The 62,500-nt window shown below is 55.2% G+C and overlaps 1 protein-coding gene across 1 annotated transcript; it reads left to right on the top strand.

Moving 5' to 3' along the window:
• Positions 1–13,951: 13,951 nt before the first annotated feature.
• On the top strand, positions 13,952–62,496 carry LOC122545597 (uncharacterized; the record flags this gene model as incomplete). The annotated part of the gene is made up of 2 exons (XM_087985700.1): positions 13,952–14,107; positions 61,847–62,496. A coding segment is annotated over exon 2 (603 nt), but the record flags the coding sequence as incomplete, so codon positions are not given.
• Between the last annotated feature and the right edge of the window lie 4 nt (positions 62,497–62,500).

The following is a 62,500-nucleotide window of genomic DNA, read 5'->3' as shown; positions in this document are numbered from 1 at the left end:
GCTCTGCGCTGTCTCTCTCTCTCTCTCTGCTCTGCGCTGTCTCTCTCTCTCTCTCTGCTCTGCGCTGTCTCTCTCTCTCTCTCTGCTCTGCGCTGTCTCTCTCTCTCTCTGCTCTGCGCTGTCTCTCTCTCTCTCTGCTCTGCGCTGTCTCTCTCTCTCTCTGCTCTGCGCTGTCTCTCTCTCTCTCTGCTCTGCGCTGTCGCTCTCTCTCTGCTCTGCGCTGTCGCTCTCTCTCTGCTCTGCGCTGTCGCTCTCTCTCTGCTCTGCGCTGTCGCTCTCGCTCTGCTCTGCGCTGTCGCTGTCTCGCTGCTCTGCGCTGTCTCTCTCTCTCTGCTCTGCGCTGTCTCTCTCTCTCTGCTCTGCGCTGTCTCTCTCTGCTCTGCGCTGTCTCTCTCTCTCTCTCTGCTCTGCGCTGTCTCTCTCTCTCTGCTCTGCGCTGTCGCTCTCTCTCTGCTCTGCGCTGTCGCTCTCTGTCTCTGCTCTGCGCTGTCGCTCTCTCTCTCTGCTCTGCGCTGTCTCTCTCTCTCTCTGCGTTATCACTCTCTCTGCTCTGCGCTGTCTGTGTCTCTCTCTCTCTCTCTCTGCTCTGCGCTGTCTCTCTCTCTGCTCTGCGCTGTCTCTCTCTCTCTGCTCTGCGCTGTCTCTCTCTCTCTGCTCTGCGCTGTCTCTCTCTCTCTGCTCTGCGCTGTCTCTCTCTCTCTGCTCTGCGCTGTCTCTCTCTCTCTGCTCTGCGCTGTCTCTCTCTCTCTGCTCTGCGCTGTCTCTCTCTCTCTGCTCTGCGCTGTCTCTCTCTCTCTGCTCTGCGCTGTCGCTCTCTCACTCTGCTCTGCGCTGTCTCTCTCCCTGCTCTGCGCTGTCTCTCTCTCTCTCTCTCTGCTCTGCGCTGTCTCTCTCTCTCTCTCTCTCTGCTCTGCGCTGTCTGTGTCTCTCTCTCTCTCTCTCTGCTCTGCGCTGTCGCTCTCTCTCTCTGCTCTGCGCTGTCGCTCTCTCTCTCTGCTCTGCGCTGTCTCTCTCTCTCTCTCTCTCTGCTCTGCGCTGTCTGTGTCTCTCTCTCTCTCTCTGCTCTGCGCTGTCTCTCTCTCTGCTCTGCGCTGTCTGTGTCTCTCTCTCTCTCTCTCTCTCTCTCTGCTCTGCGCTGTCTCTCTCTCTCTGCTCTGCGCTGTCTCTCTCTCTCTGCTCTGCGCTGTCTCTCTCTCTCTGCTCTGCGCTGTCGCTCTCTCTCTCTGCTCTGCGCTGTCGCTCTCTCTCTCTGCTCTGCGCTGTCTCTCTCTCTCTCTCTCTCTCTCTGCTCTGCGCTGTCTGTGTCTCTCTCTCTCTCTCTCTCTCTGCTCTGCGCTGTCTCTCTCTCTTTGCTCTGCGCTGTCTCTCTCTCTTTGCTCTGCGCTGTCTCTCTCTCTCTTCCTGGTCTGCGCTGTCTCTCTCTCTCTTCCTGCTCTGCGCTGTCTCTCTCTCTCTGCTCTGCGCTGTCTCTCTCTCTCTCTCTCTCTCTCTCTGCTCTGCGCTGTCACTCTCTCTCTGCTCTGCGCTGTCTGTGTCTCTCTCTCTCTGCTCTGCGCTGTCTGTGTCTCTCTCTCTCTGCTCTGCGCTGTCTGTGTCTCTCTCTCTCTGCTCTGCGCTGTCTCTCTCTCTCTGCTCTGCGCTGTCTGTGTCTCTCTCTCTCTGCTCTGCGCTGTCTGTGTCTCTCTCTCTCTGCTCTGCGCTGTCTGTGTCTCTCTCTCTCTGCTCTGCGCTGTCTGTGTCTCTCTCTCTCTGCTCTGCGCTGTCTGTGTCTCTCTCTGCTCTGCGCTGCGCTGTCTGTGTCTCTCTCTGCTCTCTCTCTGCTCTCTCTCTGCTCTCTCTCTGCTCTCTCTCTGCTCTCTCTCTGCTCTCTCTCTGCTCTCTCTCTGCTCTCTCTCTGCTCTCTCTCTGCTCTCTCTCTGCTCTCTCTCTGCTCTCTCTCTGCTCTCTCTCTGCTCTCTCTCTCGCTCTCTGCTCTCTCTCTGCTCTCTCTCTGCTCTCTCTCTGCTCTCTCTCTGCTCTCTCTCTGCTCTCTCTCTGCTCTCTCTCTGCTCTCTCTCTCGCTCTCTGCTCTCTCTCTGCTCTCTCTCTGCTCTCTCTCTGCTCTCTCTCTGCTCTCTCTCTGCTCTCTCTCTGCTCTCTCTCTCTCTCTCTCTGCTCTGCGCTGTCTCTCACTCTCTGCTCGGCGCTGTCACTCTCTCTGCTCGGCGCTGTCTCTCTCTCTGCTCGGTGCTGTCTCTCTCTCTCTCTCTGCTCTGCGCTGTCTCTCTCTCTCTCTCTCTCTGCTCTGCGCTGTCTCTCTCTCTCTCTCTCTGCTCTGCGCTGTCTCTCTCTCTCTCTCTCTCTGCTCGGCGCTGTCTCTCTCTCTCTCTCTGCTCGGTGCTGTCTCTCTCTCTCTCTCTGCTCTGCGCTGTCTCTCTCTCTCTCTCTCTCTGCTCTGCGCTGTCTCTCTCTCTCTCTCTCTGCTCTGCGCTGTCTCTCTCTCTCTCTCTCTGCTCGGCGCTGTCTCTCTCTCTCTCTCTGCTCGGCGCTGTCTCTCTCTCTCTCTGCTCTGCGCTGTCTCTCTCTCTTCTCTGCGCTGTCACTCTCTCTCTCTCTGCTCTGCGCTGTCACTCTCTCTTCTCTGCGTTGTCTCTCTCTCTCTGCCCTATCACTCTCTCTGCTCTGCGCTGTCTGTGTGTGTCTCTCTCTCTCTGCTCGGCGCTGTCTCTCTCTCTCTCTCTGCTCGGCGCTGTCTCTCTCTCTCTCTCTGCTCTGCGCTGTCTCTCTCTCTGCTCTGCGCTGTCACTCTCTCTCTCTCTCTCTGCTCTGCGCTGTCACTCTCTTTTCTGCGTTGTCTCTCTCTCTCTGCCCTATCACTCTCTCTGCTCTGCGCTGTCTGTGTGTCTCTCTCTCTCTCTCTCTCTCTGCTCTGCGCTGTCTCTCTCTCTCTGCTCTGCGCTGTCTCTCTCTCTGCTCTGCGCTGTCACTCTCTCTCTCTGCTCTGCGCTGTCACTCTCTCTCTCTGCTCTGCGCTGTCTCTCTCTCTCTCTCCTCTGCGCTGTCTCTCTCTCTCTCTGCTCTGCGCTGTCTCTCTCTCTCTCTGCTCTGCGCTGTCTCTCTCTCTCTCTCTGCTCTGCGCTGTCTCTCTCTCTCTCTGCTCTGCGCTGTCTCTCTCTCTCTGCTCTGCGCTGTCTCTCTCTCTCTCTGCTCTGCGCTGTCGCTCTCTCTCTCTGCTCTGCGCTGTCTCTCTCTCTCTCTCTGCTCTGCGCTGTCTCTCTCTCTCTCTCTGCTCTGCGCTGTCTCTCTCTCTCTCTCTGCTCTGCGCTGTCTCTCTCTCTCACTCTCTGCTCTGCGCTGTCTCTCTCTCTCTCTCTCTCTGCTCTGCGCTGTCTCTCTCTCTTCTCTGCGCTGTCACTCTCTCTCTCTCTGCTCTGCGCTGTCTGTGTGTCTCTCTCTCTGCTCTGCGCTGTCTCTCTCTCCCTGCTCTGCGCTGTCACTCTCTGCTCTGTCTCTCTCCCTGCTCTGCGCTGTCACTCTCTCTCCCTGCTCTGCGCTGTCTCTCTCTCTCTCTCTCTCTCTGCTCTGCGCTGTCTCTCTCTCTCTGCTCTGCGCTGTCTCTCTCTCTCTGCTCTGCGCTGTCTCTCTCTCTGCTCTGCGCTGTCTCTCTCTCTGCTCTGCGCTGTCTCTCTCTCTGCTCTGCGCTGTCACTCTCTCTCTCTGCTCTGCGCTGTCACTCTCTCTCTCTGCTCTGCGCTGTCACTCTCTCTCTCTGCTCTGCGCTGTCTCTCTCTCTGCTCTGCGCTGTCTCTCTCTCTGCTCTGCGCTGTCTCTCTCTCTGCTCTGCGCTGTCTCTCTCTCTGCTCTGCGCTGTCTCTCTCTCTCTCTCTGTTCTGCGCTGTCTCTCTCTCTCTCTGCTCTGCGCTCTCTCTCTCTCTCTGCTCTGCGCTCTCTCTCTCTCTCTGCTCTGCGCTGTCTCTCTCTCTCTCTGCTCTGCGCTGTCTCTCTCTCTCTCTCTGCTCTGCGCTGTCTCTCTCTCTCTCTCTGCTCTGCGCTGTCTCTCTCTCTCTGCTCTGCGCTGTCTCTCTCTCTCTCTCTCTGCTCTGCGCTGTCTCTCTCTCTCTCTCTGCTCTGCGCTGTCTCTCTCTCTCTCTGCTCTGCGCTGTCTCTCTCTCTCTCTCTGCTCTGCGCTGTCTCTCTCTCTCTCTCTCTCTGCTCTGCGCTGTCTCTCTCTCTCTCTCTCTGCTCTGCGCTGTCTCTCTCTCTCTGCTCTGCGCTGTCTCTCTCTCTCTCTGCTCTGCGCTGTCTCTCTCTCTCTGCTCTGCGCTGTCTCTCTCTCTCTGCTCTGCGCTGTCTCTCTCTCTCTCTCTCTGCTCTGGGCTCTCGCTCTCTCTCTGCTCTGCGCTGTCTCTCTCTCTCTCTCTCTCTGCTCTGCGCTGTCGCTCTCTCTCTCTGCTCTGCGCTGTCTCTCTCTCTCTCTCTCTGCTCTGCGCTGTCTCTCTCTCTCACTCTCTGCTCTGCGCTGTCTCTCTCTCTCTCTGCTCTGCGCTGTCTCTCTCTCTCTCTGCTCTGCGCTGTCACTCTCTCTCTCTGCTCTGCGCTGTCACTCTCTGCTCTGTCTCTCTCCCTGCTCTGCGCTGTCACTCTCTCTCCCTGCTCTGCGCTGTCTCTCTCTCTCTGCTCTGCGCTGTCTCTCTCTCTGCTCTGCGCTGTCTCTCTCTCTGCTCTGCGCTGTCTCTCTCTCTGCTCTGCGCTGTCTCTCTCTCTGCTCTGCGCTGTCTCTCTCTCTGCTCTGCGCTGTCTCTCTCTCTGCTCTGCGCTGTCACTCTCTCTCTCTGCTCTGCGCTGTCTCTCTCTCTCTCTGCTCTGCGCTGTCACTCTCTGCGCTGTCACTCTCTCTCCCTGCTCTGCGCTGTCACTCTCTCTCCCTGCTCTGCGCTGTCTCTCTCTCTCTGCTCTGCGCTGTCTCTCTCTCTGCTCTGCGCTGTCTCTCTCTCTGCTCTGCGCTGTCTCTCTCTCTCTGCTCTGCGCTGTCTCTCTCTCTGCTCTGCGCTGTCTCTCTCTCTGCTCTGCGCTGTCTCTCTCTCTCTGCTCTGCGCTGTCTCTCTCTCTCTGCTCTGCGCTGTCTCTCTCTCTCTGCTCTGCGCTGTCTCTCTCTCTGCTCTGCGCTGTCACTCTCTCTCTCTGCTCTGCGCTGTCTCTCTCTCTCTCTGCTCTGCGCTGTCACTCTCTGCGCTGTCACTCTCTCTCCCTGCTCTGCGCTGTCACTCTCTCTCCCTGCTCTGCGCTGTCTCTCTCTCTCTGCTCTGCGCTGTCTCTCTCTCTGCTCTGCGCTGTCTCTCTCTCTGCTCTGCGCTGTCTCTCTCTCTGCTCTGCGCTGTCTCTCTCTCTGCTCTGCGCTGTCTCTCTCTCTGCTCTGCGCTGTCTCTCTCTCTGCTCTGCGCTGTCTCTCTCTCTGCTCTGCGCTGTCTCTCTCTCTGCTCTGCGCTGTCTCTCTCTCTGCTCTGCGCTGTCTCTCTCTCTGCTCTGCGCTGTCTCTCTCTCTGCTCTGCGCTGTCTCTCTCTCTGCTCTGCGCTGTCTCTCTCTCTGCTCTGCGCTGTCTCTCTCTCTGCTCTGCGCTGTCTCTCTCTCTCTCTGCTCTGCACTGTCTCTCTCTCTCTGCTCTGCGCTGTCTCTCTCTCTCTGCTCTGCGCTGTCTCTCTCTCTCTCTCTCTCTGCTCTGGGCTGTCGCTCTCTCTCTGCTCGGCGCTGTCTCTCTCTCTTCTCTGCGCTGTCTCTCTCTCTCTCTGCTCTGCGCTGTCTCTCTCTCTCTCTCTGCTCTGCGCTGTCCCTCTCTCTCTGCTCTGCGCTGTCCCTCTCTCTTCTCTGCGCTGTCGCTCTCTCTCTGCTCTGCGCTGTCGCTCTCTCTCTGCTCTGCGCTGTCGCTCTCTCTCTGCTCTGCGCTGTCGCTCTCTCTCTGCTCTGCGCTGTCGCTCTCTCTCTGCTCTGCGCTGTCTCTCTCTCTCTCTGCTCTGCGCTGTCTCTCTCTCTCTCTGCTCTGCGCTGTCTCTCTCTCTCTCTGCTCTGCGCTGTCTCTCTCTCTCTGCTCTGCGCTGTCTCTCTCTCTCTGCTCTGCGCTGTCTCTCTCTCTCTGCTCTGCGCTGTCTCTCTCTCTCTCTCTGCTCTGCGCTGTCTGTGTCTCTCTCTCTGCTCTGCGCTGTCTCTCTCTCTGCTCTGCGCTGTCTGTGTCTCTCTCTCTCTCTCTGCTCTGCGCTGTCTCTCTCTCTTTGCTCTGCGCTGTCTCTCTCTCTCTGCTCTGCGCTGTCTCTCTCTCTCTCTCTGCTCTGCGCTGTCTGTGTCTCTCTCTCTCTCTCTGCTCTGCGCTGTCTCTCTCTCTGCTCTGCGCTGTCTGTGTCTCTCTCTCTCTCTCTCTCTCTCTCTGCTCTGCGCTGTCTCTCTCTCTTTGCTCTGCGCTGTCTCTCTCTCTCTCTGGTCTGCGCTGTCTCTCTCTCTCTTCCTGCTCTGCGCTGTCTCTCTCTCTCTGCTCTGCGCTGTCTCTCTCTCTCTCTCTGCTCTGCGCTGTCTCTCTCTCTCTGCTCTGCGCTGTCTGTGTCTCTCTCTCTCTGCTCTGCGCTGTCTGTGTCTCTCTCTCTCTGCTCTGCGCTGTCTCTCTCTCTCTGCTCTGCACTGCTCTCTCTGCTCTCTCTGCTCTCTCTGCTCTCTCTCTGCTCTCTCTCTGCTCTCTCTCTGCTCTCTCTCTGCTCTCTCTCTGCTCTCTCTCTGCTCTCTCTCTGCTCTCTCTCTCGCTCTCTGCTCTCTCTCTGCTCTCTCTCTCTCTCTCTGTTCTGCGCTGTCTCACTCTCTCTGCTCTGCGCTGTCTCTCACTCTCTGCTCGGCGCTGTCACTCTCTCTGCTCGGCGCTGTCTCTCTCTCTGCTCGGTGCTGTCTCTCTCTCTGCTCTGCGCTGTCTCTCTCTCTCTCTCTGCTCTGCGCTGTCTCTCTCTCTCTCTCTCTCTCTGCTCTGCGCTGTCTCTCTCTCTCTCTCTCTGCTCTGCGCTGTCACTCTCTCTCTGCTCTGCGCTGTCTCTCACTCTCTGCTCGGCGCTGTCACTCTCTCTGCTCGGCGCTGTCACTCTCTCTGCTCGGCGCTGTCACTCTCTCTGCTCGGCGCTGTCACTCTCTCTGCTCGGCGCTGTCTCTCTCTCTGCTCGGTGCTGTCTCTCTCTCTGCTCTGCGCTGTCTCTCTCTCTGCTCTGCGCTGTCTCTCTCTCTCTCTCTGCTCTGCGCTGTCTCTCTCTCTCTCTCTCTCTCTGCTCTGCGCTGTCTCTCTCTCTCTCTCTCTGCTCTGCGCTGTCACTCTCTCTCTCTCTCTCTGCTCTGCGCTGTCTCTCTCTGCTCTGCGCTGCTCTCTCTGCTCTCTCTCTGCTCTCTCTCTGCTCTCTCTCTGCTCTCTCTCTGCTCTCTCTCTGCTCTCTCTCTGCTCTCTCTCTGCTCTCTCTCTGCTCTCTCTCTGCTCTCTCTCTGCTCTCTCTCTCACTCTCTCTCGCTCTCTGCTCTCTGCTCTCTCTCTGCTCTCTCTCTGCTCTCTCTCTGCTCTCTCTCTCTCTGTTCTGCGCTGTCTCACTCTCTCTGCTCTGCGCTGTCTCTCACTCTCTGCTCGGCGCTGTCACTCTCTCTGCTCGGTGCTGTCTCTCTCTCTGCTCGGCGCTGTCTCTCTCTCTCTCTCTGCTCTGCGCTGTCTCTCTCTCTCTCTCTCTCTCTGCTCGGCGCTGTCTCTCTCTCTCTCTCTCTCTCTCTCTGCTCGGCGCTGTCTCTCTCTCTCTCTCTGCTCGGCGCTGTCTCTCTCTCTCTCTCTCTGCTCTGCGCTGTCTCTCTCTCTCTCTCTCTGCTCTGCGCTGTCTCTCTCTCTTCTCTGCGCTGTCACTCTCTCTCTCTCTGCTCTGCGCTGTCACTCTCTCTTCTCTGCGTTGTCTCTCTCTCTCTGCCCTATCACTCTCTCTGCTCTGCGCTGTCTGTGTGTGTCTCTCTCTCTCTGCTCGGCGCTGTCTCTCTCTCTCTCTCTGCTCGGCGCTGTCTCTCTCTCTCTCTCTCTGCTCTGCGCTGTCTCTCTCTCTGCTCTGCGCTGTCACTCTCTCTCTCTCTGCTCTGCGCTGTCACTCTCTCTTCTCTGCGTTGTCTCTCTCTCTCTGCCCTATCACTCTCTCTGCTCTGCGCTGCCTGTGTGTCTCTCTCTCTCTCTCTCTCTCTGCTCTGCGCTGTCTCTCTCTCTCTGCTCTGCGCTGTCTCTCTCTCTCTGCTCTGCGCTGTCTCTCTCTCTCTGTTCTGCGCTGTCTCTCTCTCTCTGTTCTGCGCTGTCTCTCTCTCTCTCTGCTCTGCGCTGTCTCTCTCTCTGCTCTGCGCTGTCTCTCTCTCTGCTCTGCGCTGTCTCTCTCTCTGCTCTGCGCTGTCTCTCTCTCTCTGCTCTGCGCTGTCGCTCTCTCTCTCTCTGCTCTGCGCTGTCGCTCTCTCTCTCTGCTCTGCGCTGTCGCTCTCTCTCTCTGCTCTGCGCTGTCGCTGTCTCTCTCTCTCTCTGCGTTATCACTCTCTCTGCTCTGCGCTGTCTGTGTCTCTCTCTCTCTCTCTCTCTCTCTCTGCTCTGCGCTGTCTGTGTCTCTCTCTCTCTCTCTCTCTCTCTCTCTGCTCTGCGCTGTTTCTCTCTCTCTGCTCTGCGCTGTCTCTCTCTGCTCTCTCTGCTCTCTGCTCTCTCTCGGCGCTGTGCTGTCTCACTCTCTCTGTTCTGCGCTGTCTCTCACTCTCTCTGCTCTGCGCTGTCTCTCACTCTCTCTGCTCGGCGCTGTCACTCTCTCTGCTCGGCGCTGTCACTCTCTCTGCTCGGCGCTGTCACTCTCTCTCTGCTCGGCGCTGTCACTCTCTCTCTGCTCGGCGCTGTCACTCTCTCTCTGCTCGGCGCTGTCACTCTCTCTCTGCTCGGCGCTGTCACTCTCTCTCTGCTCGGCGCTGTCACTCTCTCTCTGCTCGGCGCTGTCACTCTCTCTCTGCTCGGCGCTGTCACTCTCTCTCTGCTCGGCGCTGTCACTCTCTCTCTGCTCGGCTCTCACTCTCTCTCTGCTCGGCTCTCTCTCTCTCTCTGCTCGGCTCTCTCTCTCTGCTCGGCTCTCTCTCTCTCTCTGCTCGGCTCTCTCTCTCTCTCTCTCTGTTCTGCGCTGTCTCTCTCTCTCTCTCTCTGCTCGGCGCTGTCTCTCTCTCTCTCTCTCTACTCGGCGCTCTCTCTCTCTCTCTCTCTCTGCTCGGCGCTGTCACTCTCTCTGCTCGGCTCTCTCTCTCTCTCTGCTCGGCGCTGTCTCTCTCTCTCTCTCTGCTCGGCGCTGTCACTCTCTCTGCTCGGCGCTGTCACTCTCTCTCTCTCTCTCTGCTCGGCTCTCTCTCTCTCTCTGTTCTGCGCTGTCTCTCTCTCTCTCTCTGCTCTGCGCTGTCTCTCTCTCTCTCTCTGCTCTGCGCTGTCTCTCTCTCTCTCTCTGCTCTGCGCTGTCTCTCTCTCTCACTCTCTCTGCCCTGCGCCGTCTCTCTCTCTCTCACTCTCTCTGCCCTGCGCCGTCTCTCTCTCTGTCTGCTCTGCGCTGTCTCTCTTGCTCTCTGCCCTGCGCTCTCTCGCTCTCTGCCCTGCGCTCTCTCGTTCTCTGCCCTGCGCAGTCTCGCTCTCTTTCTCTCTCTGCTCTGCGCTGTGTCTCTCTCTCTTTCTCTCTCTGCTCTGCGCTGTGTCTCTCTCTCTCTCTCTCTCTGCTCTGCGCTGTCTCTCTCTCTGCTCTGCGCTGTTGATCTCTCTCTCTCTGCTCTGTGCTGTCTCTCACTCTCTGCTCTGCGCTGTCTCTCTCCCTGCTCTGCACTGTCTCTCTCCCTGTCTCTGGCTCTTTCGCTCTGTGCTGTCTCTGGCTCATTCGCTCTGCGCTGTCTCTGGCTCATTCGCTCTGTGCTGTCTCTGGCTCTTTCGCTCTGTGCTGTCTCTGGCTCATTCGCTCTGCGCTGTCTCTGGCTCATTCGCTCTGTGCTGTCTCTGGCTCTTTCGCTCTGTGCTGTCTCTGGCTCATTCGCTCTGTGCTGTCTCTGGCTCATTCGCTCTGCGCTGTCTCTGGCTCATTCGCTCTGCGCGCTGTCTCTGGCTCATTCGCTCTGCGCTGTCTCTGGCTCATTCGCTCTGCGCTGTCTCTGGCTCTTTCGCTCTGCGCTGTCTCTGGCTCTTTCGCTCTGCGCTGTCTCTGGCTCTTTTGCTCTGCGCTGTCTCTGGCTCTTTCGCTCTGCGCTGTCTCTGGCTCTTTCGCTCTGCGCTGTCTCTGGCTCTTTCGCTCTGTGCTGTCTCTGGCTCATTCGCTCTGTGCTGTCTCTGGCTCATTCGCTCTGCGCTGTCTCTGGCTCTTTCGCTCTGCGCTGTCTCTGGCTCTTTCGCTCTGCGCTGTCTCTGGCTCATTCGCTCTGCGCGCTGTCTCTGGCTCTTTCGCTCTGCGCTGTCTCTGGCTCTTTCGCTCTGCGCGCTGTCTCTGGCTCATTCGCTCTGCGCTGTCTCTGGCTCTTTCGCTCTGTGCGCTGTCTCTGGCTCATTCGCTCTGCGCTGTCTCTGGCTCTTTCGCTCTGTGCGCTGTCTCTGGCTCATTCGCTCTGTGCGCTGTCTCTGGCTCGTTCGCTCTGCGCGCTGTCTCTGGCTCGTTCGCTCTGCGCGCTGTCTCTGGCTCGTTCGCTCTGCGCTGTCTCTGGCTCGTTCGCTCTGCGCTGTCTCTGGCTCGTTCGCTCTCTGCTGTCTCTGGCTCGTTCGCTCTCTGCTGTCTCTGGCTCGTTCGCTCTCTGCTGTCTCTGGCTCGTTCGCTCTCTGCTGTCTCTGGCTCGTTCGCTCTGCGCTGTCTCTGGCTCGTTCGCTCTCTGCTGTCTCTGGCTCGTTCGCTCTCTGCTGTCTCTGGCTCGTTCGCTCTCTGCTGTCTCTGGCTCGTTCGCTCTGTGCTGTCTCTGGCTCATTCGCTCTGCGCGCTGTCTCTGGCTCATTCGCTCTGCGCGCTGTCTCTGGCTCATTTGCTCTGTGCTGTCTCTGGCTCATTCGCTCTGCGCGCTGTCTCTGGTTCATTCGCTCTGCGCGCTGTCTCTGGCTCATGCGCTCTGCGCTCTGTCTCTGGCTCATTTGCTCTGCGCTGTCTCTGGCTCATTCGCTCTGCGCTCTGTCTCTGGCTCATTCGCTCTGCGCGCTGTCTCTGGCTCATTCGCTCTGCGCGCTGTCTCTGGTTCATTCGCTCTGCGCTGTCTCTGGCTCATTCGCTCTGCGCTGTCTCTGGCTCATTCGCTCTGCGCTCTGTCTCTGGCTCATTCGCTCTGCGCGCTGTCTCTGGCTCATTCGCTCTGCGCGCTGTCTCTGGCTCTTTCGCCCTGCGCTGTCTCTGGCTCTTTCGCTCTGTGCGCTGTCTCTGGCTCATTCACTCTGTGCGCTGTCTCTGGCTCATTCGCTCTGCGCGCTGTCTCTGGCTCATTCGCTCTGCGCTCTGTCTCTGGCTCATTCGCTCTGCGCGCTGTCTCTGGCTCATTCGCTCTGCGCGCTGTCTCTGGCTCTTTCGCCCTGCGCTGTCTCTGGCTCTTTCGCTCTGTGCGCTGTCTCTGGCTCATTCACTCTGTGCGCTGTCTCTGGCTCATTCGCTCTGCGCGCTGTCTCTGGCTCATTCGCTCTGCGCTCTGTCTCTGGCTCATTCGCTCTGCGCGCTGTCTCTGGCTCATTCGCTCTGCGCGCTGTCTCTGGCTCTTTCGCCCTGCGCTGTCTCTGGCTCTTTCGCTCTGTGCGCTGTCTCTGGCTCATTCACTCTGTGCGCTGTCTCTGGCTCATTCGCTCTGCGCGCTGTCTCTGGCTCATTCGCTCTGCGCGCTGTCTCTGGCTCATTCGCTCTGCGCGCTGTCTCTGGCTCGTTCGCTCTGCGCTGTCTCTGGCTCATGCGCTCTGCGCTCTGTCTCTGGCTCATTTGCTCTGCGCTGTCTCTGGCTCGTTCGCTCTGCGCGCTGTCTCTGGCTCTTTCGCCCTGCGCTGTCTCTGGCTCTTTCGCTCTGTGCGCTGTCTCTGGCTCATTCGCTCTGTGCGCTGTCTCTGGCTCTTTCGCTCTGTGCGCTGTCTCTGGCTCATTCGCTCTGCGCGCTGTCTCTGGCTCATTCGCTCTGCGCGCTGTCTCTGGCTCGTTCGCTCTCTGCTGTCTCTGGCTCGTTCGCTCTCTGCTGTCTCTGGCTCGTTCGCTCTCTGCTGTCTCTGGCTCGTTCGCTCTCTGCTGTCTCTGGCTCGTTCGCTCTCTGCTGTCTCTGGCTCGTTCGCTCTCTGCTGTCTCTGGCTCATTCGCTCTGTCTCTGGCTCATTCGCTCTGCGCGCTGTCTCTGGCTCATTTGCTCTGTGCTGTCTCTGGCTCATGCGCTCTGCGCTCTGTCTCTGGCTCATTCGCTCTGCGCTGTCTCTGGCTCATTCGCTCTGCGCGCTGTCTCTGGTTCGTTCGCTCTGCGCGCTGTCTCTGGTTCGTTCGCTCTGCGCGCTGTCTCTGGCTCGTTCGCTCTGCGCGCTGTCTCTGGTTCGTTCGCTCTGCGCGCTGTCTCTGGCTCATTCGCTCTGCGCGCTGTCTCTGGCTCGTTCGCTCTGCGCGCTGTCTCTGGCTCGTTCGCTCTGCGCGCTGTCTCTGGTTCGTTCGCTCTGCGCGCTGTCTCTGGCTCGTTCGCTCTGCGCGCTGTCTCTGGTTCGTTCGCTCTGCGCGCTGTCTCTGGCTCGTTCGCTCTGCGCGCTGTCTCTGGCTCGTTCGCTCTGCGCGCTGTCTCTGGCTCATTCGCTCTGCGCGCTGTCTCTGGCTCGTTCGCTCTGCGCGCTGTCTCTGGTTCGTTCGCTCTGCGCGCTGTCTCTGGTTCGTTCGCTCTGCGCGCTGTCTCTGGCTCGTTCGCTCTGCGCGCTGTCTCTGGTTCGTTCGCTCTGCGCGCTGTCTCTGGCTCGTTCGCTCTGCGCTGTCTCTGGCTCATTCGCTCTGCGCTGTCTCTGGCTCATTCGCTCTGCGCGCTGTCTCTGGTTCATTCGCTCTGCGCGCTGTCTCTGGTTCATTCGCTCTGCGCGCTGTCTCTGGTTCGTTCGCTCTGCGCGCTGTCTCTGGCTCGTTCGCTCTGCGCGCTGTCTCTGGCTCGTTCGCTCTGCGCGCTGTCTCTGGTTCGTTCGCTCTGCGCGCTGTCTCTGGCTCGTTCGCTCTGCGCGCTGTCTCTGGCTCGTTCGCTCTGCGCGCTGTCTCTGGCTCGTTCGCTCTGCGCGCTGTCTCTGGTTCGTTCGCTCTGCGCTGTCTCTGGTTCGTTCGCTCTGCGCGCTGTCTCTGGCTCGTTCGCTCTGTGCTGTCTCTGGCTCGTTCGCTCTGTGCTGTCTCTGGCTCTTTCGCTCTGCGCTGTCTCTGGCGCGTTCGCTCTGCGCTGTCTCTGGCTCATTCGCTCTGCGCGCTGTCTCTGGCTCATTCGCTCTGCGCGCTGTCTCTGGCTCATTCGCTCTGCGTGCTGTCTCTGGCTCTTTCGCTCTGCGTGCTGTCTCTGGTTCATTCGCTCTGCGTGCTGTCTCTGGCTCATTCGCTCTGCGCGCTGTCTCTGGCTCTTTCGCTCTGCGCGCTGTCTCTGGCTCGTTCGCTCTGCGCGCTGTCTCTGGCTCGTTCGCTCTGCGCGCTGTCTCTGGCTCGTTCGCCCTGCGCGCTGTCTCTGGCTCGTTCGCTCTGCTCCGCGCGCTCTCTCGCGCTCACCCTCTCGTCCAATCAAAGTGTGCTGAGCGAGAGATACTGGTGAGGATCAGGCTGCCATCCCCTGGGCAGCTGGGTTGGTGAATGGTCTCTGGTGCAGCTTGGCCCGCTCTGGGTATCTTGGCTCAGGAAGGGTCTCGTGGCTCTGCCCGCTGGGACGGTGGCTCTGCCACTCTGTGTGTGTGTGTGTGTGTGTGTGTGTGTGTCTGACTGGGATCTCTCTGCTCTGCCCCACAGGGATTTGTGCGGTTTTGGGCTCTCGCTGATAGCACCTCCTTGGCCCGGGATAACCCCGGGGCAGGGAGGACGGACTGAGCTATTCCCCCCCCGGGGACTCCTGACGGACATTCGGATTTGGAGTCCATTCAAGAAGACCCCAGACTATCCCGCCCTCCAGGTAAGTGATGGTGAGGGAGGGCCATTCTCCAAGGTCAGAGGTCACACCAATCCCATCACAATCCGAAACACCACCCATCCCCGTCCCTCCCTATCTCTGTAACCCCCTCCAGCCCCTACACCCCCTCCCTATCTCTGTAACCCCCTCCAGCCCCTACACCCCTCCCTATCTCTGTAACCCCCTCCAGCCCCTACACCCCCTCCCTATCTCTGTAACCCCCTGCACCCCTCCCTATCTCTGTAACCCCCACCAGCCCCTACACCCCCTCCCTATCTCTGTAACCGCCTCCAGCCCCTACACCCCCTCCCTATCTCTGTAACCCCCTCCAGCCCCCTACACCCCTCCCTATCTCTGTAACCGCCTCCAGCCCCTACACCCCCTCCCTATCTCTGTAACCGCCTCCAGCCCCTACACCCCCTCCCTATCTCTGTAACCCCCTCCAGCCCCTACACCCCCTCCCTATCTCTGTAACCCCCTCCAGCCCCTACACCCCTCCCTATCTCTGTAACCCCCTCCAGCCCCTACACCCCCTCCCTATCTCTGTAACCCCCTCCTGCCCCTACACCCCCTCCCTATCTCTGTAACCCCCTCCAGCCCCTACACCCCCTCCCTATCTCTGTAACCTCCTCCAGTCCCTACACCCCCTCCCTATCTCTGTAACCCCCCTCCAGCCCCTGCACCCCCTCCCTATCTCTGTAACCTCCTCCAGCCCCTGCACCCCCTCCCTATCTCTGTAACCACCTACACCCCTCCCTTTCTCTGTAACCCCCTCCAGCCCCTACAGCCCCTCCCTATCTCTGTAACCCCCTACACCCCTCCCTATCTCTGTAAACCCCTCGAGCCCCTACACCCCCTCCCTATCTCTGTAACCCCCTCCAGCCCCTACACCCCTCCCTTTCTCTGTAACCCCCTATACCCCTCCCTATCTCTGTAAACCCCTCGAGCCCCTACAACTCCTCCCTATCTCTGTAACCCCCCTCCAGCCCCTACACCCCCTCCCTATCTCTGTAACCCCCTCCAGCCCCTACCCCCCCATCTCTGTAACCCCCTCCAGCCCCTACCCCCCTCCCTATCACTGTAACCCCCTACACCCCTCCCTATCTCTGTAAACCCCTCTAGCCCCTACCCCCCACACTATCTCTGTAACCCCCCTCCAGCCCCTACATCCCCTCCCTATCTCTGTAACCCCCTACACCCCCTACCTATCTCTGTAACCCCCTCCAGCCCCTATACCCCCTCCCTATCTCTGTTAACCCCCCCCAGCCCCACACCTCTCCCTATTTCTGTACCCCCTACACCCCCTCCCTATCTCTGTAACCCCCCCAGCCCCTACACCCCCTCCCTATCTCTGTAACCCCCTACACCCCCTCCCTATCTCTGTAACCCCCTCCAGCCCCTATACTCCTCCCTATCTCTGTAACCCCCTCCAGCCCATACACCCCCTCCCTATCTCTGTAACCCCCTTCCAGCCCCTACACCCCTCCCTATCTCTGTAACCCCCTCCAGCCCCTACACCCCCTCCCTATCTCTGTAACCTCCTCCAGCCCCTCCCTATCTCTGTAACCCCCCTACACCCCTCCAGCCCCTACACCCCTCCCTATCTCTGTACCCTCTACACCCCCTCCCTATCTCTGTAACCCCCCTCCAGCCCCTACACCCCCTCCCTATCTCTGTAACCCCCTACACCCCCTCCCTATCTCTGTAACCCCCTCCAGCCCCTACACCCCTCCCTATCTCTGTAACCCCCTCCAGCCCCTACACCCCCTCCCTATCTCTGTAACCACTCTCCAGCCCTTACACCCCCTCCCTATCTCTGTAACCCCCTCCAGCCCCTACACCCCTCCCTATCTCTGTAACCCCCTCCAGCCCTTACACCCCCTCCCTATCTCTGTAACCTCCTCCAGCCCTTACACCCCTCCCTATCTCTGTAACCCCCTCCAGCCCCTACACCCCTCCCTATCTCTGTAACCACTCTCCAGCCCTTACACCCCCTCCCTATCTCTGTAACCCCCTCCAGCCCCTACACCCCTCCCTATCTTTATAACCCCCTCCAGCCCTTACACCCCTCCCTATCTCTGTAACCCCCTCCCTGTCTCTGTAACCCCCCCCTCCCTGTCTCTGTAAGCCCCTACCCCCCCCCCCCCCCTCCCTGTGAGCTTCTGATCCTGTCCTGTGGACAATCGCCTGAATCCGGTCACTGCTACGTTCCTGAGACCTGTCCTCTGGAACTCCCTTCTGTCGCGGTTTCTGTCAGTAGGTTTCTATGAGCCCTCGCCCCACTTAATTGTTTGAAACCCCGATGAATCTCATCCCTCAGCCCGTCCGTCCCAGGAATCCGTCTGGGAAAGCATCGCTGCTCTCCCCCCATCGCTGGCACATCCTGTCTCAGATACGGAGCGTGCCCCGAACTGTACACAATACTCCAGGGGTGCTCTCCCCAGGACCCCTCCCCCCCCTCCCCCCCCCCCCCCCACTTACTCCCCACACCCCCCCCCTCCCCCCCGGCCCAACTGCAGCCAGACGTCCCTGCTGCTGTTGTCAAATCCTCCTGCCCAGGAGGCCAAGGTATTTTTTTCCCTTCCCGTGCAGCGCTGGTGTGCCCGGAAACCCTCTCTGAACCCCCCAGTTTCCCAAACTATTCCGGAACTATTCTGCCTTCCTGTGTTTTCTCCCGAAGTGCGTCACCTCGCGTTCATCCACGTGAAACGGCATCGGCCAGGAGCCTGCCCACTCAGTCGGCCTGTTCCAAACACACTACCAGCTCAGCGTCCTCCCTCACAGCTGCCCCGCGCTCTCCCCGTATCCCTGTATCAATCCCCAAACTAATCCCACTGCCCCACTCTCTCCCTGTATCCCTGTATCAATCCCCAAACTAATCCCACTGACCCGCGCTCTCCCCGTATCCCTGTATCAATCCCCAAACTAATCCCACTGCCCCGCGCTCTCCCCGTATCCCTGTATCAATTCCCAAACTAATCCCACTGCCCCGCGCTCTCCCCATATCTCTGTATCAATCCCCAAACTAATCCCACTGCCCCGCTCTCTCCCCGTATCCCTGTATCAATCCCCAAACTAATCCCACTGCCCCGCGCTCTCCCCGTATCCCTGTATCAATCCCCAAACTAATCCCACTGCCCCGCTCTCTCCCCGTATCCCTGTATCAATCCCCAAACTAATCCCACTGCCCCGCGCTCTCCCCGTATCCCTGTATCAATCCCCAATCTAATCCCACTGCCCCACTCTCTCCCTGTATCCCTGTATCAATCCCCAAACTAATCCCACTGCCCCGCGCTCTCCCCGTATCCCTGTATCAATCCCCAAACTAATCCCACTGCCCCGCGCTCTCCCCATATCTCTGTATCAATCCCCAAACTAATCCCACTGCCCCGCTCTCTCCCCGTATCCCTGTATCAATCCCCAAACTAATCCCACTGCCTCGCTCTCTCCCCGTATCCCTGTATCAATCCCCAAACTAATCCCACTGCCCCGCTCTCTCCCCGATATCCCTGTATCAATCCCCAAACTAATCCCACTGCCTCGCTCTCTCCCCGTATCCCTGTATCAATCCCCAAACTAATCCCACTGCCCCCCTCTCTCCCCATATCCCTGTATCAATCCCCAAATTAATCCCACTGCCCCACTCTCTCCCTGTATCCCTGTATCAATCCCCAAACTAATCCCACTGCCCCACTCTCTCCCCACATCCCTGTATCAATCCCCAAACTAATCCCACTGCCCCGCTCTCTCCCCGTATCCCTGTATCAATCCCCAAACTAATCCCACTGCCCCGCTCTCTCCCCATAACCCTTTATCAATCCCCAAACTAATCCCACTGCCCCGCTCTCCCTCCCCGTGTCCCTGTATCAATCCACAAACTAATCCCACTGCCTCGCTCTCTCCCCGTATCCCTGTATCAATCCCCAAACTAATCCCACTGCCCCGCTCTCTCCCCGATATCCCTGTATCAATCCCCAAACTAATCCCACTGCCACGCTCTCTCCCCGTATCCCTGTATCAATCCCCAAACTAATCCCACTGCCCCACTCTCTCCCCGTATCCCTGTATCAATCCCCAAACTAATCCCACTGCCCCGCTCTCTCCCCATATCCCTGTATCAAACCCCAACCTAATCCCACTGCCTCGCTCTCTCTCCCCGTATCCCTGTGTCAATCCCCACACTAATCCCACTGCCCCGCTCTCTCCCCATATCCCTGTATCAATCCCCAAACTAATCCCACTGCCCCGCTCTCTCCCGGTATCCCTGTATTAATCCCCAAACTAATCCCACTGCCCCGCTCTCTCCCCGTATCAATCCCCAAACTAATCCCACTGCCCCGCGCTCTCCCCGTATCAATCCCCAAACTAATCCCACTGCCCCGCGCTCTCCGCGTTTCCCTGTATCAATTCCCAAACTAATCCCACTGCCCCGCGCTCTCCCCGTCTCCCTGGATCAATCCCCAAACTAATCCCACATCCCCGCTCCCTCCCCATATCCCTGTATCAATCCCCAAACTAATCCCACTGCCCCGCTCTCTCCCCGTATCAATCCCCAAACTAATCCCACTGCCCCGCGCTCTCCGCATTTCCCTGTATCAATTCCCAAACTAATCCCACTGCCCCGCGCTCTCCCCGTCTCCCTGTATCAATCCCCAAACTAATCCCACATCCCCGCTCCCTCCCCATATCCCTGTATCAATCCCCAGAAAAATCCCACTGCCCCAGTCTCTCCCGTATCCCTGTATCAATTCCCAAACTAATCCCACTGCTCCGCTCTCTCCCCATATCCCTGTATCAATTCCCAAACTAATCCCACTGCCCCGCTCACTCCCCGTATCCCTGTATCAATCCCCAATCTAATCCCACATCCCCGCTCTCTCCATGTTTCCCTGTATCAATCCCCAAACTAATCCCACTGCCCCCCGCTCTCTCCCCATATCCCTGTATCAATCCACAAACTAATCCCACTGCCCCGCTCTCTCCCTGTATCCCTGTATCAATCCCCAAACTAATCCCACTGCCCCGCTCTCTCCCTGTATCCCTGTATCAATCCACAAACTAATCCCACTGCCCCGCTCTCCCCCCATATCCCTGTATCAATCTCCAAACTAATCCCACTGCCCCGCTCTCCCCCCATATCCCTGTATCAATCCCCAAACTAATCCCACTGCCCCACTCTCTCCCCGTATCCCTGTATCAATCCCCAAACTAATCCCACTGCCCCGCTCTCTCTCCATATCCCTGTATCAATCCCCAAACTACTCCCACTGCCCCGCTCTCTCTCCCCGTATCCCTGTATCAATCCCCAAACTAATCCCACTGCCCCGCTCTCTCCCCGTATCCCTGTATCAATCCCCAAACTAATCCCACTGCCCCACTCTCTCCCCATATCCCTGTATCAATCCCCAAACTAATCCCACTGCCCTGCTCTCTCCCCATATCCCTGTATCAATCCCCAAACTAATCCCACTGCCCCACTCTCTCACCATATCCCTGTATCAATCCCCAAACTAATCCCACTGCCCCGCTCTCTCTCCCCGTATCCCTGTATCAATCCCCAAACTAATCCCACTGCCCCACTCTCTCCCCATATCCCTGTATCAATCCCCAAACTAATCCCACGGCCCCGCTCTCTCCCCGTATCAATCCCCAAACTAATCCCACTGCCCCGCGCTCTCCGCGTTTCCCTGTATCAATTCCCAAACTAATCCCACTGCCCCGCTCCCTCCCCATATCCCTGTATCAATCCCCAAACTAATCCCACTGCCCCAGTCTCTCCCCGTATCCCTGTATCAATTCCCAAACTAATCCCACTGCCCCGCTCTCTCCGTGTTTCCCTGTATCAATCCCCAAACTAATCCCACTGCCCCCCGCTCTCTCCCCATATCCCTGTATCAATCCCCAAACTAATCCCACTGCCTCACTCTCTCCCCATATCCCTGTATCAATCCCCAAACTAATCCCACTGCCCCGCTCTCTCCCCTTCATCCCTGTATCAATCTCCAAACTAAACCCACTGCCTCACTCTCTCCCCGTATCCCTGTATCAATCCCCAAACTAATCCCACTGCCCCTCTCTCTCCGCATATCCCTGTATCAATCCCCAAACTAATCCCACTGCCTCACTCTCTCCCCATATCCCTGTATCAATCCCCAAACTAATCCCACTGCCCCGCTCTCTCCCCATATCCCTGTATCAATGTCCAAACTAATCCCACTGCCCCGCTCTCTCCCCATATCCCTGTATCAATCCCCAAACTAATCCCACTGCCCCGCTCTCTCCCGGTATCCCTGTATTAATCCCCAAACTAATCCCACTGCCCCGCTCTCTCCCCGTATCAATCCCCAAACTAATCCCACTGCCCCGCGCTCTCCCCGTATCAATCCCCAAACTAATCCCACTGCCCCGCGCTCTCCGCGTTTCCCTGTATCAATTCCCAAACTAATCCCACTGCCCCGCGCTCTCCCCGTCTCCCTGGATCAATCCCCAAACTAATCCCACATCCCCGCTCCCTCCCCATATCCCTGTATCAATCCCCAAACTAATCCCACTGCCCCGCTCTCTCCCCGTATCAATCCCCAAACTAATCCCACTGCCCCGCGCTCTCCGCATTTCCCTGTATCAATTCCCAAACTAATCCCACTGCCCCGCGCTCTCCCCGTCTCCCTGTATCAATCCCCAAACTAATCCCACATCCCCGCTCCCTCCCCATATCCCTGTATCAATCCCCAGAAAAATCCCACTGCCCCAGTCTCTCCCGTATCCCTGTATCAATTCCCAAACTAATCCCACTGCTCCGCTCTCTCCCCATATCCCTGTATCAATTCCCAAACTAATCCCACTGCCCCGCTCACTCCCCGTATCCCTGTATCAATCCCCAATCTAATCCCACATCCCCGCTCTCTCCATGTTTCCCTGTATCAATCCCCAAACTAATCCCACTGCCCCCCGCTCTCTCCCCATATCCCTGTATCAATCCACAAACTAATCCCACTGCCCCGCTCTCTCCCTGTATCCCTGTATCAATCCCCAAACTAATCCCACTGCCCCGCTCTCTCCCTGTATCCCTGTATCAATCCACAAACTAATCCCACTGCCCCGCTCTCCCCCCATATCCCTGTATCAATCTCCAAACTAATCCCACTGCCCCGCTCTCCCCCCATATCCCTGTATCAATCCCCAAACTAATCCCACTGCCCCACTCTCTCCCCGTATCCCTGTATCAATCCCCAAACTAATCCCACTGCCCCGCTCTCTCCCCATATCCCTGTATCAATCCCCAAACTACTCCCACTGCCCCGCTCTCTCTCCCCGTATCCCTGTATCAATCCCCAAACTAATCCCACTGCCCCGCTCTCTCCCCGTATCCCTGTATCAATCCCCAAACTAATCCCACTGCCCCACTCTCTCCCCATATCCCTGTATCAATCCCCAAACTAATCCCACTGCCCTGCTCTCTCCCCATATCCCTGTATCAATCCCCAAACTAATCCCACTGCCCCACTCTCTCACCATATCCCTGTATCAATCCCCAAACTAATCCCACTGCCCCGCTCTCTCTCCCCGTATCCCTGTATCAATCCCCAAACTAATCCCACTGCCCCACTCTCTCCCCATATCCCTGTATCAATCCCCAAACTAATCCCACGGCCCCGCTCTCTCCCCGTATCAATCCCCAAACTAATCCCACTGCCCCGCGCTCTCCGCGTTTCCCTGTATCAATTCCCAAACTAATCCCACTGCCCCGCTCCCTCCCCATATCCCTGTATCAATCCCCAAACTAATCCCACTGCCCCAGTCTCTCCCCGTATCCCTGTATCAATTCCCAAACTAATCCCACTGCCCCGCTCTCTCCGTGTTTCCCTGTATCAATCCCCAAACTAATCCCACTGCCCCCCGCTCTCTCCCCATATCCCTGTATCAATCCCCAAACTAATCCCACTGCCTCACTCTCTCCCCATATCCCTGTATCAATCCCCAAACTAATCCCACTGCCCCGCTCTCTCCCCTTCATCCCTGTATCAATCTCCAAACTAATCCCACTGCCTCACTCTCTCCCCGTATCCCTGTATCAATCCCCAAACTAATCCCACTGCCCCTCTCTCTCCGCATATCCCTGTATCAATCCCCAAACTAATCCCACTGCCTCACTCTCTCCCCATATCCCTGTATCAATCCCCAAACTAATCCCACTGCCCCGCTCTCTCCCCATATCCCTGTATCAATGTCCAAACTAATCCCACTGCCCCGCTCTCTCCCCGTATCCCTGTATCAATCCCCAAACTAATCCCACTGCCCCTCTCTCTCCCCATATCCCTGTATCAATCCCCAAACTAATCCCACTGCCCCACTCTCCCTGTATCCCTGTATCAATCCCCAAACTAATCCCACAGCCCCACTCCCTCCCCGTATCCCTGTATCAATCCCCAAACTAATCCCACTGCCCCGCTCTCTCCCTGTATCCCTGTATCAATCCCCAAACTAATCCCACAGCCCCGCTCTCTCCCCGTATCCCTGTATCAATCCCCAAACTAATCCCACTGACCCGCTCTCCCCGTATCTCTGTATCAATCCCCAAACTAATCCCACTGCCCCGCTCTCTCCCTGTATCCCTGTATCAATCCCCAAACTAATCCCACTGCCCCACTCTCTCCCCGTATTCCTGTATCATTCCCCAAACTAATTCCACTGTCCCCCGCTCTCTCCCCATATCCCTGTATCAATCCCCAAACTAATCCCACTGACCCGCTCTCCCCGTATCCCTGTATCAATCCCCAAACTAATCCCACTGCCCCGCTCTCTCCCCGTATCCCTGTATCAATCCCCAAACTAATCCCACAGCCCCGCTCTCTCCCCGTATCCCTGTATCAATCCCCAAACTAATCCCACTGACCCGCTCTCCCCGTATCCCTGTATCAATCCCCAAACTAATCCCACTGCCTCGCTCTCTCCCCATATCCCTGTATCAATCCCCAAACTAATCCCACTGCCCCACTCTCTCCCCATATCCCTGTATCAATCCCCAAACTAATCCCACAGCCCCACTCCCTCCCCGTATGCCTGTATCAATCCCCAAACTAATCCCACTGCCCCGCTCTCTCCCTGTATCCCTGTATCAATCCCCAAATTAATCCCACAGCCCCGCTCTCTCGCCGTATCCCTGTATCAATCCCCAAACTAATCCCACTGCCCCGCTCTCTCCCTATATCCCTGTATCAATCCCCAAACTAATCCCACAGCCCCGCTCTCTCCCCGTATCCCTGTATCAATCCCCAAACTAATCCCACAGCCTCACACTCTCCCCATATCCCTGTATCAATCTCCAAACTAATCCCACTGCCCCGCTCTCCCCCCATATCCCTGTATCAGTCTCCAAACTAATCCCACTGCCCCGATCTCACCCCATATCCCTGTATCAATCCCCAAACTAATCCCACTGCCCCGCTCTCCCCCTATATCCCTGTATCAATCCCCAAACTAATCCCACTGCCCCGCTCTCCCCGTATCCCTGTATCAATCCCCAAACTAATCCCACTGCCCCGCTCTCTCCCCGTATCCCTGTATCAATTCCCAAACTAATCCCACTGCCCCGCTCTCTCCCCGTATCCCTGTATCAATCTCCAAACTAATCCCACTGCCCCGCTCTCCCCCCGTATCCCTGTATCAATCCCCAAACTAATCCCACTGCCCCGCTCTCTCCCCGTATCCCTGTATCAATCCCAAACTAATCCCCCTGCCCCGCTCTCCCCCCGTATCCCTGTATCAATCCCCAAACTAATCCCACTGCCCCGCTCTCCCCGTATCCCTGTATCAATCCCCAAACTAATCCCACTGCCCCGCTCTCTCCCCGTATCCCTGTATCAATCCCCAAACTAATCCTACTGCCCCGCTCTCTCTCGCCGTATCCCTGTATCAATCCCCAAACTAATCCCACTGCCCCGCTCTCTCCCCGTATCCCTGTATCAATCCCCAAACTAATCCCACTGCCCCACACTCTGCCCGTGTCCCAGTATCAATCCCCAAACTAATCCCACTGCCGCACTCTCTCCCCGTATCCCTGTATCGATCCCCAAACTAATCCCACTGCACCGCGCTCTCCCCGTATCCCTGTATCAATCCCTAAACTTATCCCACTGCCCCAATCTCTCCCCGTATCCCTGTATCAATCCCCAAACTAATCCCACTGCCCCGCGCTCTCCCCATATCCCTGTATCAATCCCCAATCTAATCCCACTGCCCCGCTGTATCCCCGTATCCCTGTATCAATCCCCAACCAATCCCACTGCCCCACTCTCTCCCCGTATCCCAGTATCAATCCCCAAACTAATCCCACTGCCCCACTCTCTCCCCGTATCCCTGTATCAATCCCCAAACTAATCCCACTGCCCCGCTCTCTCCATGTTTCCCTGTATCAATCCCCAAACTAATCCCACTGCCCCACACTCTCCCCGTGTCCCAGTATCAATCCCCAAACTAATCCCACTGCCGCACTCTCTCCCCGTATCCCTGTATCGATCCCCAAACTAATCCCACTGCACCGCGCTCTCCCCGTATCCCTGTATCAATCCCTAAACTTATCCCACTGCCCCAATCTCTCCCCGTATCCCTGTATCAATCCCCAAACTAATCCCACTGCCCCGCGCTCTCCCCGTATCCCTGTATCAATCCCCAATCTAATCCCACTGCCCCGCTGTATCCCCGTATCCCTGTATCAATCCCCAACCAATCCCACTGCCCCACTCTCTCCCCGTATCCCAGTATCAATCCCCAAACTAATCCCACTGCCCCACTCTCTCCCCGTATCCCTGTATCAATCACCAAACTAATCCCACTGCCCCACTCTCTCCCCGTATCCCTGTATCAATCCCCAAATTAATCCCACTGCCTCGCTCTCTCCCCGTATCCCTGCATCAATCCCCAAACTAATCCCACTCCCCCACTCTCTCCCCGTATCCCTGCATCAATCCCCAAACTAATCCCACTGCCCCACTCTCTCCCCGTATCCCTGTATCAATCCCCAAACTAATCCCACTGCCCCTCTCTCCCCGTGTACCTGTATCAATCCCTAAACTAATCCCACTGCACCGCTCTCTCCCTGTATCCCAGTATCAATCCCCAAACTAATCCCACTGCCCCGCACTCTCCCCGTATCCCTGTATCAATCCCCAAACTAATCCCACTGCCCCTCTCTCTCCCCGTATCCCTGTATCAATCCCCAAACTAATCCCACTGCCCCGCTCTCTCCCCGTATCCCTGTATCAATCCCCAAACTAATCCCACTGCCCCGCACTCTCCCCGTATCCCTGTATCAATCCCCAAACTAATCCCACTGCCCCTCTCTCTCCCCGTATCCCTGTATCAATCCCCAAACTAATCCCACTGCCCCTCGCTCTCTCCCCGTATCCCTGTATCAATCCCCAAACTAATCCCACTGCCCCGCTCTCTCCCCATATCCCTGTATCAATCCCCAAAATAATCCCACTGCCCCGCTCTCTCACCGTATCCCTGTATCAATCCCCAAACTAATCCCACTGCCCCGCTCACTCCCCGTATCCCTGTATCAATCCCCAAACTAATCCCACTGCCCCGCGCTCTCCCCATATCCCTGTATCAATCCCCAAACTAATCCCACTGCCTCACTCTCTCCCCGTGTCCCTGTATCAATTCCCAAACTAATCCCACAGCCTCGCTCTCTCCCCGTATCCCTGTATCAATCCCCAAACTAATCCCACTGCCTCGCTCTCTCCCCGTATCCCTGTGTCAATCCCCAAACTAATCACACTGCCTCGCTCTCTCCCCGTATCCCTGTATCAATCCCTAAACTAATCCCACTGCCCCTCTCTCTCCCCGTATCCCAGTATCAATCCCCAAACTAATCCCACTGCCTCGCTCTCTCCCCGTATCCCTGTATCAATCCCCAAACTAATCCCACTGCCCCGCACTCTCCCCATATCCCTGTATCAATCCCCAAACTAATCCCACTGCCCCACTCTCTCCCCGTATCCCTGTATCAATCCCAAACTAATCCCACTGCCTCGCTCTCTCCCCGTATCCCTGTATCAATCCCAAACTAATCCCACTGCCCCACTCTCTCCCCGTATCCCTGTATCAATCCCTAAACTAATCCCACTGCCCCTCTCTCTCCCCGTATCCCAGTATCAATCCCCAAACTAATCCCACTGCCTCGCTCTCTCCCCGTATCCCTGTATCAATCCCCAAACTAATCCCACTGCCCCACTATCCCTGTGTCCCTGTATCAATCCCCAAACTAATCCCACTGCCCCACTCTCTCCCCGTATCCCTGTATCAATCCCCAAACTAATCCCACTGCCCCCCTCTCTCTCCCCATATCCCTGTATCAATCCCCAAACTAATCCCACTGCCCCACTCTCTCCCCATATCCCTGTATCAATCCCCAAACTAATCCCACTGCCCCGCTCTCTCCCGTATCAATCCCTAAACTAATCCCACTGCCCCGCTCTCTCCCTGTATCGCTGTATCAATCCCTAAACTAATCCCACTGCCCCCTGCTCTCTCCCCGTATCCCTGTATCAATCCCCAAACTAATCCCACTGCCCCAATCTCTCCCCGTATCCCTGTATCAATCCCCAAACTAATCCCACTGCCCCGCTCTCTCCATGTTTCCCTGTATCAATCCCCAAACTAATCCCACTGCCCCGCTCTCTCCCCGTATCCCTGTATCAATCCCCAAACTAATCCCACTGCCACACACTCTCCCCATATCCCAGTATCAATCCCCAAACTAATCCCACTGCCGCACTCTCTCCCCGTATCCCTGTATCGATCCCCAAACTAATCCCACTGCACCGCGCTCTCCCCGTATCCCTGTATCAATCCCTAAACTTATCCCACTGCCCCAATCTCTCCCCGTATCCCTGTATCAATCCCCAAACTAATCCCACTGCCCCGCTCTCTCCATGTTTCCTAGTATCAATCCCCAAACTAATCCCACTGCCCCGCGCTCTCCCCGTATCCCTGTATCAATCCCCAATCTAATCCCACTGCCCCGCTGTATCCCCGTATCCCTGTATCAATCCCCAACCAATCCCACTGCCCCACTCTCTCCCCGTATCCCAGTATCAATCCCCAAACTAATCCCACTGCCCCGCTCTCTCCCCGTATCCCAGTATCAATCCCCAAACTAATCCCACTGCCCCGCTCTCTCCCCGTGTACCTGTATCAATCCCTAAACTAATCCCACTGCACCGCTCTCTCCCTGTATCCCAGTATCAATCCCCAAACTAATCCCACTGCCCCGCACTCTCCCCGTATCCCTGTATCAATCCCCAAACTAATCCCACTGCCCCACTCTCTCCCCGTATCCCTGTATCAATCCCCAAAATAATCCCACTGCCCCGCTCTCTCCCCATATCCCTGTATCAATCCCCAAACTAATCCCACTGCCCCGCTCTCTCCCCGTATCCCTGTATCAATCCCCAAAATAATCCCACTGCCCCGCTCTCTCACCGTATCCCTGTATCAATCCCCAAACTAATCCCACTGCCCCGCTCACTCCCCGTATCCCTGTATCAATCCCCAAACTAATCCCACTGCCCCGCGCTCTCCCCATATCCCTGTATCAATCCCCAAACTAATCCCACTGCCTCACTCTCTCCCCGTGTCCCTGTATCAATTCCCAAACTAATCCCACAGCCTCGCTCTCTCCCCGTATCCCTGTATCAATCCCCAAACTAATCCCACTGCCCCTCTCTCTCCCCGTATCCCAGTATCAATCCCCAAACTAATCCCACTGCCTCGCTCTCTCCCCGTATCCCTGTATCAATCCCCAAACTAATCCCACTGCCCCGCACTCTCCCCATATCCCTGTATCAATCCCCAAACTAATCCCACTGCCCCACTCTCTCCCCGTATCCCTGTATCAATCCCAAACTAATCCCACTGCCTCGCTCTCTCCCCGTATCCCTGTATCAATCCCTAAACTAATCCCACTGCCCCTCTCTCTCCCCGTATCCCAGTATCAATCCCCAAACTAATCCCACTGCCTCGCTCTCTCCCCGTATCCCTGTATCAATCCCCAAACTAATCCCACTGCCCCGCACTCTCCCCATATCCCTGTATCAATCCCCAAACTAATCCCACTGCACCGCACTCTCCCCATATCCCTGTATCAATCCCCAAACTTATCCCACTGCCCCGCTCTCTCCCCGTATCCCTGTATCAATCCCCAAACTAATCCGACTGCCCCACTATCTCCCCGTATCCCTGTATCAATCCCCAAACTTATCCCACTGCCCCACTCTCTCCCCGTATCCCTGTATCAATCCCAAACTAATCCCACTGCCTCGCTCTCTCCCCGTATCCCTGTATCAATCCCTAAACTAATCCCACTGCCCCTCTCTCTCCCCGTATCCCGGTATCAATCCCCAAACTAATCCCACTGCCCCGCTCTCTCCCCGTATCCCTGTATCAATCCCCAAACTAATCGCATTGCCCCGAGCTCTCTCCCCGTATCCCTGTATCAATCCCCAAACTAATCCCACTGCCCCACTCTCTCCCCGTATCCCTGTATCAATCCCCAAACTAATCCCACTGCCCCACTCACCCCATATCCCTGTATCAATCCCCAAACTAATCCCACTGCCCCGCTCTCTCCCCATATCCCTGTATCAATCCCCAAACTAATCCCACTGCCCCGCTCTCTCCCCATATCCCTGTATCAATCCCCAAACTAATCCCACTGCCCCACTCACCCCATATCCCTGTATGAATCCCCAAACTAATCCCACTGCCCCGCTCTCCCCATATCCCTGTATCAATCCCCAAACTAATCCCACTGCCCCGCTCTCTCCCCATATCCCTGTATCAATCCCCAAACTAATCCCACTGCCCCACTCACCCCATATCCCTGTATGAATCCCCAAACTAATCCCACTGCCCCGCTCTCCCCATATCCCTGTATCAATCCCCAAACTAATCCCACTGCCCTGCTATCTCCCTATATCCCTGTATCAATCCCCAAACTAATCCCACTGCCCCGCTCTCTCCCCGTATCCCTGTATCAATCCCCAAACTAATCCCACTGCCCCGCTCTCTCCCCGTATCCCTGTATCAGTCCCCAAACTAATCCCACTGCCCCGCTCTCTCCCCGTATCCCTGTATCAATCCCCAAACTAATCCCACTGCCCCGCTCTCTCCCTGTATCCCTGTATCAATCCCCAAACTAATCCCACTGCCCCGCACTCTCCCCGTATCCCTGTATCAATCCCCAAACTAATCCCACTGCCCCACTCTCTCCCCGTATCCCTGTATCAATCCCCAAACTAATCCCACTGCCCTGCTCGCCCTCCCCGTATCCCTGAATTAATCCCCAAACTAATCCCACTGCCCCGCGCTCTCCCCGTATCCCTGTATCAATCCCCAAACTAATCCCACTGTCCCGCTCTCTCCCCGTATCCCTGTATCAATCCCCAAACTAATCCCACTGACCCGCTCTCTCCCCGTATCCCTGTATCAATCCCCAAACAAATCCCACTGCCCCGCTCTCTCCCCGTATCCCTGTATCAATCCCCAAACTAATCCCACTGTCCCGCTCTCTCCCCGTATCCCTGTATCAATCCCCAAACTAATCCCACTGCCCCGCTCTCTCCCCGTATCCCTGTATCAATCCCCAAACTAATCCCACTGTCCCGCTCTCTCCCCGTATCCCTGTATCAATCCCCAAACTAATCCCACTGCCCCGCTCTCTCCCCGTATCCCTGTATCAATCCCCAAACAAATCCCACTGCCCCACTCTCTCCCCGTATCCCTGTATCATTCCCCAAACTAATCCCACTGCTCCGCTCCCTCCTCGTATCCCTGTAACAATCCCCAAACTAATCCCACTGCCCCGCTCTCTCCCCGTATCCCTGTATCAATCCCCAAACTAATCCCACTGCCCCACTGTGCCTGTATCCCTGTATCAATCCCCAAACTAATCCCACTGCCCCGCTCCCTCCCCGTATCCCTGTATTAATCCCCAAACTAATCCCACTGCCCCGCTCTCTCCCCGTATCCCTGTATCAATCCCCAAACTAATCCCACAGTCCCGCTCTCTCCCCAAATCCCTGTATCAATCTCCAAACTAATCCCACTACCCCGCTCTCCCCGTATCCCTGTATCAATTCCCAAACTAATCCCACTGCCCGCTCTCTCCCCATATCCCTGTATCAATCCCCAAACTAATCCCACTGCCCCGCTCTCTCCCCATATCCCTGTATCAATCCCCAAACTAATCCCACTGCCCCGCTCTCTCCCCGTATCCCTGTATCAATCCCCAAACTAATCCCACAGCCCCACACTCTCCCCATATCCCTGTATCAATCCCCAAACTAATCCCACTGCCCCGCTCTCTCCCCGTATCCCTGTATCAATCCCCAAACTAATCCCACTGCCCCACTCTCTCCCCATATCCCTGTATCAATCTCCAAACTAATCCCACTGCCCCGCTCTCTCCCTATATCCCTGTATCTATCCCCAAACTAATCCCACTGCCCCGCTCTCTCCCCGTATCCCTGTATCAATCCCCAAACTAATCCCAATGCTCCGCTCTCTTCCCGTATCCCAGTATCAATCCACAAACTAATCCCACCGCCCCGCTCTCTCCCCGTACCCCTGTATCAATCCCCAAACTAATCCCACTGCCCCGCTCTCTCCCCGTATCCCTGGATCAATCCCCAAACTAATCCCACTGCCCCGCTCTCTCCCCGTATCCCTGTATCAATCCCCAAACTAATCCCACTGCCCCGCTCTCTCTCCCCGTTATCCCTGTATCAATCCCCAAACTAATCCCACTGCCCCGCTCTCCCCGTATCCCTGTATCAATCCCCAAACTAATCCCACTGCCCCACTCTCTCCCCATATCCCTGTATCAATCCCCAAACTAATCCCACTGCCTCGCTCTCTCCCCGTATCCCTGTATCAATCCCCAAACTAATCCCACTGCCCCACTCCCTCCCCATATCCCTGTATCAATCCCCAAACTAATCCCACTGCCCCACTCTCTCCCCGTATCCCTGTATCAATCCCCAAACTAATCCCACCGCCCGCTCTCTCCCCGTATCCCTGTATCAATCCCCAAACTAATCCCACTGCTCCGCTCTCTCCCCGTATCCCTGTATCAATCCCCAAACTAATCCCACTGCCCCGCTCTCTCCCCGTATCCCTGTATCAATCCCCAAACTAATCCCACTGCCCCGCTCTCTCTCCCCGTTATCCCTGTATCAATCCCCAAACTAATCCCACTGCCCCGCTCTCCCCGTATCCCTGTATCAATCCCTAAACTAATCCCACTGCCCCACTCTCTCCCCATATCCCTGTATCAATCCCCAAACTAATCCCACTGCCCCGCTCTCTCCCCGTATCCCTGTATCAATCCCCAAACTAATCCCACTGCCCCGCTCTCTCCCCGTATCCCTGTATCAATCCGCAAACTAATCCCACTGCCCCACTCTCTCCCCATATCCCTGTATCAATCCCCAAACTAATCCCACTGCTCCGCTCTCTCCCCGTATCCCTGTATCAATCCCCAAACTAATCCCACTGCCCCGCTCTCTCCCCGTATCCCTGTATCAATCCCCAAACTAATCCCACTGCCCCACTCTCTCCCCGTATCCCTGTATCAATCCCCAAACTAATCCCACTGCCCCGCTCTCTCTCCCCGTTATCCCTGTATCAATCCCCAAACTAATCCCACTGCCCCGCTCTCTCCCCGTATCCCTGTATCAATCCACAAACTAAACCCACAGCCCCGCTCTCTCCATGTTTCCCAGTATCAATCCCCAAACTAATCCCACTGCCCTGCGCTCTCCCCATATCCCTGTATCAATCCCCAAACTAATCCCACTGCCCCGCTCTCTCCCGATATCCCTGTATCAATCCCCAAACTAATCCCACTGCCCCGCTCTCTCCCCATATCCCTGTATCAATCCCCAAACTAATCCCACTGCCCCGTTCTCTCCCCATATCCCTGTATCAATCCCCAAACTAATCCCACTGCCCCACTCTTTCCCGTATCCCTGTATCAATCCCCAAACTATTCCCACTGCCCCGCTCTCTCCCCGTATCCCTGTATCAATCCCCAAACTAATCCCACTGCCCCGCTCTTTCCCGTATCCCTGTATCAATCCCCAAACTATTCCCACTGCCCCGCTCTCTCCCCGTATCCCTGTATCAATCCCCAAACTAATCCCACTGCCCCACTCTCTCCCCGTATCCCTGTATCAATCCCCAAACTAATCCCACTGCTCCACTCTTTCCCTTATCCCTGTATCAATCCCCAAACTAATCCCACTGCCCCACTCTCTCCGTATCCCTGTATCAATCCCCAAACTAATCCCACTGCCCCGCTCTCTCCCCGTATCCCTGTATCAATCCCCAAACTAATCCCACCGCCCCACTCTCTCCCCGTATCCCTGTATCAATCCCCAAACTAGTCCCACTGCCCCGCTCTCTCCCCGTATCCCTGTATCAATCCCCAAACTAATCCCACTACCCCGCTCTCTCCCCGTATCCCTGTATCAATCCCCAAACTAACCCCACTGCCCCGCTCGCCCCATATCCCTGCATCAATCCCCAAACTAATCCCACTGCCCCTCTCTCTCCCTGTATCCCTGTATCAATCCCCAAACTAATCCCACTGCCCCAGTCTCTCCCCGTATCCCTGCATCATTCCCAAACTAATCCCACTGCCCCGCTCTCCCCATATCCCTTTATCAATCCCCAAACTAATCCCACTGCCCCGCTCTCCCCATATCCCTGTATCAATCCCCAAACTAATCCCACTGCCCCGCTCTCCCTATATCCCTGTATCAATCCCCAAACTAATCCCACTGCCCCGCTCTCCCCATATCCCTGTATCAATCCCCAAACTAATCCCACTGCCCCACTCTCTCCCCGTATCCCTGTATCAATCCCCAAACTAATCCCACTGCCCCGCTCTCTCCCCGTATCCCTGTATCAATCCCCAAACTAATCCCACTGCCCCACTCTCCCCGTATCCCTGTATCAATCCCCAAACTAATCCCACTGCCCCGCTCTCTCCCTGTATCCCTGTATCAATCCTCAAACTAATCCCACTGCCCCGCTCTCTCCCCATATCCCTGTATCAATCGCCAAACTAATCCCACTGCCCCGCTCTCTCCCCATATCCCTGTATCAATCCCCAAACTAATCCCACTGCCCCCCGCTCTCTCCCCGTATCCCTGTATCAATCCCCAAACTAATCCCACTGCCCCGCTCTCTCTCTCCGTATCCCTGTATCAATCCCCACACTAATCCCACTGCCTCGCACTCTCCCCGTATCCCTGTATCAATCCCCAAACTAATCCCACTGCCCCGCTCTCTCCCCGTATCCCTGTATCAATCCCCAAACTAATCCCACTGCCCCGCTCTCTCCCCATATCCCTGTATCAATCCCCAAACTAATCCCACTGCCCCACTCTCTCCCCGTATCCCTGTATCAATCGCCAAACTAATCCCACTGCCCCGCTCTCTCCCCGTATCCCTGTATCAATCCCCAAACTAATCCCACTGCCCCGCTCTCTCTCCCCGTATCCCTGTATCAATCCCCAAACTAATCCCACTGCCCCACTTCTCCCCGTGTCCCTGTATCAATCCCCAAACTAATCCCACTGCGCCGCTCTCTCTCCCCGTATCGCTGTATCAATCCCCAAACTAATCCCACTGCCCCGCTCTCTCCCTGTATCCCTGTATCAATCCCCAAACTAATCCCACTGCCCCGCTCTCTCCCCGTATCCCTGTATCAATCCCCAAACTAATCCCACTGCCCCGCTCTCTCTCCCCGTATCCCTGTATCAATCCCCAAACTAATCCCACTGCCCCACTTCTCCCCGTGTCCCTGTATCAATCCCCAAACTAATCCCACTGCGCCGCTCTCTCTCCCCGTATCGCTGTATCAATCCCCAAACTAATCCCACTGCCCCGCTCTCTCCCCGTATCCCTGTATCAATCCCCAAACTAATCCCACTGCCCCGCTCTCTCCCCGTATCCCTGTATCAATCCCCAAACCAATCCCACTGCCCCGCTCTCTCCCCGTATACCTGTATCAATCCCCAAACTAATCCCACTGCCTCGCTCTCTCCCCGTATCCCTGTATCAATCCCCAAACTAATCCCACTGCCCCGCTCTCTCCCCGTATCCCTGTATCAATCCCCAAACTAATCCCACTGCCCCGCTCTCTCCCCGTATCCCTGTATCAATCCCCAAACTAATCCCACTGCCCCGCTCTCTCCATGTTTCCCTGTATCAATCCCCAAACTAATCCCACTGCCCCGCTCTCTCCCCGTATCCCTATATCAATCCCCAAACTAATCCCACTGCCCCGCTCTCTCCCTGTATCCCTGTATCAATCCCCAAACTAATCCCACTGCCCCACTCTCTCCCCATATCCCTGTATCAATCCCCAAACTAATCCCACAGCCCCAGTCTCTCCCCGTATCCCTGTATCAATCCCCAAACTAATCCCACTGCCCCGCTCTCTCCCCATATCCCTGTATCAATCCCCAAATTAATCTCACTGCCCCGCTCTCTCCCCGTATCCCTGTATCAATCCCGAAACTAATCCCACTGCCCCAGTCTCTCCCCGTGTCCCAGTATCAATCCCCAAACTAATCCCACTGCCCCGCTCTCTCCCCATATCCCTGTATCAATCCCCAAACTAATCCCACTGCCCCGCTCTCTCCCCGTATCCCTGTATCAATCCCCAAACTAACCCCACTGCCCCGCTCGCCCCATATCCCTGTATCAATCCCCAAACTAATCCCACTGCCCCGCTCTCTCCCCATATCCCTGTATCAATCCCCAAACTAATCCCACTGCCCCGCTCTCTCCCTGTATCCCTGTATCATTCCCAAACTAATCCCACTGCCCCGCTCTCCCCATATCCCTTTATCAATCCCCAAACTAATCCCACTGCCCCGCTCTCTCCCCATATCCCTGTATCAATCGCCAAACTAATCCCACTGCCCCGCTCTCTCCCCATATCCCTGTATCAATCCCCAAACTAATCCCACTGCCCCGCTCTCTCTCTCCCTATCCCTGTATCAATCCCCAAACTAATCCCACTGCCTCGCACTCTCCCCGTATCCCTGTATCAATCCCCAAACTAATCCCACTGCCTCGCACTCTCCCCATATCCCTGTATCAATCGCCAAACTAATCCCACTGCCCCGCTCTCTCTCTCCCTATCCCTGTATCAATTCCCAAACTAATCCCACTGCCCCGCTCTCTCCCCGTATCCCTGTATCAATCCCCAAACTAATCCCACTGCCCCGCGCTCTCTCCCCGTATCCCTGTATCAATCCCCAAACTAATCCCACTGCCCCACTTCTCCCCGTATCCCTGTATCAATCCCCAAACTAATCCCACTGCGCCGCTCTCTCTCCCCATATCGCTGTATCAATCCCCAAACTAATCCCACTGCCCCGCGCTCTCCCTGTATCCCTGTATCAATCCCCAAACTAATCCCACTGCCCCGCTCTCTCTCCCCGTATCGCTGTATCAATCCCCAAACTAATCCCACTGCCCCGCGCTCTCCCTGTATCCCTGTATCAATCCCCAAACTAATCCCACTGCCCCGCTCTCTCCCCGTATCCCTGTATCAATCCCCAAACTAATCCCACTGCCCCGCTCTCTCCCCGTATCCCTGTATCAATCCCCAAACCAATCCCACTGCCCCGCTCTCTCCCCGTATCCCTGTATCAATCCCCAAACTAATCCCACTGCCCCGCTCTCTCCCCGTATCCCTGTATCAATCCCCAAACTAATCCCACTGCCTCGCTCTCTCCCCGTATCACTGTATCAATCCCCAAACTAATCCCACTGCCCCGCTCTCTCCCCATATCCCTGTATCAATCCCCAAACTAATCCCACTGCCCCGCTCTCTCCCCGTATCACTGTATCAATCCCCAAACTAATCCCACTGCCCCGCTCTCTCCATGTTTCCCTGTATCAATCCCCAAACTAATCCCACTGCCCCGCTCTCTCCCCGTATCCCTGTATCAATCCCCAAACTAATCCCACTGCCCCCCGATCTCTCCCCGTATCCCTGTATCAATCCCCAAACTAATCCCACTGCCCCGCTCTCTCCATGTTTCCCTGTATCAATCCCCAAACTAATCCCACTGCCCCACTCTCTCCCCATATCCCTGTATCAATCCCCAAACTAATCCCACTGCCCCACTCTCTCCCCATATCCCTGTATCAATCCCCAAACTAATCCCACTGCCCCGCTCTCTCCCCATATCCCTGTATCAATCCCCAAACTAATCCCACTGCTCCGCGCTCTCCCCGTATCCCTGTATCAATCCCCAAACTAATCCCACTGCCCCAGTCTCTCCCCGTGTCCCAGTATCAATCCCCAAACTAATCCCACTGCCCCGCTCTCTCCCCGTATCCCTGTATCAATCCCCAAACTAATCCCACTGCCCCGCTCTCTCCCCATATCCCTGTATCAATCCCCAAACTAATCCCACTGCCCCGCTCTCTCCCCGTATCCCTGTATCAATCCCCAAACTAATCCCACTGCCCCGCTCTCTCCCCGTATCCCTGTATCAATCCCCAAACTAATCCCACTGCCCCGCTCTCTCCCCGTATCCCTGTATCAATCCCCAAACTAATCCCACTGCCCCACTCTCTCCATGTTTCCCTGTTACAATCTCCAAACTAATCCCACTGCACCCCTCTCCCCATATCCCTGTATCAATCCCCAAACTAATCCCACTGCCCCGCTCTCTCCCCGTATCCCTGTATCAATCCCCAAACTAATCCCACCGGCCCACTCTCTCCCCGTATCCCTGTATCAATCCCCAAACTAATCCCACTGCCCCGCTCGCCCCATATCGCTGTATCAATCCCCAAACTGATCCCACTGCCCCACTATCTCCCCATATCCCTGTATCAATCCCCAAACTAATCCCACTGCCCCACTCTCTCCCTATATCCCTGTATCAATCCCCAAACTAATCCCACTGCCCCACTATCTCCCCATGTCCCTGTATCAATCCCCAAACTAATCCCACTGCCCCGCTCTCCCTATATCCCTGTATCAATCCCCAAACTAATCCCACTGCCCCGCTCTCCCTATATCCCTGTATCAATCCCCAAACTAATCCCACTGCCCCGCTCTCTCCCGATATCCCTGTATCAATCCCCAAACTAATCCCACTGCCCCGCTCTCCCCATATCGCTGTATCAATCCCCAAACTAATCCCACTGCCCCGCTCTCTCCCGATATCCCTGTATCCATCCCCAAACTTATCCCACTGCCCCGCTCTCTCCCCGTGTCCCAGTATCAATCCCCAAACTAATCCCACTGCCGCACTCTCTCCCCGTATCCCTGTATCAATCCCAAACTAATCCCACTGCCGCACTCTCTCCCCGTATCCCTGTATCAATCCCCAAACTAATCCAACTGCCCCACTCTCTCCCCGTATCCCTGTATCAATCCCAAACTAATCCCACTGCCCCACTCTCTCCCCGTATCCCTGTATCAATCCCCAAACTAATCCCACTGCCCCACTCTCTCCCCGTATCCCTGTATCAATCCCCAAACTAATCCCACTGCCCCGCTCTCTCCCCATATCCCTGTATCAATCCCCAAACTAATCCCACTGCCCCGCTCTTTCCCGTATCCCTGTATCAATCCCCAAACTAATCCCACTGCCCCGCTCTCTCCCCGTATCCCTGTATCAATCCCCAAACTAATCCCACTGCCCCGCTCTCTCCCCGTATCCCTGTATCAATCCCCAAACTAATCCCACCGGCCCACTCTCTCCCCGTATCCCTGTATCAATCCCCAAACTAATCCCACTGCCCCGCTCGCCCCATATCGCTGTATCAATCCCCAAACTAATCCCACTGCCCCACTATCTCCCCATATCCCTGTATCAATCCCCAAACTAATCCCACTGCCCCACTCTCTCCCTATATCCCTGTATCAATCCCCAAACTAATCCCACTGCCCCACTATCTCCCCATGTCCCTGTATCAATCCCCAAACTAATCCCACTGCCCCGCTCTCCCTATATCCCTGTATCAATCCCCAAACTAATCCCACTGCCCCGCTCTCCCTATATCCCTGTATCAATCCCCAAACTAATCCCACTGCCCCGCTCTCTCCCGATATCCCTGTATCAATCCCCAAACTAATCCCACTGCCCCGCTCTCCCCATATCGCTGTATCAATCCCCAAACTAATCCCACTGCCCCGCTCTCTCCCGATATCCCTGTATCCATCCCCAAACTTATCCCACTGCCCCGCTCTCTCCCCGTGTCCCAGTATCAATCCCCAAACTAATCCCACTGCCGCACTCTCTCCCCGTATCCCTGTATCAATCCCAAACTAATCCCACTGCCGCACTCTCTCCCCGTATCCCTGTATCAATCCCCAAACTAATCCAACTGCCCCACTCTCTCCCCGTATCCCTGTATCAATCCCAAACTAATCCCACTGCCCCACTCTCTCCCCGTATCCCTGTATCAATCCCCAAACTAATCCCACTGCCCCACTCTCTCCCCGTATCCCTGTATCAATCCCCAAACTAATCCCACTGCCCCGCTCTCTCCCCATATCCCTGTATCAATCCCCAAACTAATCCCACTGCCCCGCTCTTTCCCGTATCCCTGTATCAATCCCCAAACTAATCCCACTGCCCCGCTCTCTCCCCGTATCCCTGTATCAATCCCCAAACTAATCCCACTACTCCGCTCTCTCCCCGTATCCCTGTATCAATCCCCAAAGTAACCCCACTGCCCCGCCTGCCCCATATCCCTGCATCAATCCCCAAACTAATCCCACTGCCCCGCTCTCTCCCTGTATCCCTGCATCAATCCCCAAACTAATCCCACTGCCCCGCTCTCTCCCTATATCCCTGTATCAATCCCCAAACTAATCCCACTGCCCCGCTCTCTCCCCATATCCCTGTATCAATCCCCAAACTAATCCCACTGCCTCGCGCTCTCCCCATATCCCTGTATCAATCCCCAAAGTAATCCCACTGCCCCGCTCTCTCCCCGTGTCCCAGTATTAATCCCCAAACTAATCCCACTGCCGCACTCTCTCCCCGTATCCCTGTATCAATCCCCAAACTAATCCCACTGCCCCACTCTCTCCCCGTATCCCTGTATCAATCCCAAACTAATCCCACTGCCCCACTCTCTCACCCTATCCCTGTATCAATCCCCAAACTAATCCCACTGCCCCGCTCTCCCCATATCCCTGTATCAATCCCCAAACTAATCCCACTGCCTCGCGCTCTCCCCATATCCCTGTATCAATCCACAAACTAATCCCACTGCCCCAGTCTCTCCCCGTATCCCTGTATCAATCCCCAAACTAATCCCACTGCCCCACTCTCTCCATGTTTCCTTGTATAAATCCCCAAACTAATCCCACTGCCCCGCTCTTTCCCCATATCCCTGTATCAATCGCCAAACTAATCCCACTGCCCCGCACTCAACCCGTATCCCTGTATCAATCCCCAAACTAATCCCACTGCCCCACTCTCTCCCCGTTTCCCTGTATCAATTCCCAAACTAATCCCACTGCCTCGCTCTCTCCCCGTATCCCTGTATCAATCCCCAAACTAATCCCACTGCCCCGCTCTCTCCCCGTTTCCCTGTATCAATCCCCAAACTAATCCCACTGCCCCGCGCTCTCCGCGTATCCCTGTATCAACCCCCAAACTAATCCCACTGCCCCGCTCTCTCCCCGTATCCCTGTATCAATCCCCAAACTAATCCCACTGCCCCGCTCTCTCCCCATATCCCTGTATCAATCCCCAAACTAATCCCACTGCCCCGCTCTCTCCCCATATCCCTGTATCAATCCCCAAACAAATCCCACTGCCCCACTCTCTCCCCGTATCCCTGTATCAATCCCCAAACTAATCCCACTGCCCCGCTCTCTCCCCGTATCCCTGTATCAATCCCCAAACTAATCCCACTGCCCCACTCTCTCCATGTTTCCCTGTATCAATCCCCAAACTAATCCCACTGCCCCACTCTCTCCATGTTTCCCTGTATAAATCCCCAAACTAATCCCACTGCCCCGCTCTCTCCCCGTATCCCTGTATCAATCCCCAAACTAATCCCACTGCCCCGCTCTCTCCCCGTATCCCTGTATCAATCCCAAACTAATCCCACTGCCCCGCTCTCTCCCTATATCCCTGTATCAATCACCAAACTAATCCCACTGCCCCACTCTCCCTGTATCAATCCCCAAACTAATCCCACTGCCCCGCTCTCTCCCCGTATCCCTGTATCAATCCCCAAACTAATCCCACTGCCCCGCTCCCTCCCCGTATCCCTGTATCAATCCCCAAACTAATCACACTGCCCCACGCTCTCCCCGTATCCCTGTATCAATCCCTAAACTAATCACACTGCCCCACGCTCTCCCCGTATCCCTGTATCAATTCCCAAACTAATCCCACAGCCCCGCTCTCTCCCCATATCCCTGTATCAATCCCCAAACTAATCCCACTGCCCCACTCTCTCCCTGTATCCCTGTATCAATCCCCAAACTAATCCCACTGCCCCACTCTCTCCCTGTATCCCTGTATCAATCCCCAAACTAATCCCACTGCCCCACTCTCTCCATGTTTCCTTGTATAAATCCCCAAACTAATCCCACTGCCCCGCTCTCTCCCCATATCCCTGTCTCAATCGCCAAACTAATCCCACTGCCCCGCACTCTCCCCGTATCCCTGTATCAATTCCCAAACTAATCCCACAGCCCCGCTCTCTCCCCATATCCCTGTATCAATCCCCAAACTAATCCCACTGCCCCACTCTCTCCCTGTATCCCTGTATCAATCCCCAAACTAATCCCACTGCCCCGCTCTCTCCCCGTATCCCTGTATCAATCCACAAACTAATCCCACTGCCCCAGTCTCTCCCCGTATCCCTGTATCAATCCCCAAACTAATCCCACTGCCCCACTCTCTCCATGTTTCCTTGTATAAATCCCCAAACTAATCCCACTGCCCCGCTCTTTCCCCATATCCCTGTATCAATCGCCAAACTAATCCCACTGCCCCGCACTCTCCCCGTTTCCCTGTATCAATTCCCAAACTAATCCCACTGCCTCGCTCTCTCCCCGTATCCCTGTATCAATCCCCAAACTAATCCCACTGCCCCGCTCTCTCCCCATATCCCTGTATCAATCCCCAAACTAATCCCACTGCCCCACTCTCTCCCCGTATCCCTGTATCAATCCCCAAACTAATCCTACTGCCCCACTCTCTCCATGTTTCCCTGTATCAATTCCCAAACTAATCCCACTGCCTCGCTCTCTCCCCGTATCCCTGTATCAATCGCCAAACTAATCCCACTGCCCGCACTCTCCCCGTATCCCTGTATCAATCCCCAAACTAATCCCACTGCCCCACTCTCTCCCCGTTTCCCTGTATCAATTCCCAAACTAATCCCACTGCCTCGCTCTCTCCCCGTATCCCTGTATCAATCCCCAAACTAATCCCACTGCCCCGCGCTCTCCCCGTTTCCCTGTATCAATTCCCAAACTAATCCCACTGCCTCGCTCTCTCCCCGTATCCCTGTATCAATCCTCAAACTAATCCCACTGCCTCGCTCTCTCCCCGTATCCCTGTATCAATCCCCAAACTAATCCCACTGCCCCGCGCTCTCCGCGTATCCCTGTATCAACCCCCAAACTAATCCCACTGCCCCACTCTCTCCCCGTATCCCTGTATCAATCCCCAAACTAATCCTACTGCCCCACTCTCTCCATGTTTCCCTGTATAAATCCCCAAACTAATCCCACTGCCCCGCTCTCTCCCCGTATCCCTGTATCAATCCCCAAACTAATCCCACTGCCCCGCTCTCTCCCCGTATCCCTGTATCAATCCCAAACTAATCCCACTGCCCCGCTCTCCCCGTATCCCTGTATCAATCCCCAAACTAATCCCACTGCCCCTCGCTCTCTCCCCGTATCCCTGTATCAATCCCCACACATATCCCACTGCCCCGCTCTCTCCCCGTATCCCTGTATCAATCCCCAAACTAATCCCACTGCCCCACTCTCTCCCCGTATCCCTGTATCAATCCCCAAACTAATCCCACTGCCCCTCGCTATCTCCCCGTATCCCTGTATCAATCCCCAAACTAATCCCACTGCCCCGCTCTCTCCCCGTATCCCTGTATCAATCCCCAAACTAATCCCACTGCCCCGCTCCCTCCCCGTATCCCTGTATCAATCCCCAAACTAATCACACTGCCCCACGCTCTCCCCGTATCCCTGTATCAATCCCCAAACTAATCACACTGCCCCACGCTCTCCCCGTATCCCTGTATCAATTCCCAAACTAATCCCACAGCCCCGCTCTCTCCCCATATCCCTGTATCAATCCCCAAACTAATCCCACTGCCCCACTCTCTCCCTGTATCCCTGTATCAATCCCCAAACTAATCCCACTGCCCCAGTCTCTCCCCATATCCCTGTATCAATCCCCAAACTAATCCCACTGGCCCACTCTCTCCATGTTTCCTTGTATAAATCCCCAAACTAATCCCACTGCCCCGCTCTCTCCCCATATCCCTGTATCAATCGCCAAACTAATCCCACTGCCCCGCTCTCTCCCCATATCCCTGTATCAATCCCCAAACTAATCCCACTGCCCCGCTCTCTCCCCGTATCCCTGTATCAATCCCCAAACTAATCCCACTGCCCCGCACTCTCCCCGTATCCCTGTACCAATTCCCAAACTAATCCCACTGCCCCACTCTCTCCCCGTATCCCTGTATCAATCCCCAAACTAATCCCACTGCCCCTCGCTATCTCCCCGTATCCCTGTATCAATCCCCAAACTAATCCCACTGCCCCGCTCTCTCCCCGTATCCCTGTATCAATCCCCAAACTAATCCCACTGCCCCGCTCCCTCCCCGTATCCCTGTATCAATCCCCAAACTAATCACACTGCCCCACGCTCTCCCCGTATCCCTGTATCAATCCCCAAACTAATCACACTGCCCCACGCTCTCCCCGTATCCCTGTATCAATTCCCAAACTAATCCCACAGCCCCGCTCTCTCCCCATATCCCTGTATCAATCCCCAAACTAATCCCACTGCCCCACTCTCTCCCTGTATCCCTGTATCAATCCCCAAACTAATCCCACTGCCCCAGTCTCTCCCCATATCCCTGTATCAATCCCCAAACTAATCCCACTGGCCCACTCTCTCCATGTTTCCTTGTATAAATCCCCAAACTAATCCCACTGCCCCGCTCTCTCCCCATATCCCTGTATCAATCGCCAAACTAATCCCACTGCCCCGCTCTCTCCCCATATCCCTGTATCAATCCCCAAACTAATCCCACTGCCCCGCTCTCTCCCCGTATCCCTGTATCAATCCCCAAACTAATCCCACTGCCCCGCACTCTCCCCGTATCCCTGTACCAATTCCCAAACTAATCCCACTGCCCCACTCACTCCCCGTTTCCCTGTATCAATTCCCAAACTAATCCCACTGCCCCACTCTCTCCCCGTATCCCTGTATCAATCCCCAAACTAATCCCACTGCCCCACTCTCTCCCCGTATCCCTGTATCAATCCCCAAACTAATCCCACTGCCCCACTCTCTCCATGTTTGCCTGTATAAATCCCCAAACTTATCCCACTGCCCCGCGCTCTCCGCGTATCCCTGTATCAACCCCCAAACTAATCCCACTGCCCCAATCTCTCCCCATATCCCTGTATCAATCCCCAAACTAATCCCACTGCCCCACTCTCTCCATGTTTCCCTGTATCAACCCCCAAACTAATCCCACTGCCCCAATCTCTCCCCATATCCCTGTATCAATCCCCAAACTAATCCCACTGCCCCGCTCTCTCCCCGTATCCCTGTATCAATCCCCAAACTAATCCCACTGCTCCGCTCTCTCCCCGTATCCCTGTATCAACCCCCAAACTAATCCCACTGCCCCGCTCTCTCCCCGTATCCCTGTATCAACCCCCAAACTAATCCCACTGCCCCGCCCTCTCCCCGTATCCCTGTATCAATCCCCAAACTAATCCCACTGCCCCACTCTCTCCATGTTTCCCTGTATCAATCCCCAAACTTATCCCACTGCCCCGCTCTCTCCCCGTTCCCTGTATCAATCCCCAAACTAATCCCACTGCCCCGCTCTCTCCCCGTATCCCTGTATCAATCCCCAAACTAATCCCACTGCCCCACTCTCTCCCCGTATCCCTGTATCAATCCCCAAACTAATCCCACTGCCCCACTCTCTCCCCGTATCCCTGTATCAATCCCCAAACTAATCCTACTGCCCCACTCTCTCCATGTTCCCCTGTATAAATCCCCAAACTAATCCCACTGCCCCGCTCTCTCCCCGTTTCCCTGTATCAATCCCCAAACTAATCCCACTGCCCCGCGCTCTCCGCGTATCCCTGTATCAACCCCCAAACTAATCCCACTGCCCCACTCTCTCCACATATCCCTGTATCAATCGCCAAACTAATCCCACTGCCCCACTCTCTCCACATATCCCTGTATCAATCGCCAAACTAATCCCACTGCCCCACTCTCTCCATGTTTCCCTGTATCAATCCCCAAACTAATCCCACTGCCCCGCTCTCTCTCCCCGTATCCCTGTATCAATTCCCAAACTAATCCCAAAACCCCGCTCTCTCCCCATATCCCTATATCAATCCCCAAACTAATCCCACTGCCCCAGTCTCTCCCCATATCCCTGTATCAATCCCCAAACCAATCCCACTGCCCCGCACTCACCCCGTATCCCTGTATCAATCCCCAAACTAATCCCACTGCCCCACTCTCTCCATGTTTCCTTGTATAAATCCCCAAACTAATCCCACTACCCCGCTCTCTCCCCATATCCCTGTATCAATTCCCAAACTAATCCCACAGCCCCACTCTCTCCCCATATCCCTGTATCAATCCCAAACTAATCCCACAGCCCCACTCTCTCCCTGTATCCCTGTATCAATCCCCAAACTAATCCCACTGCCCCACTCTGTCCCCGTATCCCTGTATCAATCCCCAAACTAATCCCACTGCCCCACTCTGTCCCCGTATCCCTGTATCAATCCCCAAACTAATCCCACTGCCCCACTCTGTCCCCGTATCCCTGTATCAATCCCCAAACTAATCCCACTGCCCCGCTCTCTCCCCATATCCCTGTATCAATCCCCAAACTAATCCCACTGCCCCGCTCTCTCCCCATATCCCTGTACCAATCCCCAAACTAATCCCACTGCCCCGCTCTCTCCCCATATCCCTGTATCAATCCCCAAACTAATCCCACTGCCCCGCTCCCTCCCCGTATCCCTGTATCAATCCCCAAACTAATCCCACTGCCCCGCTATCTCCCCGTATCCCTGTATCAATCCCCAAACTAATCCCACTGCCCCGCTCTCTCCCCGTATCCCTGTATCAATTCCCAAACTAATTCCACTGCACCAGTTTCTCCCCATAACCCTGTATCAATCCCAAACTAATCCCACTGTCCCGCTCTCTCCCTGTATCCCTGTATCAATCCCCAAACTAATTCCACTGCCCCAGTTTCTCCCCATAATCTTGTGTCAATCCCCAAACTAATCCCACTGTCCCGCTCTCTCCCCGTGTCCCTGTATCAATCCCCAAACTAATCCCACTGCCCCACTCTCTCCCCGTATCGCTGTATCAATCCCCAAACTAATCCCACTGCCCCGCTCTCTCCCCGTGTCCCTGTATCAATCCCAAACTAATCCCACTGCCCCGCTCTCTCCCTGTATCCCGGTATCAATCCCCAAACTAATCCCACTGCCCCGGTCTCTCCCCGTATCCCTGTATCAATCCCCAAACTAATCCCACTGCCGCACTCTCTCCCCGTATCCCTGTATCAATCCCCAAACTAATCCCACTGCCGCGCTCTCTCCCCGTGTCCCTGTATCAATCCCGAACTAATCCCACTGTCCCGCTCTCTCCCTGTATCCCGGTATCAATCCGCAAACTAATCCCACTGCCCCGGTCTCTCCCCGTATCCCTGAATCAATCCCTAACTAATCCCACTGCCCCGCTCTCTCCCCGTATCCCTGTATCAATCCCCAAACTAATCCCACTTCCCCACTCTCTCCCCGTATCCCTGTATCAATCCCCAAACTAATCCCACTGCCCCGCTCTCTCCCCGTATCCCTGTATCAATCCCCAAACTAATCCCACTGCCCCAGTCTCTCCCCATAACCCTGTATCAATCCCCAAACTAATCCCACTGCCCCAGTCTCTCCCCATATCCCTGTATCACTCCCCAAACTAATCCCACTGCCCCAGTCTCTCCCCATATCCCGGTCTCAATCCCCAAACTAATCCCACTGCCCCGCTCTCCCCATATCCCTGTATCAATCCCCAAACTAATCCCACTGCCCCAGTCTCTCCCTATATCCCTGTATCAATCCCCAAACTAATCCCACTGGCCCACTCTCTCCATGTTTCCTTGTATAAATCCCCAAACTAATCCCACTGCCCCGCTCTCCCCATATCCCTGCATCAATTCCCAAACTAATCCCACAGCCCCGCACTCTCCCCGTATCCCTGTATCAATCCCCAAACTAATCCCACTGCCCCACTCTCTCCATGTTTCCTTGTATAAATCCCCAAACTAATCCCACTGCCCCGCTCTCCCCATATCCCTGCATCAATTCCCAAACTAATCCCACAGCCCCACTCTCTCCCCGTATCCCTGTATCAATCCCCAAACTAATCCCATTGCCCCGCTCTCTCCCCGTATCCCTGTATCAATTCCCAAACTAATCCCACAGCCCCACTCTCTCCCCGTATCCCTGTATCAATCCCCAAACTAATCCCACTGCCCCACTCTCTCCCCATATCCCTGTACCAATCCCCAAACTAATCCCACTGCCCCGCTCTCTCCCCATATCCCTGTATCAATCCCCAAACTAATCCCACTGCCCCGGTCTCTCCCCGTATTCCTGTATCAATCCCCAAACTAATCACACTGCCCCACGCTCTCCCCGTATCCCTGTATCAATCCCCAAACTAATCCCACTGCCCCTCTCTCTCCCCATATCCCTGTATCAATCCCCAAACTAATCCCACTGCCCCTCTCTCTCCCCATATCCCTGTATCAATTCCCAAACTGATCCCACAGCCCCGCTCTCTCCCCATATCCCTGTATCAATCCCCAAACTAATCCCACTGCCCCGCTCTCTCCCCGTATCCCTGTATCAATCCACAAACTAATCCCACTGCCCCAGTCTCTCCCCATATCCCTGTATCAATTCCCAAACTAATCCCACTGCCCCACTCACTCCCCGTATCCCTGTATCAATTCCCAAACTAATCCCACTACCTCGCTCTCTCCCCGTATCCCTGTATCAATCCCCAAACTAATCCGACTGCCCCACTCTCTCCCCGTATCCCTGTATCAATCCCCAAACTAATCCCACTGCCCCACTCTCTCCCCGTATCCCTGTATCAATCCCCAAACTAATCCTACTGCCCCATTCTCTCCATGTTTCCCTGTATCAATCCCCAAACTAATCCCACTGCCTCGCACTCTCCCCGTATCCCTGTATCAATCCCCAAACTAATCCCACTGCCCCACTCTCTCCCTGTATCGCTGTATCAATCCCCAAACTAATCCCACTGCCTCGCACTCTCCCCGTATCCCTGTATCAATCCCCAAACTAATCCCACTGCCCCCTGCTCTCCCCATATCCCTGTATCAATCCCCAAACTAATCCCACTGCCTCGCTCTCTCCCCGTATCCCTGTATCAATCCCCAAACTAATCCCACTGCTCCGCTCTCTCCCCATATCCCTGTATCAATCCCCGAACTAATCCCACTGCCCCGCTCTCTCTCCCCGTATCCCTGTATCAATCCCCAAACTAATCCGACTGCCCCTCTCTCTCCATGTTTCCCTGTATCAATCCCCAAACTAATCCCACTGCCCCGCTCTCTCTCCCCGTATCCCTGTATCAATTCCCAAACTAATCCCAAAACCCCGCTCTCTCCCCATATCCCTATATCAATCCCCAAACTAATCCCACTGCCCCACTCTCTCCACGTATCCCTGTATCAATCCCCAAACTAATCCCACTGCCCCGCTCTCTCCCCGTATCCCTGTATCAATCCACAAACTAATCCCACTGCCCCAGTCTCTCCCCATATCCCTGTATCAATCCCCAAACCAATCCCACTGCCTCGCACTCACCCCGTATCCCTGTATCAATCCCCAAACTAATCCCACTGCCCCACTCTCTCCATGTTTCCTTGTATAAATCCCCAAACTAATCCCACTGCCCCGCTCTCTCCCCATATCCCTGTATCAATTCCCAAACTAATCCCACAGCCCCACTCTCTCCCCATATCCCTGTATCAATCCCCAACTAATCCCACTGCCCCACTCTCTCCCCATATTCCTGTACCAATCCCCAAACTAATCCCACAGCCCCGCTCTCTCCCCATATCCCTGTATCAATCCCCAAACTAATCCCACTGCCCCACTCTCTCCCCATATCCCTGTATCAATCCACAAACTAATCCCACTGCCCCAGTCTCTCCCCATATCCCTGTATCAATCCCCAAACTAATCACACTGCCCCGCACTCTCCCCGTATCCCTGTATCAATCCCCAATCTAATCCCACTGCCCCGCTCTCCCCATATCCCTGTATCAATTCCCAAACTAATCCCACAGCCCGACTCTCTCCCCGTATCCCTGTATCAATTCCCAAACTAATCCCACAGCCCCACTCTCTCCCCGTATCCCTGTATCAATCCCCAAACTAATCCCACTGCCCCGCTCTCTCCCCGTATCCCTGTATCAATTCCCAAACTAATCCCACAGCCCCACTCTCTCCCTGTATCCCTGTATCAATCCCCAAACTAATCCCACTGCGCCACTCTGTCCCCGTATCCCTGTATCAATCCCCAAACTAATCCCACTGCCCCACTCTGTCCCCGTATCCCTGTATCAATCCCCAAACTAATCCCACTGCCCCACTCTGTCCCCGTATCCCTGTATCAATCCCCAAACTAATCCCACTGCCCCGCTCTCTCCCCATATCCCTGTATCAATCCCCAAACTAATCCCACTGCCCCGCTCTCTCCCCATATCCCTGTACCAATCCCCAAACTAATCCCACTGCCCCGCTCTCTCCCCATATCCCTGTATCAATCCCCAAACTAATCCCACTGCCCCGCTCCCTCCCCGTATCCCTGTATCAATCCCCAAACTAATCCCACTGCCCCGCTCTCTCCCCATATCCCTGTATCAATCCCCTAACTAATCCCACTGCCCCGCTATCTCCCCGTATCCCTGTATCAATCCCCAAACTAATCCCACTGCCCCGCTCTCTCCCCGTATCCCTGTATCAATTCCCAAACTAATTCCACTGCACCAGTTTCTCCCCATAACCCTGTATCAATCCCAAACTAATCCCACTGTCCCGCTCTCTCCCTGTATCCCTGTATCAATCCCCAAACTAATTCCACTGCCCCAGTTTCTCCCCATAATCTTGTGTCAATCCCTAAACTAATCCCACTGTCCCGCTCTCTCCCCGTGTCCCTGTATCAATTCCCAAACTAATCCCACTGCCTCGCTCTCTCCCCGTATCCCTGTATCAATCCCCAAACTAATCCCACTGCCCCGCTCTCTCCCCGTGTCCCTGTATCAATCCCAAACTAATCCCACTGCCCCGCTCTCTCCCTGTATCCCGGTATCAATCCCCAAACTAATCCCACTGCCCCGGTCTCTCCCCGTATCCCTGTATCAATCCCCAAACTAATCCCACTGCCCCACTCTCTCCCCGTATCCCTGTATCAATCCCCAAACTAATCCCACTGCCGCGCTCTCTCCCCGTGTCCCTGTATCAATCCCAAACTAATCCCACTGTCCCGCTCTCTCCCTGTACCCCGGTATCAATCCGCAAACTAATCCCACTGCCCCGGTCTCTCCCCGTATCCCTGTATCAATCCCTAACTAATCCCACTGCCCCGCTCTCTCCCCGTATCCCTGTATCAATCCCCAAACTAATCCCACTTCCCCACTCTCTCCCCGTATCCCTGTATCAATCCCCAAACTAATCCCACTGCCCCGCTCTCTCCCCGTATCCCTGTATCAATCCCCAAACTAATCCCACTGCCCCACTCTCTCCCCATATCCCTGTATCAATCCCCAAACTAATCCAAATGCCCCGCTCTCCCCATATCCCTGTATCAATGCCCAAACTAATCCCACTGCCCCAGTCTCTCCCCATATCCCTGTATCAATCCCCAAACTAATCCCACTGCCCCAGTCTCTCCCCATAACCCTGTATCAATCCCCAAACTAATCCCACTGCCCCAGTCTCTCCCCATATCCCTGTATCACTCCCCAAACTAATCCCACTGCCCCAGTCTCTCCCCATATCCCGGTCTCAATCCCCAAACTAATCCCACTGCCCCGCTCTCCCCATATCCCTGTATCAATCCCCAAACTAATCCCACTGCCCCAGTCTCTCCCCATATCCCTGTATCAATCCCCAAACTAATCCCACTGGCCCACTCTCTCCATGTTTCCTTGTATAAATCCCCAAACTAATCCCACTGCCCCGCTCTCCCCATATCCCTGCATCAATTCCCAAACTAATCCCACAGCCCCGCACTCTCCCCGTATCCCTGTATCAATCCCCAAACTAATCCCACTGCCCCACTCTCTCCATGTTTCCTTGTATAAATCCCCAAACTAATCCCACTGCCCCGCTCTCCCCATATCCCTGCATCAATTCCCAAACTAATCCCACAGCCCCACTCTCTCCCCGTATCCCTGTATCAATCCCCAAACTAATCCCATTGCCCCGCTCTCTCCCCGTATCCCTGTATCAATTCCCAAACTAATCCCACAGCCCCACTCTCTCCCCGTATCCCTGTATCAATCCCCAAACTAATCCCACTGCCCCACTCTCTCCCCATATCCCTGTACCAATCCCCAAACTAATCCCACTGCCCCGCTCTCTCCCCATATCCCTGTATCAATCCCCAAACTAATCCCACTGCCCCGGTCTCTCCCCGTATTCCTGTATCAATCCCCAAACTAATCACACTGCCCCACGCTCTCCACGTATCCCTGTATCAATCCCCAAACTAATCCCACTGCCCCTCTCTCTCCCCATATCCCTGTATCAATCCCCAAACTAATCCCACTGCCCCACTCTCCGCGTATCCCTGTATCAACCCCCAAACTAATCCCACTGCCCCACTCTCACCCCATATCCCTGTATCAATCCCCAAACTAATCCCACTGCCCCACTCTCCCCGTATCCCTGTATCAATCCCCAAACTAATCCCACTGCCCCGCTCTCTCCCCGTATCCCTGTATCAATCCCCAAACTAATCCCACTGCCCCACTCTCCCTGTATCAATCCCCAAACTAATCCCACTGCCCCGCTCTCTCCCCGTATCCCTGTATCAATCCCCAAACTAATCCCACTGCCCCGCTCCCTCCCTGTATCCCTGTATCAATCCCCAAACTAATCACACTGCCCCACGCTCTCCCCGTATCCCTGTATCAATTCCCAAACTAATCCCACAGCCCCGCTCTCTCCCCATATCCCTGTATCAATCCCCAAACTAATCCCACTGCCCCACTCTCTCCCTGTATCCCTGTATCAATCCCCAAACTAATCCCACTGCCCCACTCTCTCCCCGTATCCCTGTATCAATCCCCAAACTAATCCCACTGCCCCACTCTCTCCATGTTTCCTTGTATAAATCCCCAAACTAATCCCACTGCCCCGCTCTCTCCCCGTATCCCTGTATCAATCCCCAAACTAATCCCACTGCCCCGCTCTCTCCCCGTATCCCTGTATCAATCCCCAAACTAATCCCACTGCCCCACTCTCTCCATGTTTCCCTGTATCAACCCCCAAACTAATCCCACTGCCTCGCTCTCTCCCCGTATCCCTGTATCAATCCCCAAACTAATCCCACTGCCTCGCTCTCTCCCCGTATCCCTGTTTCAATCACCAAACTAATCCCACTGCCCCACTCTCCCTGTATCAATCCCCAAACTAATCCCACTGCCCCGCTCTCTCCCCGTATCCCTGTATCAATCCCCAAACTAATCCCACTGCCCCGCTCTCTCCCCGTATCCCTGTATCAATCCCCAAACTAATCCCACTGCCCCGCTCTCTCCCCGTATCCCTGTATCAATCCACAAACTAATCCCACTGCCCCAGTCTCTCCCCATATCCCTGTATCAATCGCCAAACTAATCCCACTGCCCCGCACTCTCCCCGTATCCCTGTATCAATCCCCAAACTAATCCCACTGCCTCGCTCTCTCCCCGTATCCCTGTATCAATCCCCAAACTAATCCCACTGCCCCACTCTCTCCCCGTATCCCTGTATAAATCCCCAAACTTATCCCACTGCCCCGCTCTCTGCCCGTTTCCCTGTATCAATCCCCAAACTAATCCCACTGCCCCGCGCTCTCCGCGTATCCCTGTATCAATCCCCAAACTAATCCCACTGCCCCACTCTCTCCATGTTTCCCTGTATCAATCCCCAAACTTATCCCACTGCCCCGCTCTCTCCCCGTATCCCTGTATCAATCCCCAAACTAATCCCACTGCCCCGCGCTCTCCCCGTATCCCTGTATCAATCCCCAAACTAATCCCACTGCCCCACTCTCTCCAAATATCCCTGTATCAATCCCCAAACTAATCCCACTGCCCCACTCTCTCCATGTTTCCCTGTATCAATCCCCAAACTAATCCCACTGCCCCGCTCTCTCTCCCCGTATCCCTGTATCAATCCCCAAACTAATCCCACTGCCTCGCACTCTCCCCGTATCCCTGTATCAATCCCCAAACTAATCCCACTGCCCCCCGCTCTCCCCATATCCCTGTATCAATCCCCAAACTAATCCCACTGCCCCGCTCTCTCTCCCCATATCCCTGTATCAATCCCCAAACTAATCCCACTGCCCCGGTCTCTCCCCGTATTCCTGTATCAATCCCCAAACTAATCCCACTGCCCCCTGCTCTCCCCATATCCCTGTATCAATCCCCAAACTAATCCCACTGCCTCGCTCTCTCCCCGTATCCCTGTATCAATCCCCAAACTAATCCCACTGCTCCGCTCTCTCCCCATATCCCTGTATCAATCCCCGAACTAATCCCACTGCCCCGCGCTCTCCCCATATCCCTGTATCAATCCCCAAATTAATCCCACTGCCCCACTTTCTCCCCGTATCCCTGTATCAATCCCCAAACTAATCCCACTGCCCCGCTCTCTCCCCGTATCCCTGTATCAATCCCCAAACTAATCCCACTGACCCACTCTCTCCCTGTATCGCTGTATCAATCCCCAAACTAATCCCACTGCCCCACTCTCTCCCTGTATCGCTGTATCAATCCCCAAACTAATCCCACTGCCCCACTCTCCCTGTATCCCTGTATCAATCGCCAAACTAATCCCACTGCCCCACTCTCTACCCATATCCCTGTATCAATCCCCAAACTAATCCCACTGCCCCGCTCTCTCCCCGTATCCCTGTATCAATCCCCAAACTAATCCCACTGCCCCACTCTCTCCCCATATCCCTGTATCAATCCCCAAACTAATCCAAATGCCCCGCTCTCCCCATATCCCTGTATCAATGCCCAAACTAATCCCACTGTCCCAGTCTCTCCCCATATCCCTGTATCAATCCCCAAACTAATCCCACTGCCCCAGTCTCTCCCCATAACCCTGTATCAATCCCCAAACTAATCCCACTGCCCCGCTCTCCCCATATTCCTGTATCAATCCCCAAACTAATCCCACTGCCCCCGCTCTCTCCCCATATCCCTGTATCAATCCCCAAACTAATCCCACTGCCCCAGTCTCTCCCCATATCCCTGTATCAATCCCCAAACTTATCCCACTGCCCCAGTCTCTCCCCATATCCCTGTATCAATCCCCAAACTAATCCCACTGCCCCGCTCTCCCCGTATCCCTGTATCAATCCCCAAACTAATCCCACTGCCCCGCTCTCTCCCCGTATCCCTGTATCAATTCCCAAACTAATCCCACTGCCCCACTCTCTCCCCGTATCCCTGTATCAATCCCCAAACTAATCCCACTGCCCCACTCTCTCCCTGTATTCCTGTATCAATCCCCAAACTAATCCCACTGCCCCACTCTCTCCCCGTTTCCCTGTTTCAATCCCAAAATTATTCCCTAACCAGCACACCCCTGAACACTATGGGGTAATTTAGCATGGCCAACCCACCCTAACCTGCACATCCCTGAACACTATGGGTAATTTAGCATGACCAATCCACCCTAACCTGCACATCCCTGAACACTATGGGTAATTTAGCATGACCAATCCACCCTAACCTGCACATCCCTGAACACTATGGGGTAATTTAGCATGGCCAATCCACCCTAACCTACACATCCCTGAACACTATGGGTAATTTAGCATGGCCAATCCACCCTAACCTGCACATCCCTGAACACTATGGGTAATTTAGCATGACCATTCCACCCTAACCTGCACATCCCTGAACACTATGGGGTAATTTAGCATGGCCAATCCACCCTAACCTACACATCCCTGAACACTATGGGTAATTTAGCATGGCCAATCCACCCCACTACCCCACTCTCTCCCAGTATCCCTGTATCAATCCCCAAACTAACCCCACTGCACCGCGCTCTCCCCATAAGCCTGTATCAATCCCCAAACTATTCCCACTGCCCCAGTCTCTCCCCATAACCCTGTATCAATGCCCCAACTAATCCCACTGCTCCGCTCCCTCCCCGTATCCCTGTATCAATCCCCAAACTAATCCCACTGCCCCATTCTCTCCCCGTATCCCTATACCAATTCCCAAACTAATCCCACTGCCCCGCGCTCTCCCCGTATCCCTGTATCAATCCCCAAACTAATCCCACAGCCAGATTCTCTCCCCGTATCCCTGTATCAATCCCCAAACTAATCCCACTGCCCCAGTCTCTCCCCATAACCCTGTCTCAATCCCCAAACTAATCCCACTGCCCCTCGCTCTCTCTCCCTGTATCAATCCCCAAACTAATCCCACTGCCCCGCTCTCTCTCCCTGTATCCCTGTATCAATTCCCAAACTAATCCCACTGCCCCTCACTCGCCATAACCCTGTATCAATCCCCAAACTAATCCCACTGCCCCATTCTCTCCCCGTATCCCTGTATCAATCCCCAAACTAATCCCACTGCCCCGCTCTCTCCCCGTATCCCTGTATCAATCCCCAAACTAATCCCACTGCCCCACTCTCTCCCCATAGTCCTGTATCAATCCCCAAACTAATCCCACTGCCCCGCTCTCTCCCTGTATCCCTGTATCAATCCCCAAACTAATCCCACTGCCCCGCTCTCTCCCCGTATCCCTGTATCAATCCCCAAACTAATCCCACTGCCCCTCACTCGCCATAACCCTGTATCAATCCCCAAACTAATCCCACTGCCCCGCTCTCTCCCCGTATCCCTGTATCAATCCCCAAACTAATCCCACTGCCCCACTCTCTCCCCATAGTCCTGTATCAATCCCCAAACTAATCCCACTGCCCCGCTCTCTCCCTGTATCCCTGTATCAATCCCCAAACTAATCCCACTGCCCCGCTCTCTCCCCATATCCCTGTATCAATCCCCAAACTAATCCCACTGCCCCGCACTCTCCCCATATCCCTGTATCAATCCCCAAACTAATCCCACTGCCCCGCTCTCTCCCCATAGCACTCCCACCCAGCTTTGTGTCATCTGCAAGCTTATTTTATTCATTTGTGGGTCTCACTGACGAGGCCCAGGATAGATTACCCCGTCCGTAGTTGCCCCCCCCTTGAGAAGGTGGTTGGGGAGGGGTGGGGGGGGATGCTGAGCTCCCTTGACCCGCTGACGTCAGTGTGCTGTGGGTAGACCCACAATGCCCTGAGGGAGGGGGTTCCCGAGAGTGTATTGGCGCCACATCCTCCGGCCTGCCTGGTGCTGCTCCCAGCATGCCCTCCTGCACTCTCCATTGAACCAGGGTTGACCTCCTGGCTTGACGGTAATGGGTGAGGGGGGAGGGGGGGTGATATACCGGGCCATGAGGTTCCAGATTGTGCTGGAGGACCGTTCTGCTGCTGTTGACGGCCCACAGCACCTCATGGATGTCCCTGTCTTGAGCTGCTGGGTCTGTTTGAAGTCTGTCCCATTGGGGATAGAGCCTCCCAACCTGATGGAGGGGATTCTCAATGGGAAGGTGGGACTTTGTCTCCATCAGGACAGTGCGGTGGTCACTCTTACCGATACTGTCATGGGCAGATACATCTGCAGCCGGCTGGTTGGTGAGGATGAGGGTAGGGGCGTTTCTCCCTCCTGTTGGTTCCCCCCTCACCCCACACCCCAACCTGCCTCAGACCCCAGTCCAGCAGCGATGTCCTTTCGGACACGACCAGCTCGATCCGGAATGCTGCTGTCCCTGAGCCACCCCTTGGTGGTGGGCACTGAAATCCCCCCGCGCCACCCCCAGAGCACACTCTGTGCCCTCCAAGTGTGTGTCTACATGCAGAGGGGGTGGCATCAGCCGAGGGAGGGTGGTGCGGGGGGACCAGAGGGAGGGTTCCTTGCCCGTGTTTAACCTGAAGGCATCATGGGGACCAGAGTCAATATGGAGACTCCCAGAGCATCCCCCTCCCCTCTGTATCCCACTGTGTGACACTGCCTCTGGTATATTTCACAGGGAATGGGTGGGGGGGGGATATTAATGACGCACTTACATCAGGCACAGACTGAATCGATTGATTCAGTCAATCACTGTCACGGCTCCTTTAAGAACACGAAACTATCATCGATATTAAACTAATCCCTTCTGCCAGCCCTTGGTCCCCATCGCTCCTTCCCCTGCCCATTCACACGCCGAGCTAAAAGCCGCTTAATCTCCGCTATCGTATCTGTCCCCACCACCATCGCCTTGGCAGAGCGTTTCACACTCTGACCACTTTCCCCCTGTTTTTAAAAACTTGCCCCTCGCGTCTCCTTTTCCAGTTGCCTCCCCCCTCACCCCCCATCTCAATTGAAATGCATGCTCGCTGTATGTTCGACATCTCGACTCTTGAGTGGGCGGGATTAATTCTGGCTGCCGATCCTATCTCTCAATTTTATGCAAATCATCATAGCATCCCGACAGTGCGGAAACAGGCCCTTCGGCCCAACAGGTCCACACCGACCCTCCGAAGAGTCTCCCACCCAGACCCATTCCCCTCCCATATTACTCTACATTAACCCCTGACTGATGCATCTAACCTACACATCCCTGAACACTATGGGTAATTTAGCATGGCCAATCCACCCTAACCTGCACATCCCTGAACACTATGGGGTAATTTAGCTTGGCCAATCCACCCTAACCTGCACATCCCTGAACACTATGGGGTAATTTAACATGGCCAATCCACCCTAACCTACACATCCCTGAACACTATGGGGTAATTTAGCATGGCCAATCCACCCTAACCTACACATCCATGGACACTATGGGTAATTTAGCATGGCCAATCCACCCTAACCTACACATCCCTGAACACTATGGGGTAATTTAGCATGGCCAATCCACCCTAACCTACACATCCCTGAACACTATGGGTAATTTAGCATGGCCAATCCACCCTAACCTACACATCCCTGAGCACTATGGGTAATTTAGCATGGCCAATCCACCCTAACCTACACATCCCTGAACACTATGGGGTAATTTAGCATGGCCAATCCACCCTAACCTGCACATCCCTGAACACTATGGGTAATTTAGCATGGCCAATCCACCCTAACCTGCACATCCCTGGGCACTATGGGTAATTTAGCATGGCCAATCCACCCTAACCTGCACGTCCCTGAACACTATGGGTAATTTAGCATGGCCAATCCACACTAACCTGCACATCCCTGAACACTATGGGGTAATTTAGCATGGCCAATCCACACTAACCTGCACATCCCTGAACACTATGGGGTAATTTAGCATGGCCAATCCACCCTAACCTGCACATCCCTGAACACTATGGGTAATTTAGCATGGCCAATCCACCCTAACCTGCACATCCCTGAGCACTGTGGGTAATTTAGCATGGCCAATCCACCCTAACCTGCACATCCCTGAACACTATGGGGTAATTTAGCATGACCAATCCACCCTAACCTGCACATCCCTGAACACTTTGGGTAATTTAGCATGGTCAATCCACCCTAACCTGCACATCCCTGGACACTATGGGTAATTTAGCATGGCCAATCCACCCTAACCTGCACATCCCTGGGCACTATGGGTAATTTAGCATGGCCAATCCACCCTAACCTGCACATCCCTGAACACTATGGGGTAATTTAGCATGGCCAATCCACCGTAACCTTCACATCCCTGAACACTATGGGGTAATTTAGCATGGCCAATCCACCCTAACCTACACATCCACCCTAACCTGTTAGGGTGGATTGGCCGTGCTAAATTACCCATAGTGTTCAGGGATGTGCAGGTTAGGGTGGATTGGCCATGCTAAATTACCCATAGTGTTCAGGGATGTGCAGGTTAGGGTGGATTGGCCATGCTAAATTACCCATAGTGTTCAGGGATGTGCAGGTTAGGGTGGATTGGCCATGCTAAATTACCCATAGTGCCCAGGGATGTGTAGGTTAGGGTGGATTGGCCATGCTAAATTACCCCATAGTGCCCTGGGATGTGCAGGTTAGGGTGGATTGGCCATGCTAAATTACCCATAGTGTTCAGGGATGTACAGGTTAGGGTGGATTGGCCATGCTAAATTACCCATAGTGTTCAGGGATGTACAGGTTAGGGTCGATTGGCCATGCTAAATTACCCATAGTGTTCAGGGATGTACAGGTTAGGGTGGATTGGCCATGCTAAATTACCCATAGTGTTCAGGGATGTACAGGTTAGGGTGGATTGGCCATGCTAAATTACCCCATAGTGCTCAGGGATATGCAGGTTAGGGTGGATTGGCCATGCTAAATTACCCATAGTGCTCAGGGATGTGCAGGTTAGGGTGGATTGGCCATGCTAATTTACCCCATAGTGTTCAGGGATGTGCAGGTTAGGGTGGATTGGCCATGCTAATTTACCCCATAGTGTTCAGGGATGTGCAGTTAGGGTGGATTGGTAAATTACCTACAGCGTTAAGTGTATTCCTCTGGGATAAATATGGGGAATGGGTTGGTGTGGACTAGTTGGGCTGAAGGGCCTGTTTTCACACTGTACGGAATCAAATCTAACCAATCTGAAGCCCATCTAACCCCCACTATTCCATTCCCATCCATGTGCCTATCCAATGCCCATTTAAATACCCTGAGAGTTGGTGTGTCCACTACTGTTGTAGGCAGTGTGTTCCACGCCCCTCCTACTCTCTGAGTAAAGACGCTACCTCTGACATCTGTCCTGTATCTATCACCCCCTCAATTTAAAGCCATGTCCCCTGGTGCTAGCCATCACCATCTGGGGAAAAGGCTCTCCCTGCCCACCCTGTCTAACCCTCGGATTATCTTATACGTCTCAATTAAGTCACTGCTCAACCTTCTTCTCTCTAACGAAAACAGCCTCAAGTCCCTCAGCCTTTCCTCGTAAGACCCTCCCTCCAAGACCAGGCAACATCCCGGTAAATCTCCTCTGCATCCTTTCCAAAGCTTCCACATCCTTCCTGTAATGCGGCAAACAGAACTGTACACATTACTCCAAGTGGGGCCGCACCAGAGTTTTGTACAGCTGCAGCATGACCTCATGGCTCCGAAACTCAGTCCCTCTACCAATAAAAGCTAACCCACCATATGCCTTCTTAACAACCCTATCAACCTGGGTGGCAGCTTTCAGGGATCTGTGTACATGGACACCGAGATCTCTCTGCTCATCTACACTACCCAGAATCTTACCATGAGCCCAGTACTCTGCATTGCGGTTACTCCGACCAAAGTGAATCACCTCGCACTTGTCCCCATTAAACTCCATTTGCCACCTCTCAGCCCAGCTCTGCGGCTTATCGATGTCCCTCTGTAACCTACAACATCCTTTGTCACTATCCACAACTCCACCGACCTTAGTGTCATCCGCAAATTTACTAACCCACCCTTCTGCGCCCTCATCCAGGTAATTTATCAAAATGACGAACAGCAGTGGACCCAACACCGACCCATGCGGTAACTGGACTCCAGGATTAACATTTCCCATCAACCACCACCCCCTCTGTCTTCTTTCAGCAGGCCAATTTCTGATCCAAACCGATAAATCACCCTCAATCCCAAACCTCCTGTATGTTGTCCGAAAGCCTACCGTGGGGAACCTTATCGAACTGCCTTACTGAAGCCCATGTACACCACATCAACCGCTTTCCCCTCATCCACCTAGCCGCTGTGCCACCCTCGTTGTGAGTCTCCCCTCAGCCGCTCCAGAGAAAGCGGCCCGAGCGTTCGTTCCTGCCTCTCCTTTGGCCCTGTAATCCTGGTCGCCCTTTCCTGCGCCCCCTCCAAAAACATGCCACGCCCTCCTGCGATGTGGTGACCAGAATCGAACCCAGTAACGTGCGGCCTGACTAAAGCTTCCACGTGGCTCCCTGACCACCGATGCCCCTCTGCTTGCGAGGGCCACTTTCAGGGAGCGGTGGACTTGTACTGAGACCCCTAATGGGGTTCATCAGTGATTTTCAAAGTCCTGCCATTGTCATAACACCAGGTAAGCCCCCTAATTTAATCCAGCAACACAGAAATGATGTACGGCTAATCTGTGAACATTCGAAGGGCCAAGAACTACTTTAAGAAATGAAAGTTGCAACATTTTTACTTTAAGTCGAACAGAGAATAATTAACGAACAACTATTTACAACTCCTTCCTCTCACATATCTTTTCTATAATACTAGTCTGATTTTAAAAACCCCCAATTTAAGATTTCCCGAAAATATTCAGATTTCAAAATCAGCTAGAGGTCAAATTTTCCCCTCTTTCTTCGGGATTTCTGCTTCACATGTCACTGATTGATGAAGGTACCTTTTTAAGAAAGCTGTGTTTTCAGTAATGCTGATGACTTGGCAGTTCTCCCCCCAACTGTTCATGTTTAGGGTGTAGGTTTGCTCACTGGGCTGTAGGCTTAATAGCCAGACGTTTCATTACCTGGCTCGGTAACATCATCAGTGGCGACCTCCAAGTGAAGGGAAGCTGTTGTCTCCTGCTTTCTATTTATATCTTTCTCCTGGGGTTTGTGGTGATGTCATTTCCTGTTCACGTTTTCCCTTGATCTCCTATTCCCCACGCAAATTATCGGATTGTGTTGTTGGTTTTTATTATTATCAATCCACTAAATTCAAACTTGATTGGAGTTTGGTACGTTTTTTGGGGGGGTGAGTACGATTTAAACTGGCCGAATTTGAATTTGTTTTAGTTGCTGGGCAACCAGCTGTGTATATGGACACACACAACTCCCTGTTCATCTCCACGTCCAAGCTGCGAGACCAAAAGGTTATGTTGTATGTCGTTCAGAACATTTGGTGCTGTCAGGTTGTTGTGTTAGCTATTAACTTTCGGAAAGGGTACAGTCCACCCACAGGTTCATAACACCATCAACGGGGACATTTATCCAACTGTTAAAGGACTCGAACCCCACAGATCCCTCTGTTACACAGCGACCGGAACTGAAAGTGATGGCTCTGACTGAAGTCTCACGTCTGGTTCCTCTCCTCTCGCAGGCGGACGGGGCTGCTCGACGCTGGGAGGCAGCGCTCGGGCATCGAAGATGGAGCCGGAGAGGGAGCAGCGTCTGGAGGAGGAGGAGGAAGGGGGAGAGGTGGAGACTCCGGCAGAGAGGCTGCAGGCGGGAGGCGACGAGGAGGAGGAGGAGGAGGATGAGGAGGGCGCGGTGCCCTTTGCTCTGTTGGCGGCGCCGCCCGCCCCCTGCCACTGCGCGGTGTGCGAGAAGGGCTTCAGCTGCCGCTCCCACCTGGAGCGCCACCTGCGGGTGCACACGGGCGAGCGGCCCTTCGAGTGCGCGGTGTGCGGCAACCGCTTCAACCGGGCCAGCAACCTGCGGCGACACCAGCAGCACCGGGCGGCGGCCGGGGGGCAGGGCCCCCTGGAGTGCCCGCTCTGCCACCGGCTCTTCTGCGTGACCGGGGACCTGGTGCGGCACCGTCGGGCCCACGCCGGCGAGCGGCCCTTCGAGTGCGCGGTGTGCGGCAAGCGCTTCTGCCGGCTGGCGGTGCTGGAGATCCACCAGCGGTACCACACCGGCGAGCGGCCCTACCAGTGCCCGCTGTGCGCCAAGCGCTTCTACACCTCCAGCGAGCTGAACCGCCACCGGCGCACCCACACCGGCGAGCGGCCCTACCAGTGCCCGCACTGCG

This window comes from Chiloscyllium plagiosum, unplaced genomic scaffold, assembly GCF_037043375.1.
Source record: "Chiloscyllium plagiosum isolate Xiang-an unplaced genomic scaffold, Cpla_swu_hap1 HiC_scaffold_126, whole genome shotgun sequence".
In the NCBI taxonomy this organism is placed as follows: Eukaryota; Metazoa; Chordata; class Chondrichthyes; order Orectolobiformes; family Hemiscylliidae; genus Chiloscyllium; species Chiloscyllium plagiosum.
Note: the sequence above shows the minus strand (reverse complement) of the source record. Positions and strands in the feature narration are given on the sequence as shown.